Source organism: Papaver somniferum, chromosome 1, assembly GCF_003573695.1.
Source record: "Papaver somniferum cultivar HN1 chromosome 1, ASM357369v1, whole genome shotgun sequence".
Lineage (NCBI taxonomy): Eukaryota > Viridiplantae > Streptophyta > Magnoliopsida > Ranunculales > Papaveraceae > Papaver > Papaver somniferum.
Window position 1 is genome coordinate 148,787,297 of NC_039358.1, and position 72,089 is coordinate 148,859,385.

General features: G+C 37.8%; 3 protein-coding genes, 1 non-coding gene and 1 pseudogene across 4 annotated transcripts; 1 reads left to right on the forward strand and 4 right to left on the reverse strand.

Moving 5' to 3' along the window:
• Window positions 1-34,442: 34,442 nt before the first annotated feature.
• LOC113352048 lies at window positions 34,443-36,804 on the reverse strand. The gene is made up of 4 exons (XM_026595930.1): window positions 36,519-36,804; window positions 36,068-36,466; window positions 35,486-35,980; window positions 34,443-35,266 (listed from the first exon to the last, which is right to left on the reverse strand). The coding sequence occupies exons 1-4, from the start codon at window positions 36,802-36,804 to the stop codon at window positions 34,443-34,445; spliced, it is 2,004 nt and encodes a 667-aa protein (XP_026451715.1).
• Window positions 36,805-37,227: 423 nt separating this feature from the next.
• Window positions 37,228-40,035, forward strand: LOC113304081 (annotated as a pseudogene).
• A 210-nt stretch (window positions 40,036-40,245) lies between these two features.
• On the reverse strand, window positions 40,246-43,167 carry LOC113304095 (putative receptor-like protein kinase At4g00960). Its single transcript, XM_026553171.1, has 7 exons — window positions 42,277-43,167; window positions 42,028-42,162; window positions 41,798-41,919; window positions 41,505-41,715; window positions 41,165-41,402; window positions 40,916-41,066; window positions 40,246-40,830 (listed from the first exon to the last, which is right to left on the reverse strand). Exons 1-7 carry the CDS (start codon window positions 43,106-43,108, stop codon window positions 40,522-40,524), a joined length of 1,998 nt encoding a protein of 665 aa, XP_026408956.1. The 5' UTR covers window positions 43,109-43,167; the 3' UTR covers window positions 40,246-40,521.
• Window positions 43,168-44,687: 1,520 nt separating this feature from the next.
• LOC113304120 (putative receptor-like protein kinase At4g00960) lies at window positions 44,688-47,817 on the reverse strand. The gene is made up of 7 exons (XM_026553189.1): window positions 46,810-47,817; window positions 46,278-46,442; window positions 46,066-46,190; window positions 45,761-45,971; window positions 45,411-45,648; window positions 45,182-45,332; window positions 44,688-45,085 (listed from the first exon to the last, which is right to left on the reverse strand). Exons 1-7 carry the CDS (start codon window positions 47,594-47,596, stop codon window positions 44,741-44,743), a joined length of 2,022 nt encoding a protein of 673 aa, XP_026408974.1. The 5' UTR covers window positions 47,597-47,817; the 3' UTR covers window positions 44,688-44,740.
• Window positions 47,818-53,426: 5,609 nt separating this feature from the next.
• Window positions 53,427-53,530, reverse strand: LOC113341816. The gene has a single exon (XR_003356157.1). It is a non-coding gene; the product is annotated as a small nucleolar RNA R71 (small nucleolar RNA).
• Between the last annotated feature and the right edge of the window lie 18,559 nt (window positions 53,531-72,089).

Sequence of the window (72,089 nt, forward strand, 5' to 3'; positions counted from 1 at the left end):
GTTTTACGACTTGAAGACTTCATTGGGATTCTGAAGCCAGACCCAACTATTTTCTATGTAGTTGCGCGTTCTAATCTTGCTGTTTTCTATCGTATTGAGTACGATCTTCTCTAAGATTTGCTCGAGATTTATCTCCGATAGGCAAGATAAAAATTAGTCATCTTCGTCTCATCGTTTGTGATTCTACAATATCTTGTTTCGCTACCATACGATTAATATTATTGTGAGGTGATTGATATTACTAGGATGTTCTTCGGGAATATAAGTCTGGTGTATCAATTAGTTCATATTCATCTTGATTTATCAAAAGACGAAACGAAACTCTTAGGTATTTTTATGCGAGATATATTTATCTATTTAATAGACTTTTCTGTGTGAGACAGATTGGTTTATCAAGTCTTCGACTTTGGGTCGTAGCAACTCTTAGTTGTGGGTGAGATCAGCTAAGGAAATCAAGTGCATAAAGTCTTGCTGGGATTCAGAAGCGTAAGGAACGCGACTGTACCTTGATCAGTGTGAGATTGGTTAAGGCCCAACTACATTCCAGTCCGAAGTCAACTTGGAGTAGGCTAGTGTATGTAGCGGTTTAATACAGTGTGGTGTTCAAATCTGGACTAGGTCCCGGGGTTTTTCCGCATTTGCGGTTTCCTCGTTAACAAAATTTCTGGTGTCTGTGTTATTTTTTTTCAAATTTATATGTTTTATTTTTCCAGCAAGTAAAACATATGTCTGAAAGATATATTAGTAAAATATACTTGTATGCTGGATAATATTAGTTTGTTATTAGTTGGAATTAGAAAAAATCGAAAATTGGTGTTTATTGTATAGCTTTTGGTATTTTTGATTATGGTAATTCCATGGTATCCAATCTACCTTGGTCTATAAATATTGAAGTTTGTTCTTCTTACAAACTTATCCTGACACAGGTACTTCATTTTGTAGTCACTGTGGTAGCCGACTAATAGTGTTACTTGTAATACTATCTTGGATATGAGAGTAACCTAATTAGGCAAAATCTCTTACGTCCGTCTAGATAGTACAGTTGGTGGGAAACTAGAATTGTTTTTAGCTTTTAATTATTATGTGGGAATGTTATAAACACCCTAGTATTCATGGGTCTTTCACAAACACCCTTATGAGTCTTTACAAATACCCCTAATGGCATAAGTGAAATTATGAACAGAAAAATAATTCACATAATTTCATTTTTAACCTTTACATCTTATACTCCATCTTCTTCTTTATTTCTCACTCGAGAAAAACCAAAGGAACCCTCACTGTCGTCGCCACCACCATCTCCATCTCCAACTCTGTCGCCACCATCATCTCCATCTCCGTCGCCACCACAACCAACGACACAAACACCACCATCGTCTCCATCGTCATCATCACCATCTCAGTGAGTTATCATGTATCTCTCTTCTCTTTCACTCTGGCAATCACCACCACCACCACCAACAACCCCATCGTTCCACCTCCAATTCCACCACCACCTCAGAATCCACCAATTCTATCACCATATCCATCAAAAATTCTCTCTTTCTGTCACCTATTTGTGAATCAAATCCCGAAATACGAATATAAAAATCATCAGGAGCAGCGGTCCATCTTCTTCTTCGTTGAAGATTCAGGTGAGATCCCAATTTTATGTTTTGATTTCTGGTATTGACCTCATTTTGAACTACATTTCCGATAATGAACGATTTCAATATCAGATTCAGAGTGATCGATTTGCAACTCAATTAGAATTTCTAAAAGCAGATTTGAACTAAGTTTATATTAATTCTAGATGTCTGAAGTTGGATATTGAGTTTCCACGGATTTGTAATACGTCCAGTTGGTAGTTCGAAAACTAGTTCTGATTGATTTCGGTAAGCATAGTAAAAAGTGTTGATGCTATTAGTTTCGATGAGTTGTTGGATGCTGATTGCAGTGGTTATGTTGAATGATAATGTTCTTCATGTCTTGGATGTGTTGACTGATAATGTTCATTGGGTTATATTTTACAATGGTCAAGATTTTGGGTTTGGTGTAACTTATTTCTTATTTTCAATTTAGTTGGTGATGTAAGAGGTGGAATTGGGGGAGTCTGAAGTTGGTGGGATTGGTAAAGTTGGTGGAATAAGGTGTTGGGGTGGTTTCGGTTGTTGAATTGGATTTGGAGGCGATTTTTGTTACTGTAAATATCGTTCTTAGTGGTAGACTTGGCAGTGGCGGGCAAGTCGGAAGGTAATGCCGGTGGAAATGGATGATTAGGTGGTGAAGTAGAGGTATTTATGTTGTAGAGGTAGACTAGAGGTAGAGAGGGGTGTTTGGTGGTGATTCGGGTAGCAGGCAACATAAGTGCGGTGGTGGTGTATCTGTTATATGTTTAATTTTTTTTCAAATGTATGCAGCATTTGCACAGGTTAAGACGGGAGCCTAAAATTCACAATAGAGGTACTTTAGTTATGATTCTTTTTTAGTTTTAGTATATGTTGGGAGCAGTGTAGTACGCCTCGGCCGAGTCAGCCGAGTTACTCGCGAGTAACCCGGGTATCAGTCTTTGGCCGATACGATCCTCAAAAACTCGGCCAAGCAGGGTATTCTCTATATACTCGCCGAGTTAATCATGACTCGGACCGAGTTATTCGGCAGACTAGGATCAAATTTTTTGCCAAACCACTATATAAAACCCTAAAATCTTAAACTAACAGTTGAGGCACAAGTAATAGCCAGCTCTATAAATTTCTCCCAGTGTAGTACGCCTCGGCCGAGTCAGCCGAGCTACTCGCGAGTAACCCGGGTATAGGTCTTTGGACGATACGATCCTCAAAAACTCGTCCGAGCATGATATTCTCTATATACTCGCCGAGTTAGTCGTGACTCGGACCGAGTTAGTCATGACTCGGACCGAGTAATTCGGCAGACTAGGATCAAAATTGTTGCCAAACCACTATATAAAACCCTAAAATCTTAAACCAACAGTTGAGGCACAAGTAATAGCCAGCTCTATAAGTTTCTCCTTATTTTTGGACTATTTGTTCACCATTTTTCTTCTCGTTCTTCTTCTTCCACATCAAAATCAGTTCACATACCTAGAAACTATAACACAGGTATGACTTACCGAGTTACTCGGTCTGGATCAGCCGGGATCGTGGAAAACTCGGTGATCGGTCCCCAGACGAGCCAGGGCCGATCCCCGAGTCGTACTACTTTGGTTGGGAGTTTAGAGGTTCAACTGAATTAGTGTAATAAAAATGTCGATAGGAGAGAATGAGTTTGTTTTATTTTTTTATGAAATGGTGCAAAGTGAGTGACAGAAAGAGAGACAAAACAAACAGTCAGTAAAGTTGATCGTCATCAAAAACCATTAGTTAATGATGTTGTTGGCAATATCGGATTACAAGTGACATAATGTGTTTGAGTACTGGGTTTTGGATGGGATAATGATCTGACATGTACATGATACGGTTTGTATAAAAACCATTAATATATTACTTTGCCAGCTCTTGCTTATGAGAGTTCTGTCAGATTTTAATGTAGCCAACAAATTTCTAGGGTCCCTATATCATGGCATATTCTTTTATTTTCTTCAAGTTTCTTTATAGCATATTTAGTTCCTAGTGTTACTGTGAATATTTTTCTGATGCTCATATTGCAATCTTGTTTAGGTACGGTAGGTATGCAAACCATTACGGGAGCTAAGGATACTCCTGAGTGTTGACATTATGTTTCATATGCAGCTTGCAATCGTAAAGGAGGAGTATCTATCTTCTAGTTGGTGTTGTGCTAATTGATCTAGTTGGCTCCATTTTGTTAAGAAAATAGTTAGCAATTTATCGACGTGTTTGGTCAGTGTTACCATTTATCTGTCTATTGAATGTGATTTTGATATGATTTTTTGCAGCAGAGAGATATCCAAGAGATTGAGTGGTTGCAATTGAGTTCAGGTACCTTATTTTTTTACAGGTTCTAGCCAGTGATGTCGCAACACTTATTACTAATTATTTGGAGACAGCTTGGGCTAGTTGCCTTCACTTTTGAAGACAACTGAGTATGAAAATGAAGAATAGAAGAAACTGAGTATGAATATGAAGAAATCAGGGTACGAATTAAGATGGTTTTGTTGTAATTTATTCATGCGGGTGATAGGTATTGGTGGGTCTGATTGTTACTGTCTGTGAAGCTGCTGTAAATGATGAAGGGTCTTGAGAGCTAGATTTGTTGGTGATTCAATGGGTTGGTTATGAAGCTATAGAATTGCAGCAAAAGAGTAGACTGGAATGAGTTTAGATGTTGGTTCTGGTGGTTTCTATTGATGCTGCAGAGTGGAGTCAGCGATGATACATGGAAGGAGCTGAGTTATGTTGTGTCCTGTGGTGTTGTATGGGCTGGTGACTGATGTTGTTGTAGTAGGAGGTGGTGTTTCTTTACAAGAGCTGATGAGACTGAAACCAATCTTGAACTGAAATTGGTGATGCAATGGCCAGGTCAAGAAGTGGTTTGTAAGATGCATATGGTGTTTGAAGCAGGGAATGAGTGAATGAGCTAGAATTGCAGTGACTGGTACTGGTAAAGATGCAAGTGCATGAATTGCAGTTTTAGTGATGCTGCAAACGCAAAATTGCAGCTGTTGTTGGAGTTGAACTATAAGTTTGTGGAACAAGGTTGCAGTTGGTGAAGCAGTGAACAAATGGGAGTTGAAGTGAAGTGCAGAACATACAGTTTGATGTTGCAGATGAAGCTTGGCCAATAGAGGTGGGTTTGCATACGGTTGTTAAGTTGAGCTTACTGATGGATGCTCAGCTGGTATATGTGAGTTTGTTTATGCCAAACCATGTCTCTTTTTATATGCATGTTACCTTGTGTTATGCATGAATCTGTGGTGCAATGGTAGCACAACTGACTATATGTCAGAAGATGTGTGTTCGACTCACACTAGGTTCACTCATTTGTGTATATTTTTTATTTTTGGAGACAACTTGTGCTAGTTGCCTCCATATATGAAGACAACTTGGGCTAGTTGCCTTCACTTTTGAAGACAACTTGAGCTAGTTGCCTCTGTTATGGACACAACTTCAGCAAGTTGATTCCACATGGTGGTGGTGTAAGGGGTGGTTGATGGTGGTGATTGGCGGCGGCGGTGGTTGACGGTGGTGGCGGGTGGTGGTGGTTGGAGGCAGCGGTGGTGTTGGTTAGCGGCGGCGGTTGGAGGTGGTGGACAGTGGTGGTGGTGGTTGGCGGTGGTGGTGGTCTTCGTTGGTGGTTGGCGGTGGTGGTCGTTGGTGGCAGTGGTTGGTGGTGGTGGTCGTCGGTGGTGGTTGGTAGTGGTGGGCGGAGGCGGATGGTGGTGGACAGTGGTGGTGGTCAGTTGTGGTGGACAGTAAAGGTGGTGTGTTCTTTGGTTTTTTTCTTTTTGAATAGTGGTTGAATAATGGTTAGTGGTAGTGGTTTTGTATATACACTGTACAAAAGAGGGTATTTTAGTAATGTATTAAGTTTAGGGGTATAATTTAAGTTAGCAAACGTATTTTTCAATATGCCTCATACTAGGGGTATATAGATAATGTTCCCTTTAATTATTGATTGATTGACTAATGGTGGTTAAACCTTGCTTGCACATAGTTTGATTATTCTGGAGAGCCTTCCTTCTGACATAAGGTCACTCAAAATAGATCAAGAATTGACAGTAGTTCAGATCTATCTTTAGATCTGACAATAGACTTGTGATCATCCGTTGTTAACAAACTCTGTTCTATGCATGATCGATCATTAGTAGAATCAAGTTTGTTTGTGTAGGTACTTTGAAGATATTGAAGATTTGAAGGCAAAAAGAATTTCTACTGGTTTCTGATCTTTTATATTTACTTCGTGCACACACTTGATTGTATGAGATCCGTCTAAGTTTTTATTTATCTTTTGATAAACATCTTATTGGTAGTCGTTATAATCGACAATCTATCATTTGGTGGTCTTCTTCATGATCCGAATCTGATAGCTTGTAAACCTAGATTTGATTATCTTGGTAATCTGGATGTTGGTTGATCTAACCGAATAAAAGAGTTTATTAGATTAAACAGAGAAACCTATATTTGGCTCAACTAAATATCTGATTTACTTCTTGAGTTTGAGAGAGCAGTTATCGAAAACAAATTAGTCCTTTACTGTTTCATAATACGATCCAAAGGAGTTGAGTGCAAGAAGTTTTCACGATTGGAGAAGCAACTTAAGATAGTAGACTTTATATAAGGAATCACATGCGTTTGCCAAATTGGTTAAAAGTGCAGGGATACTGAAAAAACTAGGTAACTAGGGTTAGTTTACTTGGTCTCAACTATACGAAGTTGGTAGTAATCTTTGTATACCGGCTTAATTCTATGAGTGTTCAAAGTTATACTAGGTCCCGGGGTTTTCATTATTTACGGTTTCCTCGTTAACAACATCTTGTGTTCAGTCTTTTCAGAATGAGAGTGAAACTCAATTCTTCGGAGACCGAGTCAAGCTCCGCAACTCGGCGATCGAATCGACGACATTATTTTCTCGATTTTCGACATTGTTTTCATTAATTCAGGTGAGGATTAATTGTTGATTGAGAGTTGTATTCTTCAGGTATTTGTTGTTTCTCTCAATGATTGTTTTTAGTATTTGAATCTGACGTAATTATGTCGGATAATACAAATTTTCATTCGAATTTCGAGATTTTAAAAAATCTCAGATCTGAAAGTCCTTTTGGTGATAATAATTCTAGTACTTAAATTTTTATACCTGATGATGTGATAGATGAGAGTTTGAATGAATGGAAATTTAGCTTGATTGGTCGTTTGAATCTTGTGAATCTTAAACTAAATGTTGTTGAGTCAAGCTTGAGAAAACAATGGAAGCTCAAGGGTAAATTTCAATTCATACCAATTGGTAAGGCTTTTTTTATTATCAAACTTGACAATGCAGAAGATATGAAGTTCATCTATGAAGGATTCTGGGAAGTTGAATCTCAGACTTTAAAACTCAGGTATTGGGAAAGACATTTCAAACCTGAATTACAGAAAAATTATAGTTCTTTTGTGTGGGTTTTATTTCCTGGATTATCTATTGAATATTGGAAGGAGAATATTCTTATGGCAATGGGTAATACTTTTGGAAGACCTATTCGTGTTGATGAGACTACATTGAAGAAAGAAATGGGATTCTATGTTAGTATTCTGGTTGAAGTAGATTTGGCAAAAGTAATTCCAAATAAAGTTTGGGTTGAATCTAAATATGGTAAGTTTGAGCAAGAAATTCGATGTTCTAAGGTTGCTAAATTATGTAATCACTGTAAGGTGATAGGTCATTATGTTGCTGAATGTCGTGTTAAAAACAAAGAGAATACTGAGAAGAATAGTCCTCAATTTGTTCATAAGCAACAATAAAGGTATACTCCAAAAAAAACTAATACTCAAAGTTCTGTCGGTTTTGATATTTGTTTCCTGTTCAGAATAATGCTGAATCTAGTGTAAGAGAAGAGGACCATATCAGGGATATTCCACTGATTTGTCAGAGTGAAGCTTCTAATGGCAAGATTATGGATAATAATTTGAATTATCCTAAGGATTTTTCTGTTGGTTTTACTGGTGTTTTGGATTCTCCAAAGGAATTTCCGATTTTATCTGTTGAGAAAATGATTGACGTGGGTAATAGTATTCCCTCCTTAAATTCAGTTGTGGGTGTGGTTTCATTGCCAGAACCGTTGGAAGCATTGGCTGAGGAGGTTACTGCTCAAGTGCTAACCAATATCAACTCTGAGGTTGATACTTTGGAAGTTTGGAAAGATGTTGGTAAAGCTTCAAAAACTAGAAAGTTAAATACTCAGGTTAATGGAGATACTGAGGGTAAGACTATTGCATCTTCTAGTAAATTTAATGCTTTAATTGATGTTGTGGAAAAACAGGACCAAGTTTTTTCAAGATTTTTTGCTAAGCCTACTAAAGGTAAAATGAATAAAGTTTTTCCTACTGTTACTACTAGAAAATAAGCAAGTAATTTAGGTAAAATAAGTACTGGTGTGGGGAGTTCTAGTACTTCCCAAATTTCACAATCTCAATGAGAGTCATCTTCTGGAATGTCAGAGGTTTGAGAAGAAATCAAGCCAAAGACAAACTTAGAAGTTTAGTTAACCAATTTAGTCCTTCAGTACTTTGGGTAGCTGAGCCAAAAGTAAGAGTTTCTAGTAGTATTATTAAACAACTAAAATTACCTGGGATGAGTCAAATGGTAATACATAACTCAAGTACAACTTCAAAAGGTAATATTTGGGTTTTTTGGCATTCTTCTTTATCTGCTCCTTCTGTGATTTCTTCCACAAGACAAGCAATAACTATTAAAGTGGGGGAAGTTTTGATTACTAGTATTCATGCTGCTTGCCTAACTATTGACAGAAGATCTTTGTGGGAAGAACTATGTTTTATTAGTGAGATGCAGCTACCTTGGTTAGTAATAGGTGATTTTAATGTGGTGCTCAATTGTGATGAAAAAAATGGGGGCAGAAATCCACTCAGAATATCAATGCAGGAGTTTAGAGATTGTCTTGAATCCTGTAATTTGATACAAGATTACATGGTAGGAAGGAAAAGAATTGTGTATGATTTGGATAAGGCTTTTTACAATTTACAATGGTTAGAGAGGTATGGTGAATGGTGTTATAAAGTGGGTGTTAGAGGTACATATGATCATGGTGCTCTGCTAGGTGGTGTTATTAATATTCCAAGACCAGTTAATATATCATTTAAGTATCAACCTGTATGGACTTCTCATCCTGGATTTTACAAAGTTATTCAAGAGTCATGGGCTGAAGATTGTACTGGTAATCCAGCATTTTGTCTTCTCAGTAAATTAAAAAGATTGAAGAATATACTTAAACAGTGGAACTGGGAGGTATTTGGGGATCTCAGAATTAAGATCAAACAAACTGAAGAAGATGTTCTAGCTGCTTCTTTGGTGATGCTGATCCAGAGAATATTGAATTACTCAACAATTTAGTCACTGCAAGGGGGAAACATGAGTTAGCATCTCAGCAGTATAATGAATTAATGAGAGAAAAAGCAAGAGTTAAATGGGTTAAAGAAGGAGGAGCTAATACTTCTTTCTTTCCTACAACCATGAACATAAGGAAGACTTATAATAATATTTCTGAGTTGGAAGATGCTGAAGGTAATCTAGTAACTACTCAGGATCAAATTTCAGACTTATTATAAAAAGAAGTTTGAGAAGAAGAGTGTAGTTTTTGATGAAGATTTGTTTGAGGTGATACCAAAATTACTCACTGATGAAGATAATATATTTTCGGATGCTATTCTTACTCATGATGATATTAAAAGTGCAGTTTTTGGAATGGATGCAAACAGTGCTCCTGGACCAGATTGCTTTCCAGGTAGTTTTTACAAATTTTCTTGGGAGGTGGTTGGAATGGAACTGGTGGAAGCTATTCAATTTTGTTGGTCCAACAGGTTTATACCAAAAGGCCTTAATTCTAATTTTTTGTTCCTTCTTCCTAAGATTCAAGTGCCAAGAGAGCTGAGCATTTTAGACCAATTGGCCTGGAAAACTTTAATTTTAAAATCATCACAAGAATCATAACAGCTAGAATAGGCACTGCAATTGGGAGAATGGTATCTTGTCAATAGGGAGCATTCATTAAAGGGAGAATATACATGAGAAAATTGTGTTACATCTGAATTAGTGAATGAACTTGATGTTAAAAGAAGGGGTGGCAATGTTGGGCTTAAAATTGATATTACTCAAGCATATGATTCATTGAGCTGAAATTTTGTTTTTGAAGTATTGAGAAGATTTGGTTTTTCTGAGAATGGAATTCAATGGTTATCGAAGTTATTTGCATCTGCTAAAATATCTATCCTTGTAAATGGAGGTCCATGTGGATATTTTGATGTGGGGAGAGGATTGAGTCAAGGTGATCCCCTTTCACCAATATTATTGTACTAGCAGAGGAAGTTTTGAGCAGAAATATCACAAAATTAATGTTTGCTGACGAAAAATTCAGGAAGAATTTTTGCTGACGAAATTTTCATTTTTTGTAATGGTAACAAGAAGACTCTGGAAAATTTGATGGCATTGCTATTGAAATATCAAATGTCTTCTGGACAGGAAATTAATAAAGCAAAAAGAAAATGTTTTGTAGGTGGTGTTTCAGTCACAAGACAACATGGAATTGCATAATTCTTACAGATGGAGTTGTCTTCCTTCCCTGACAAGTATTTAGGTGTGATACTTAATCCAGGAAGAGTAAAAAATCATCCAGTATGGGGGATGGTTGAAATGATGGAGAAAATGTTAGCTGGGTGGATGGGTAAGTTATTAGCTTTCTCTGCAAGATTGACTCTAGTTAAGTTTGTGCTATGTAGCATGCCAATTTACTCTATGGATATCTATAAATGGCCTAAATCAGTAATTCAAATTTGTGAAAGAATCAACAGAAATTTCTTATGGTCAGGAGATCCAAATGTGAAGAAGTTAGTTACTGTTAAATGAGAAGAAGTTAATGCTCTTATGGAAGAAGGTGGTTTAGGCCTTAGAAGACTTGAAGTTATGAACAAAGCATTATGGATGAAATTACTTTGGAAGATAGATATTGAAGATGAGGAGTGGACTATGTTTATGAGGGCTAAATACAAGGACAAAAATGGTGAATGGATTAAGTACTATAAACCGTATTATATCTGGCCTGGTTTTAAATGGGTGATGTCTGAAATACATGAAGGCAGTAGATGGATTGTGGGTGATGGACATAAAATCTCAGTCTGGAAGGATAAGTGGGTTAAAGATTATGCCCTAATGGATAGATATGCCGAGGATGCTTACATATTACAGAATGCTGATCTAAAGGTTAAAGACCTAATCCATAATGATGAATGGCATTTTCCAGCAGCTGTGCTACAACTCTTTGATAGAAGTGTCCTACCAGTTTTGAGGGCTGGGAAGGATCAAAAAATATGGACAAATGATATGACTGGAAATTTCACAGTTGCTAGTGTTGCTCAATTAGTAAGAAAGAAACATTCAATTGTACCTTGGGCTAAGCAGGTATGGCAACCTTGCATTCATCCTTATACTTCAAGTAATTTGTGGAAAATTTTAAGAGGTGCTTGTGCAATTGAGGAAACTTTTAGGAAAAAGGGATTCTCTACTGTATTTAAATGTTATCTTTGTGACAACAATCAAGATACAATTGACCACATAATGTGGGATTGCAGTTTTAGTGAACAAATATGGCATTGGGTGAGTGGAGTATTTCAGTGTTCTAGCCCAAAATGTTTTACTGATGTTCTAAACAGAGGCCATGGGAAGAGCTATGCTATCAAGGAAGTATGGCATAATTGCACATTCAACATTATGGTGGAAATATGGTTTACAAGGAATTCTTTTATTCATGATGCTATGACACCTAATGTTGAGATCTTTAAACAAAAAGTTATAAGATTTACCAAGGAATGAAGTGCAAGAATGAGAGGTGAAATATGGGGAAATATGTATGATCTGCAGATACTTTTATCTTTTGGAATCTCATGGATTAAAGTAAGAAATACAAGAGTGAAGTAGTGTTTCTTTAAGCTACCTGATATCAATCAAGTTCTAATATGTTGTGATGCGGCATCTAAAGGAAATCCAGGGATGGCAGGGTTGGGCTTTGTTGCCAGGAATAATGTATGTGATTGTATTGGTGCTGCTTCTGGAGGACTGGGAATAACAACTAACTACTTAGCTGAAGTAATGGCCCTGATTGTGGCAGGTGAATGGGTTATAAACAAACAGTACATGCAGGTATGTTTAAGTCTAGATTCAAAGGAAGCTTTAGTTACTTTCTCAAATAATGAGGTACCATTGGATTATATTGAGTAGATGGGTAAAAATAAAGAAACTCATTCCCCTAATCACTTTGAGACACTCCTATAGAGAAATTAATTTCTCTGCAGACATGATGATTAAGAAAGGGGTACCTCTGAGCAAAAGAGTGGTTCTATATTATGAAGAGCAACCACTGTGTTTGTGGAAAATGGAAAATAAATAGGATAGTTACTTCAGGTTTTAGTTAAAAAATTAGTGTTTCTTTTTTCTTTTCTTTTCCTTGTTTTTTAGTTAATCACAATTAGCCTTGAAATATAACTTGGCTGATTTTTGTAATTTGTGATATTTTGAGTAATAAAATTCATGATTAAGGAAAAAAAAACATCTTGTGTTGTGTTATTTACTTTACTTTCCCGAATTATTTAGCTTGTATAATTAAAATAAATACACTTGTACATAAACCAACACACTTGGGTTGATCCCTATAGTTAGGTTTGGTTTTGATACATATTATATATATCAAGTTTATACCTTGTGTTTTATATCTTCTTGACTGACTCTGTTTTTATTAGATCATGCAAAGTATCTGTCATATAAGTTGATATCGTAAAGATTGTAGTGTACTTGGTACCCTCGTCATTTCAACTCGGGAACAAGATGATTTCTCTGCTCGGGAGTCCAACTCGGGAAATGATGATGTTCTGTGATAGAAAAAATAAGTTTATCTTATAATTAAGACTATAAAACAAACATGTGTACTATAATAAGGGTTAGGAAATATTCTAAAGAACAAGATAGAAAGACTCATCTGTTACTGAACTCTTCCTTCGGAGTCAAGCCAACTAAAACTGGTAATATAACTATTAAATATTTAATAGTTACAAGGTAAGTCGTGGCTGAAGCATCTGAATCTTTTAAAATATATTTCCTCTTCCATAGTAGATAGAGAAAATGAATAAGCTTATTTTCCATGAGTTGCAAGAGGGATATTATGTCTCGTTCAATTTTTCTTCGTGAGGATGATTGGTAGAGATATTTTTTATTTGTCCAATCCCATAGGGAAACTTCCATGTGATGTTGATCTATACTCCCTCTCTCCTTAAAAGGTGATACATTCGTTTAAAGTTTTTGTCCCAAAAAGTGTGAGACTTTCATTTTTTTATGATATGTTTCCAAATAAATCATTATCAATAACTAGCGTTGTCAAAGTTTTCAATAAAAAATATAAATTAATAGTTATATTTACAACGTTTATGTAAGTTTTTAGAAAAGATTTCTAACCTTATGACATTTATAGATAATCGTCTTTTAGTTTTTTTTGTAGCTTTTTTTTTTTTGTAAATAAGAAGGTTGTATTAAAAGAGAAAAGATATGTACAATATATACATCACAGATCACGACCTACACCACCTTGAAAGAGAGAAAAATGAATCGCACACCAACAATTGCCTCTTATTGGAACAAAACTTGGGTTATAGAGTAAGAACTGTAGGTCCTCAGATTATAATTCCACAACAAATAGTCTGCTTGATTATATTTTTCATCTCATCCATAATCCTAGCTCATCTTCCATATATTCTTGCATTCCTTTCCTTCCAGGTTTCCCTAGCGACAAAAAACAAGATAAAGAAAGGATCTATGGACAAAGTATAAATTTACAATATATAACAAGCTATTATGTCCATTATTTTTTAGTATAATAATAGGGAAAAGTAAAGAGGCTGAGAATGAGAAGATTTCTATTGATTAGGGTTCAACATATTACATAGGTATAGTATCCTTTATACATGTAAAGAGAAATCCTTAGGCTTCTAGTTGGGTCGCACACCCATGGGCCGTAGGCCCTACAACACTCCCCCTTGTGTGGTCCAATAGAACACGTTTGTGGTGCTTCACGTATAGTGCTTCGAATATAAATCTTCAAATGTCGTGCTCTTCACGATGAATTGTGCCGAAATCGTTTTCCTCATTAAAACTCTGTCAAGGAAAAACTCAGTGGGACAAAACCTTGGTACAACTATTCATATGTAGTACTTCACATGTTATCTCGTACTTTACATGCAATATGATCTTCAAGGACCGACTAGTCTAAGTTAATTTTCCTCATTAAAACTTCGTCAGAAAAACCCACAGGGACAAAACCTGAACTAAAGAAAAAGAGTACAATATTAAGAAAATTTAGAACATAGTTGGACTCGAATATGTTGTCTCATTAAAACCTTGACAAGGAAAACCGAGTGGGACAAAACCTTGATGAAGGGAAAAGAGAACAACGTGACAGATGCAAGTAAAGGTGATCCGTTGCAGATGATCACTTTGCTCCGTTGAAGTTGATTAGTTGCTTCACAACTCCTAGAGCAGAAAATCCTTGTGGAAAAGACAATAGCCTTAGTTGGGAAATTACTTCCCGGTGTTTGTTGTTGTCTCATTAAAAACGTTGCCGAGTAACAAAACCCTGTGGGAAAAAGCAACCTCGATGAAGGAAAATAGTTCAACACACAATTAGATGCTCCCCCTGATGTCAGACAATTTTCATTAGTCTAATGCAGTCAAAAGGAGTTTATTACACTTTAATTAGGTGACTTAACAAACTATCGCGTTTCATTTGTTTGCTTTAGATATTTTCAATAATATCAACGCGATCGTTATGTCTTCAACGTTCAACATACTTTATGTTTTTAGTGTTATCTCGTTGTTTATGGGTGAAAACTATTTCTGCTGGTTTTGGTAATTTGGGGTGTGTGGATGAGAAATAAATCTAAACCCTAAACAAATGCACTGCACGGGAGTGCTTTTGATTCGAGAGATCAATCTGTATAATTCTGGCCTAAACCAAGAAATGGTCGTTCTAAACTTGCTTCGGTCACAAAGTGAAGGAGATGGGGTTGATCATAGGGAGGGAAGCGAAAAAGGTGTTGAGATCGTGAAGGTGTTGGTTGTTTTTGACTTGTACCAGAATACCGAACTTGCTTGCAATAATGTAAGCAAAGCCTGGGTGTTTGAATACGTTGTATCCACACTTGGTTTCGGTCTTGTCTCTTGGAAATAAGAAGGAGAACCTATTTATACAAGTCATTGAGCCTAACCCTCATCTCTCGTGGGAAGTGGAGGAAGTGGAGTGATGGAGTAGTGGAGTCGTGTTAGTGTCACACGATTAGTCTTTGCCCACTTCTCCCATCATCACTAACCGTCAATATCTTCCTGACACGTTCTTGTGATGGCGCGTTGCACGCTGATCGTTGTAAACCGCCAGACCAATACCCTAGTATGTATCCCCCAGTTTGTGACATGCTTGATGTCTCGATTGTGTGGATCGTGGGACCCACAAAAGGTAGCATGCGGTGCTCAGTTAAATAACTGAGTTATTTGGGAAATCGATATTTATGAAATATCGTGTGTATTCTACACATGTAATGCATCGAATATATTCAGCATGTATGAAGCATCGCTATTTTAAGGCTTAACGGAGTAAGTCACGATCAAGTGTCTTAAAATAGCATCACGTCCAACCATCTTCAAGTGATCGTTTGGAGGCTGCATGGGCGAGCCTTGCTTTGGCCAATCACTCTATGTGGAAGAGTAGCGGACGGTAATCATGGGGATGCTTCTTTGGTCGACTAACTCCTAGCCAAGGCTTCCCAACCAAGATGGTAGAGTTGGAGGGACGAGATGATCTTATGACGCTCATCTGCGACGTTGGTGGAATTTTAGGGTTTTAAAGAGGTGCGCAAGCATCACTCTTCAGCTTGGTCGAAACCAAGCATGGGAGGTTTTTTAGGCAGGACCGACTGGGCATGCGTGTAGACGGCTTGCCGGTGCACACTTCTGTACCTCACTGTCCCATGAATGTGTGGTTTAAGCCACTCAATTTGACAGGCAAAGAGGAACGGATGAGATTGATTTGCAACAGAAATTCCATGTCCAAAGGAGTTGGAAACCGCACGACATGCCTAATTCGGGCGCGCGTTTCTGGTTGGCCTTGGTCGATCGGTCATGCGTGTGGATGGGCCCACGGTGATCATGTTGACATGCTCGGGACCTTTTAAGTCTACATTTACATCCTCCGTCCAAGCTTGCGAAGATGGACGCTCGTAATCGATTAGCGACACATGTAACATGCCGCAAACCCTAATTAGGGTTTTGGATCGGTCGTGTGTACACGACTTCAACCTAACGGTTTGGCAAGCTATGCTCCTCCTTTGGGGAGGCCGACCATGTGGGGCCCACATTGATCCGATGGTGAGCATGTGTGTACCTGTCCCACGGTCATAGGCTTGATCTAAGCCATCCAATCATGCATGTGAAGTTGGATGGTCGTGATCAATTTAAGACACTAGTGGACTTTCCTGTGACCCTTAAAGCATCACGCCGGCCGAACTTCGAGCAAGCATTTGATCCTCCCTGGCTAGGTCGTGAGAAGGTCGGTCAAGTAAGTAGAAAGAGGGGGCCGCCGGTGTGCAGGACAACGCTTGTCCAACCAGTCATGGGACGATCTATGCCGTCCAACCATGCGGGCGAAGTTGGACGGACGCGATCTGTATTGAGACCGACATTGGCAGTCTTGTGCGTACAAGCTTTTCCAAGCTGCTCCACACCAGCCCAACCATCCTACTTAGGTTGGCGTTCGGTGGTTGTTTGGGAGGCGTGGTATGTATCCGACCGACCAGGGAAAAAATGGGCCCGCTGGTGGTCATCAAGGTGGTAGCCTGCTCCTGCTGAAGATCGTGTAGGCTGGTTAAATCATGCGGCCAACTTGCTTGGTCGTGATTGTTTCTGATACTGACACGGGCAGTCCAGATATGCTCAATCGGGCTAGTATAAACACAGAGAGATATATGCTCAATCGGGCTAGTATAACACAGCGACAGATGTAGCCTGTACGGGTATCTCGTGCATGCCTCACTATTGGTACTTGGAGATTCGCGTTACTCTTTTGAGAGCAACACTCAGTCGTCATGCCACACCAATAATGAGAGTTCTGTGGGAACAACACAGGAAATACAAGGCTAATCATGCATTATAAATAATGCTAAAAATTCACAGGGTTATTTGGGATTGTTGTTACATGCTCCATCCTGGATTAATTTTGTGTATTTTAATTCACAAAATACTGGGATTGTTTCCACATGCTCCATTCTAGGTGAATTAGTAAAGTGAAGAGGTACTCATCACTTATCAAACAGCTTTATCCTCTGCAGGATGTCAGCGTATCATATTTGGTTTTTAAAATTTTAGCCCTGAACTAAAATCCACCATCAACACTCGCTAAAAACCTTGTCGAGTAACAAAACCCTTTGGGAAAAACTATTCTCGGTCGAAGGGAAAAAGAGTATAACACAGCTTCAATTTTGAAGTAAAATATGTCGACATCATATCCTTGGATCCTCCCCCTGATTTCGGCATCTCCCCCTGATTACTTTCAGAGTTGTTCCAGACATTTCCTTTAGTCATGTACTTTTTTAAAATGAATATCGGTAATGAGTTAGAAAATAGTCTACCACATTTCCTCTGATTACTTTCATTGGATAAGAGATTATTGTTCCTTCATAATCAAAAACTTTTGGATTTCCCTTTCATTAGCATTCCTTTTTAGGGTTTTAAAGAGGTGCGCAAGCATCACTCTTCAGCTTGGTCGAAACCAAGCATGGAAGGTTTTTTAGGAAGGACCGACTGGGTATGCGTGTAGACGGCTTGCCGGTGTACACGTCTGTACCTCACTGTCCCATGAAAGTGTGATCTAAGCTACTCAATTTGACAGGCAAAGAGGAGTGGCTGAGATTGACTTGCAACAGAAATCCCATGCCGCAAAGAAGTTGGAAACCGCGCGACATGCCAACTTCGGGCACGCGTTTTGAGACGTCCGTCCATGGTTAGCCTTGGTCGATCGATCATGCGTGTAGATGAGCCCACACTGATCATGTTGACATGCTTGGGACCTTTTAAGTCTACATCTACACCCTCTGTTCAAGCTTGCGAAGATGGACGCTCGTGATCGATTAACGACACATGTAACATGCCGTAAACCCTAATTTGGGTTTTGGATCGGTCGTGTGTACACGACTTCAACCTAACGGTTTGGCAAACTATGCTCCTCCTTTGGGGAGGCCGACCATGTGGGCACGCCGTCCGAACTTCGAGAAAGCGTTTTCTCCTCCCTGGCTAGGTCGTGATAAGGTCGGTCAAGTAAGTAGAAAGGGGGCCCGCCGGTGTGCAGGACAACGCTTGTCCAACCGGTCATGGGACGATCTATACCTTCCAACCATGCGGGAGAAGTTGGACGTCCGCGATCTGTTTTGAGACCGACATTGACAGTCTTCTGCGTACACGATTTTCCAAGCTGCTCCACACCAGCCCAACCATCCTACTTTAGTCTGGCGTTCGGTGGTTGTTTGGGAGGCGTGGTATGTATTTGACCGACCAGGGCAAAAACGGGCCCGCTGGTGGTCATTAAGGTGGTAGCCTTCTCCTGCTGAGGATCGTCTAGGTTGGTTAAATCATGCGGCCAACTTGCGTGGTCGTGATTGTTTCTGAGACTGACACGGGAAGTCCAGATATGCTCAATCGGGCTAGTATAACACACCGAGAGATCTCAATCGGGCTAGTATAACACACCGAGAGATATATGCTCAATCGGGCTAGTATAGCACACCGAGAGATGTAGCCTATACGGGTATCTCGTGCATGCCTCACTATTGGCACTTGGAGATTCACGTTACTCTGATGAGAGCAACACTCAGTCGTCATGCCACACCAATAATGAGAGTTCTGTGGGAACATCACAGGAAATACAAGGCTAATCATGCATTATAAATAATGCTAAAAATTCATAGGGTTTTTTGGGATTGTTGTTACATGCTCCATCCTGGATGAATTTTGTGTATTTTAATTCACAGAATACTGGGATTGTTTCCACATGCTTCATTCTAGGTGAATTAGTAAAGTGAAGAGGTACTCATCACTTATCAAACAGTTGTATCCTCTGCAGGATGTCAGCGTATCAAATTCGGTTTTTACAATTTTAGCCCTGAACTAAAATCCACCATCAACATTAAGTCCCCTGCCTAGCGCATAATGGTTACGTTATTATGGGGTAGGCATGAGATGGTGACGTATACAACGTAAAAAGAAAAGAAAAATGAAGTTTACCTGGAGGGACTCTGGCCGGCCGTGTTGGCAATCGTCCGTGTGAGTATGCCAGGTGTGACCACGACCTTAGTGGGACCGATTTCCTCCTTCAGGTATTTGAGCCAAGAAGGGAATATAACTTGTATGCTCCTCTTCCCATAGAAAACCATGCATGTAACCCTGGACGAATGTGGACCCCACCATGTATATGCTTCGACCAAACGTCACCCTGTTGCACCTGTTTGATAGGAATGTGGACCCGCCTCCTTCGCTCAACCGTGGGACTCATCATACGCCTGCTTGATCGAACGTGGGCTTGTTGTGCCTGCTTCGGTCGAACTTGGGACCCGATGCGAGCATGCTTGCTTCGAACATGGGCAGTTGTGCATGCTTCGATCAAACATGGGTCCACCGTGTACATGTTTCAAACGTCGGCCCTGTCCTGCTCCTGCTTTTCCCGTACGGTTGATGTGCTTGCTCGAGTGTCATCCTTGCTACTTCGACCAAACACCGGCCCTGCTATCTTGACCAAACACCGGCCTTTCTGCTTGCTTCGCTCGAACAGGGGACCCACCGCGTGCTTGCTTTGCTCAAAAAATGTACCTTGTGTGCTCAAATGTGAATGTGGGTCCTGCAAAGAGCGTTGAGGCATCTTCTGGAGCGAGCAGGTCCTGGAGAGAGCGCTGAAGCAGGCTTCTGAAGCGAACGTGGAGGCGGCTCCTGGAGAGAAGCAGGCTTCTGAAGCGAACTTGGAGGCGTCTCCTGGAGAGAGAGTTGAAGCAGCTTCTGAAGCGAACGTGGAGAGAGCGTTGAAGCAGCTTCTGGTGGAGGAATCATTGAATCGGCTTCTGGTGGAGAGAGTGTTGAATCGTCCTCTTCTTCAGCTTGGTTTCTCCTTGCAAATTACATGCTTCTTGATTGACCATCTCTCTTGTGTTGAAGAAGTTCTTGACTGACGGCGAAGGAATTTCATGCTGAGCCTCAGTCCCCAAGCGTGGTCTACGTGGCTCCATCTTGTATACCCGATGGGTCTTTTCTACGTAGTGGTCGTTGATATGGTAAAGATCTGGATGGTATCAATCGACGAGGGTTCTTGGCAGCAGCTGTGATACGAAGAGACTAGCAGGGAGAGGCGTGGTGGAAACTTGCACGAACTTGGCACCCTCTTAAGTCCCAAGTGCAATCTCCTTTGGTAACGCAACTACTTCTTCCACGGGAGACAAATTCTGAAAGCGTCTCTCATTGATGTAGTTACCGTCGATCCAGATATGGAATATCTTGGACGTTGTTTCATCATTGTGGCAGCCGTGCATGTGGTACTAGAGTTGAAGTTGGAAATTTTGGACGCGGGGGATGTTGTATCTCGGTGGCTTTCCTCTTACTGCTTCAGCGAGTTTACGGAAGGTTGAAGGTTGTATTGCATGTTGGCGAGATGTATGTTGAGTAACGAACATCATGAGGCTCTTAATTACTGGCAAACCTAGTTTTTTCTAGCAGGGCATATGCTGTTGTAGATGAGCGTTCAACAGCTTCACGAAGTCCAGAGGATGACCAAAAGCGCAGATCTCCAACATAGCACGATAGACATGCACCATCGTCTGATAGAGTGATTCGCACGGATCTTTCTCGACATGACGCACGGACATTGTTATCTTCTTGAGGCTGCTCCCTTGAGGTATCGGCTCCAGTGGAATATTTCCGTCATAGAGCGTTGATACGTTCCACCGGCATTCTTTAAACCAAATGGCATTACAGTATAATAAAATTTCCGAGAGGAGTTCGAAAAGATGTTTTACTTGCGTCATGCTCGTACATCCTTATCTGATTGTACCCGCTATATCCATCCATGAAGAAGAACATGTCGTGTCCGCTGATGGAGTCTACTAACATGCAGTGTTAGGTATAGGAATATCGTCTTTGGGGCAGCATTTGTTCAAGTCTCTGAAATCCACGCATCACCTGATCTGTTTGTTTTTCTTTTCACCGGGACCACATTAGCCAACCAGGTCGGATGATGGATGATCTTAATGAAGCCAGCAGCAAGCAACTTCTGAATCTCAGTCTTGATTTGCTCTTCTGACTCGTGCTTGAATTGCATCGGAGATTGCTTGATCATCTTGGCTCCAGGTATGACATGTAGATGGTGGGTGACCAATTTTTCATCTGGACCGGGCATTTCTTCATACGTCCAAGCGAATATGTCCTGGTATTTTTGAGATGTTGTACAAGCTTCGTGCGTTCATCCGTACACAAGGTTGAGCTGGTGGAGATAGGCCTAGGAGATTCCTCATTCCCGATGTTAACGATTTCGAGCTCATCAGTGGTGGAGTTGGTGCCGTCTTGCAGCTGCGATGGAGCATCCAGCACCTCTTCATGTGGATCATCATTGTTGTAGCACTCCGTTGGGCGGGGAGACTGGGTAACAGTCTCTCCTGCTTATTGCTAACAGCGGCGTCAGTATACGGTTTTCCTTTTCTGGTCAAGGCTTTCCACAAAAGTTCGTTCCCTCTTAGCGTGAGCGTTGGTTGTGGCTTCACCGGATGAAGAAGAACGCCTTGTCAGCAAAGATGCATCGTGGGGCTTAGCCCTCAATGATGCGAGTCGGTCCTCCTCCTGAATTGACGCCCACGTGGGGAGTGAGATGCAATGAACTTTGTCTGATCCTTCCTGCGGAGCTTCTCTTGGTTCAAACAATTCCATTCCACATATCGGTGCATAGGGAGACAACGATGCAGGGATACAGACGACTTCTTTATTCAGCATAGTCTTCAGGCACTGGTGATATGTCGAAGGGACAATCCTACTGTCATGAAGCCACGGTCTCCCCAATATCATGTGGTAGTCTGGCTCTCATTCTATGACTTCGAATTTCACCTTTGACTAGACGGACCCTACAGATAAATTCAGGTCGACATACCCGTACGTGTTGGTTTGGTTTCCCTCAAAGTCTGTCATTGTATTAGGCTTCCGTACGATCTTGCCCGGGCGAACCTTGGATGCCCTGAGAGTCTTGAGAGTAATCACATTCGAAGACGCTCATGTGTCGATAAGGGACCTCTTGAACTCTGAATCCTTGATGTGTGTGGTAACATGTAGGGCACGGTTGTGACCTTCCTCTGGTTGATTGCAGCAAACATCTCCGCCCGCTGATTCTTCGAGAGGTGTAAAATTTCGCATAAACTTTCCACTGAAGCCGCTTCCTGATCCACCGGCCTCTGGTTCATAGTGAAACTATTGACTTGAGGAGGATCGTTGTGAGGATCAGTCCCTAGTATAGAAGTCTCCATGACAGGACCACTCATATATGATGTCATCTTAATGAGGAGACCGAGTATGCCGTTTATCGCTTCTTTGATCAGGTCCATGTAGGCCCGCACCGCTGAAGTACCTTCTCCGGGTGCGTTTAATGTATTCCTTGTTGGATCCAGCGGGCTGTCGCGGCTCTTGTGGCAATCGATCAGTTAATGTCTTAAGAAAAGTGAGTACCTCTTTATGAGTTGTAGCCATGTCCTTTTTGGCCCTAGCAAGAACTTCTCGTCTCTCCATCAAATCCACCATGGTAATAGGGGGTTGTCCTCCTCTGGCTCCTCCAGCTCCTCATCCCGATGGAGGAGTGGCAGTTGCTCTGGTGACGGCTGGAGGCGTTACGCTTGACGAGGAGTGGCAGTTTCTCTGGTGACGTCTTGAGGCGTTACGCTTGAAGAGATGTCAGGGTTTGCGGCTGCTCTGGCTCTGGTGATAGGAGGTGTCACGCCCAATAGAATATCTCCTCCTGCTCCGCTGGTGCTGGTAGTAGAGGAAGTAATTCCACGAGATACATTAATGGTATTGACTGGCTGCATGGTGACGCCACTGATTGGGATATCAACACCGAGAGTGTTGTCAGCGCTAGTCCCGTCAGGATTGGTTGCTGATCCAGACCTAAGATCCACCATTTTCGAAATCAGTAAAATTGAATTGGTATTGAAGAAATTGACTTCACAGCCGAGAGACTAATCTCCCACTGTGGTCGCCAATTGTTTATGGATGAAAACTATTTCTGCTGGTTTTGGTAATTTGGGGTGTGTGGATGATAAATGAATCTAAACCCTAAACAAATGCACTGCACGGGAGTGCTTTTGATTCCAGAAATCAATCTGTATAATTCTGGCATAAACCAAGAAATGGTCGTTCCAGACTTGCTTCGGTCACAAATTGAAGGAGATGGGGTTGATCTTAGGGAGGAAAGCGAAGAAGGTGTTGAGATCGTGAAGGTGTTGGCTGTTTTTGACTTGTATCAGAATACCGAACTGGCTTGCAATAATGTAAGCAAAGCTCTGGATGTTTGAATACGTTGTATCCACACTTGGTTTCTGTCTTGTCTCTTGGAAATAGGGAGGAGAACCTATTTATACAAGTCATTGAGCCTAAACCTCATCTCTCGTGGGAAGTGGGGGAAGTGGAGTGATTGAGTAGTGGAGTCGTGTTAGTGTCACACGATCAGTCTTTGCCCACTTCTCCCATCGTCACTAACCGTCCATGTCTTCCTGACACGTTCTTGTGATGGCGCGTTGCACGCTGCACGCTGTAAACCGCCATACCAATACCCAAGTATGTATCCCCCAGTTTGTGACATGCTTGATGTCTCGATTGTGTGGATCGTGGTACCCACAGAAGGTCCCATGCGGTGCCAGGTTAAATAACTAAGTTATTTGGGAAACCGATATTTATGAAATATCGTGTGTATTCTACGCATGTAATGCATCGAATATATTCAGCATGTATGAAGCATCACTATTTTAAGGCTTAACGGAGTAAGTCACGATCAAGTGTCTTAAAATAGCATCACGTCCAACCATCTTCAAGTGATCGTTTGGAGGCTGCATGGGCGAGCCTTGCTTTGGCCAATCACTCTATGTGGAAGAGTAGCGGACGGTAATCATGGGGATGCTTCTTTGGTCGACTAACTCCTAGCCAAGGCTTCCCAACCAAGATGGTAGAGTTGGAGGGACGAGATGATCTTATGACGCTCATCTGCGACGTTGGTGGAATTTTAGGGTTTTAAAGAGGTGCGCAAGCATCACTCTTCAGCTTGGTCGAAACCAAGCATGGGAGGTTTTTTAGGCAGGACCGACTGGGCATGCGTGTAGACGGCTTGCCGGTGCACACTTCTGTACCTCACTGTCCCATGAATGTGTGGTTTAAGCCACTCAATTTGACAGGCAAAGAGGAACGGATGAGATTGATTTGCAACAGAAATTCCATGTCCAAAGGAGTTGGAAACCGCACGACATGCCTAATTCGGGCGCGCGTTTCTGGTTGGCCTTGGTCGATCGGTCATGCGTGTGGATGGGCCCACGGTGATCATGTTGACATGCTCGGGACCTTTTAAGTCTACATTTACATCCTCCGTCCAAGCTTGCGAAGATGGACGCTCGTAATCGATTAGCGACACATGTAACATGCCGCAAACCCTAATTAGGGTTTTGGATCGGTCGTGTGTACACGACTTCAACCTAACGGTTTGGCAAGCTATGCTCCTCCTTTGGGGAGGCCGACCATGTGGGGCCCACATTGATCCGATGGTGAGCATGTGTGTACCTGTCCCACGGTCATAGGCTTGATCTAAGCCATCCAATCATGCATGTGAAGTTGGATGGTCGTGATCAATTTAAGACACTAGTGGACTTTCCTGTGACCCTTAAAGCATCACGCCGGCCGAACTTCGAGCAAGCATTTGATCCTCCCTGGCTAGGTCGTGAGAAGGTCGGTCAAGTAAGTAGAAAGAGGGGGCCGCCGGTGTGCAGGACAACGCTTGTCCAACCAGTCATGGGACGATCTATGCCGTCCAACCATGCGGGCGAAGTTGGACGGACGCGATCTGTATTGAGACCGACATTGGCAGTCTTGTGCGTACAAGCTTTTCCAAGCTGCTCCACACCAGCCCAACCATCCTACTTAGGTTGGCGTTCGGTGGTTGTTTGGGAGGCGTGGTATGTATCCGACCGACCAGGGAAAAAATGGGCCCGCTGGTGGTCATCAAGGTGGTAGCCTGCTCCTGCTGAAGATCGTGTAGGCTGGTTAAATCATGCGGCCAACTTGCTTGGTCGTGATTGTTTCTGATACTGACACGGGCAGTCCAGATATGCTCAATCGGGCTAGTATAACACACAGAGAGATATATGCTCAATCGGGCTAGTATAACACAGCGACAGATGTAGCCTGTACGGGTATCTCGTGCATGCCTCACTATTGGTACTTGGAGATTCGCGTTACTCTTTTGAGAGCAACACTCAGTCGTCATGCCACACCAATAATGAGAGTTCTGTGGGAACAACACAGGAAATACAAGGCTAATCATGCATTATAAATAATGCTAAAAATTCACAGGGTTATTTGGGATTGTTGTTACATGCTCCATCCTGGATTAATTTTGTGTATTTTAATTCACAAAATACTGGGATTGTTTCCACATGCTCCATTCTAGGTGAATTAGTAAAGTGAAGAGGTACTCATCACTTATCAAACAGCTTTATCCTCTGCAGGATGTCAGCGTATCATATTTGGTTTTTAAAATTTTAGCCCTGAACTAAAATCCACCATCAACACTCGCTAAAAACCTTGTCGAGTAACAAAACCCTTTGGGAAAAACTATTCTCGGTCGAAGGGAAAAAGAGTATAACACAGCTTCAATTTTGAAGTAAAATATGTCGACATCATATCCTTGGATCCTCCCCCTGATTTCGGCATCTCCCCCTGATTACTTTCAGAGTTGTTCCAGACATTTCCTTTAGTCATGTACTTTTTTAAAATGAATATCGGTAATGAGTTAGAAAATAGTCTACCACATTTCCTCTGATTACTTTCATTGGATAAGAGATTATTGTTCCTTCATAATCAAAAACTTTTGGATTTCCCTTTCATTAGCATTCCTTTTTATGTCTTTGCAGGGATAAAACAAATTTATGTCAATGGTTACTTTTAAGTACATGATTACATTCACTATACCATTCCAAAGACGTTGCGTTGGCGCTGAGCTATGTCTAGCTAACAAGTTCCCTGAGGATGTAAAATTTGATCGATTACATTATTATACTAAGTACAACAATGCATATATTGTACCTAGATATGTGAATTTCATCTCCCAACACATATTCATCATCTTCCTTTAGACGAAATGGTCACTTACTTACATTTGAACCTCGACTAATCATGGGAGTGCTATCAGGATGCATGTCTTTGTTAAATTGTCTGAAAACTTTAAACATATGCAAAATGGTGGAATAATATATATACCACAAGCTCAGTATTCGGTCGAGCTTTCCCCAAATTTTTCATCTCAAATTTGGATTTCAAATAGCTTTTAAGGCTTCTTATTACATCAAGAGTACCCATTATGTGATAGCTACAATTCCAAATCAGGAGCTTTCTTGTGTATACGCAAGGGAAAACAACTTACTTGTTTATCCCCTCCAAATCAAATAAGCCACTTAGATGGGTATACCACATCTGCCTGATTGCTTCAATCTATAAGTGAGTGTTCTATCTAACTGTAAGCACTCTATGGTTTAGAGTCACTTGATTTGGGAAACAAAAGTTTATCACAACCTTTTGCAAATATCTTTTATCTCTTGATTCTTTCAGAGATACGTAATACCCACATACATATGCTGCATTTCAAGTCCTTTTGAAATTACCAAGCTAACTAAGTAGCGGAACGCTATAATGTTCATTACAATATGACAATTCCAGAGCTTTGTGAGAAACCTCGTGCCACAAGGCGAGTCTTGATACTTTGAGACTTCATTCTTCCCACTGTGCTCTATGAAAAATAATCGTGTATGTCCCATAGACTTTACACTTGGTTGGACAATACTACCACACCAAATACCTGTATATTTGTCAAAGAACCAAGTTCTACCTGGATTATGTAGGCCAAATATGCTCTATTGACATTAGACAATAAGAAACATGGTTCGATCTCATCGTGCTCTATTTCCTTGAGCAACTATATATAAAAATAATCATTAATACGCTCCCACAATCTTTTCATTGACTCGCGTGTGTTCTCATAATCCTTTAAGATTTCATTGTTCCCTGGAATCATTAAACTTCGGAGCGTCCTCCAGTATTGATTCATGGACATAGTCAGAGACAGTCAAATGAGATGATTTCATTAATGATACAAATTAGGTTGTGCCTTACTCGTATGCTTGATTTATAGGTGAGTATATATTGATCGAGCCTGGTGGTCTCTCCATCTTCCTTTGTGGAGACACGACCTTAACTACACTTCCACCAAGTGTAATTGAAACACCTTAGTCTATGGTGTACCCCATACTGAGGATTTCTAACCTTGCAAGAACATTTGCAGCTGGTAAGTAGGATCTTGTCATATTGTCAATATCACTGCACTTTCTAAAATCGACTATTCTTTGTCACTTCACATTTACATTTTTTGAGTACAAGAATCAATATGAGACACAGTGGGAACACACCATGACAATTCATGTCGTTCCCTTATAAAATACTTTTTCTTATTTTCTCCGAACGACGGAAAGACTGGCTCATTAAAATGACAACCCGCAAATCTAGCGGTAAGAGATCTCCTATCAAAGGTTTTAAAATGCGGATAAACGTTGGGAGTAAATATCCAATATAACTACTTAATCATTGTCGTGACCCATCATAGTTCGATGTGGACTCGTAATGGCACATATATATTGCAACCAAATATGCGTAAGAACAAGAATGTCAGGCTTATATCTAGTTATCAACTGGTACGCAGAAAGGTTGACTAATATTGGGTTCTAAAATGAATTAAGTAGACATGCGTTAATATTGCATATCTCCAAAGCAATAAAAAGGTAGGTTGGTACGCGTAACATATGCCTTAGACATCGCCTGTAACCTTTTATGATAGCCTTTGCGAGACCATTGGGTATAATATGCTTTATCCTATTAAACATGCAATATTCATCAAATCCTTTTGATGTAAATTCTCTAGTATTAACAAGGGTGGTGAGCCTTTGCACTTTGCATTGTGTAATATGTGTTAGGAGTTTAACAAAAATTAAATACATCGTTTGTTGTGAGAAATAACTGATTCAATGCGTCGAATCATCCACCAGAGCCATAAATAACTTGAATGGTCCGCATTTTGCATGGATATATGTTCGTTTACAACGCTTTATATTTCTTTGAAGAATGAGTTATTTACCATTTGCATCTAAGTAAAACAGGATGGCCTCAATCATGTTTTACTAAAGAAAGACTTTGTAAGATGAGTGACGTGCTTTCTTACTCTAAAGCATAATGGAGAGAGGCAGTGCAAATCTAGTAACTTTAGAAATCACTGGTTGTAATAAATGTCGTAACTTCGCATTATATTAGTTCATTGTTTTGTACACTCAAATAAAAGTGATGCCTGTGTTAGTACTTTCAAAACGAAACATTGTGTCACAACCACTATGCCTTATGGTTATGTCAAAGTCTTTATGAATAAATCCTAATCGGTTCATTGTTGGGGTTAATATGGATTCAGTAATTCAAGTTCCAGTGATATACAATTCACTGGATTGACACATTAAGTTTCTAAGAATATGCTTCCTTCCACATTTATTAGAAAATAATTTATAGATGCAATCAACTGCATTCAATTTTCCAAAAATATAGGTAATAGTTCATGCATGAACACCATTTGCACTTAACAAGGTGTGCTTAGCCCTTAGTACATCAGAGCTTATATATGCGACTTTTAGTCTTTGTTCCATCTTGGCAACAAGTTTTTGAGCAGTGCTTCGCTCGATGATCCAATTATCGTAGTCATATTATAAGGAATTAGTTCAACAACTAGTGTATATTCCTTAAATTAGTGGAAGAAAAACTACTATTAGTTAGACATTTGGGTCTTAAGAGTTTTAATAAGTGGTGTGGACTTATTACGTAACAAAAGTGAGGTTCAATTCAAGTACTTTAGAGTGAATATATATCACGTTTCTGGGGAATGATATATGTTTCACCCAATATATCTCAAGTGCTTTAGATAATTTACGTCTCGTGTTTTCATTCCATAAGTGCAAACAGTGGATCTAGTACAAATGAATAAGATAGTCAATTGGCCAGACAAACTTCTTGTTGTCATTAAAGTTGATGTGAAAATTGGTTGCTACTATGAGACATGCATTACATTGCTTATACCAACATCAATAACTAGGTGCAATTCCAACTCTTTCATTTCCTATGGGAGCTAATCCCATGCTCGATTCATACTTATTTTTATCACTATCAGAGACAAAAGTACATCTTTGTATCATGATATATATGTCCCTTTTCACATGCTTCAACAAGTCAGTATGCCTAGCCCTCATTACTGCCGGATTCTTTCTATTTGTCAATTTTCTACAATTAGCTTAATTTGAGAAATTTCTTCATATCATCGGGTCAAGAGAATCTCACTTTGCATGTCAACCACTTACTTTAGGTTGAATAGCTTACTAAAGATAGTGGATCTCTTGTTTGCATATTTTAAAGTATACTGGTTCGTTAGTATATGAATGAAGTAGAAAAATGGTAGAAAAACAAATATGTCTCATGTTACTTATTGTGAGTCTGTCCACAAAAGTTGAGATTCATGTGCTTTTAACTACAACATAACTTTGCTGAAGCTACAAAGTCTAATTCAATAATCTAACCAGCGGATTACATACCACTGGACATTCATGCTCGGGGAGAAAAAAACATGAATATTTAAATTTCCTTCAAAGCATTTCGTTGCTCTTCAGGTGTAAATTGAGGACAATATGTTTCCTTAGAAACATAGGAGCGTATATCTTCACCTTTTAGACGGTACATCGTCATTGGTAGAAGGTTTTATATAAGATATACTCATTTTCCACAAGGAAATGGTTTCCACGCTAGATAGACAATAACAACGCTCAAGTACTTCTGAGACAAAAATGTTATTTCTGAGTCGAGTTGGGTCCACCTATAAATGACCTTAAAAAAACATTAATATATGACTAATTCCAGTCTAATAATCCCAAAACCAAATTTCTCTATGGTCAAAATAAATTTCTTAGAAACCAAATTTCTTTACGGTTTTTAAGGTATCCCGATTAAGTCTAAATCCAACGGATGACAATACCCCATTAACGGTTGAATACGAAAGGTGAAATTGTAAAGTCGAAAAAAAAATAATACAATAAATAATAGACGTAACAAATACACATACGTGTATAAAAAAATAAATAATAACAATGACAACTAACAAGATTCTTAGTCAATCGCTAAAAATGACGTCATATTCATAACCAACTATACAAGCATATGCGTTACAAAAAAAATTACAGGAGAGAACTACGCAAAAAAAAAATTAAGAAAATTATAACAGCAAAAAGTGGTGAAGCATGTCATGGAAAATCATCATTAAAGTAATAATAAGTCACCTACAAGAACATGTGAGGCAGAAATAAAAGGAAAAAAGAAAACGGACGATATGACGACAAGCGGTGGATCAACATCCTATACATGACCATAGAAAAATGGATTGAGAATCCCATTCACAAAACAGAACAATATGTCAGACTAAATGACAAACTTTCATAATCTATTCTTATTTTCTTTATTTTTTATTTAAAATCAAAGCATTAGGAAATCATTTTCTCAGATATACATAGCCAACAGAACAAAATATTAGACATATATGATAATAAATAGATTAAAATAATAATAATAATAAACTATTTACAATCAAACACACAAAGGCCCAAAAAAAATGCACAGATGAAACAGACAAGCACCAGAAATAAACAATTATTTTCTTTCGTTTTATATATATATATATAAAATAATTGTTTAATCAGAAACAGTAAAACTATATCATGTTGGACATTTGATAGTTTAATCAGAATCATGTGGTAACCTCATAAGACAACACATATATAAAAATTATGTATCAAATAGGAAATAGCATAATAACATGTTCTATCTAACATATCAAATAATAATTTTTTAAAAAAAATATGTGAGCAAGTACATCATGACAACATCAAGTATATATGATTACGACGCACATAAGCAAAATAAATATAGCAGCCAAGGATACTGTGTACAATATATCTATGGAGATCAAGTAAGGATTACCTTTCAACGCCTTTGTCAGAGGAAAGGAAAAAATAGAAGTACTGACACAGATTCCGTGATTTGTTGATTACCAAGCCTTTAACAGATGAAAAAAAAATCGATGATAACTAAAAAATAAATTCTTTTTTGCGCTAGGGTTAGAGCTCGTGCATGATAACGTTTTGTAGTATAATAATAGGGAAAAGTAAAGAGGCAGAGAAGGAGAAGATTTCTATTGATTAGGGTTCAACATATTACATAGGTATACTATCCTTTATATACATGTAAAGAGAAATCCTTAGGCTTCTAGTTGGGCCGCACACCCATGGGTCGTAAGCCCTACAACACCACAGATGGTCCAGATTTTATAGAATCTAACTAACCTAATCTCGATATATGATGGGATGACCCACAAATTTGTTTGCCTATCTTATTTCTTTTTCCCTTATCTGGTAAATAAAATCATGTTCGGTTAGGAACTCAGGAGAACATGATTTTCTTTTTAAGGAAAAATAAGTGATATAAAAACCTTCAACTAAGTTAATGACGTCTTATACTAGCTTTTTTTAATAACTTTTGAGTTCATATGTTTCAAAGTGATGATGTACGGATGTCACAATGAACATCTTTTCATTTGTTTTCCTAATTAACAGTAATGATAAATTTTAATAACCTTTGATGTTCCTTAATCCTCATATTTACAAGTATTGTTAATATTATAACTTTTTATATAATGAAAAATTTGTTATTACGTTTAAAAAAATATCTGGGTTTTTTAAAATATTGAACTAATTGCATTTATTTAATAGCTAACGAATTAAAGAAAACAAATTCAAATCTTAAAATTTGGGTAACCAGACACCGATTTAACCTGATATCCAATCTCTGATCGTAGAGAAATAATTATCAGATGTTACAAGTTACACCTTCCAATAGGAAATCCTAAGAACGAAAAAGGAAACCATTAACCCCATAATACTTTCAAATTTGTTCTTGAAGAGAAAATTCCAAATCTTCGGTATATAGTAAGTTTATAGAGTAAATATGGGGGAGGGAGGGAAGGAAGGAGAAGATTCAAAAAACTCTTGACGGACTGCCCCAAAAAACTATTTAAAAACCGTCCTCTCACACTTTTTAACATGATGGGCCCCAAAAATGCTCCTGCAAATCCCCAAAATGGATGGGCCCCTCCCTCATGTGAGAGGGCGATTATTAAATAGTTTTTTTTCCAGTGGTCCGTGTATAACCACTGTGAAAAAAATTAGGATAAAAATATTATGGGATACCTGAATTATGGTGAACAGATCATAGACATCTAGAGCTTTAGATCTAATGGACATCATAGCTTGTTAGATATTGTAAAATTTAGACCCTGTCAATAGATCCTTATAGTCCACTGATGTTTCCTAACTATCTTTTAGTATGTGAGATATATGAATTCTAATTTTCAACACATATACAAATATCATAAGTCTCACTTTTTTGGGGACGGAGGAAAGGTTTTTTCTTGACTTTGAATTAAACAATTGCGATTTGCAAATAATAAGATAAGGTTAACCTAAGATAATATACCAAGGAACGTTAACACTTCATCGTGATTAAGATTTAAGATTCAAATAACTTTTCGAATAAAATACAAACATGTTTAGGGTCTTCACGATACTTTTTATTTATGTTTTTTACTACTACACTAACCTCCCTAGTTTGATTCCCAGGGATTGTATTTGAGACCTATCAATTTCTTCTCCCAATTAGTGTAAATGATTATGGAGTGTCTAAATAGGAAAAATGACCTATCCAGTCTCAAATTAACCCAAATCTTAACTCATATGAATATAATTCATACCATTTTCAGCTAAAAACCTAAAACAAAAAAAAATCTATTTTAATCTAATCTTTCAAATTGCATAAACCCTAATCATTTTTTTTGATCTTTTTGTCCAACGATTTCTGATCCACCAAAGATAAGGTAAATCTTCATCGACCCATTATATTATTAACATTTATTCATTGATTTACATGTTTAAAACCCCAATTTTGAAAATTAAAATCTTTGATTTACCCAAAATCGGTTTACGTAGATTTATCGTATCAACCGATTCTGCGTTTTGTTCTTCGTGCCATGAAAAACATGCAGAGGAATCGGTTTATAAGATGATTAACATCGACATATTCTGGGTTGAATTCAGTTATGTAAAGATAAAACCAGAATCTGTTTATAGGTGCATTAGCATAAACCGATTCTGGATTCTATTTATTGTTTTTCCCTTTGTTCTCCTACAATCGATTTTTATGTACGTGGTTCATGTACCGATTAGGTCTCTTGTATGTTGAGATTCCCATATCTGAATCAGTTTATATATATATATGTATATATATGTCGTATAAACCTATTTCTGGTGTTTCATTTTCCTGTGTGTTTTTCTTGACAGAATCGAATTACATGTATGACCGATTGTTTAACAAGATTTTATATATATATATATATATGGACTTCGGTCACTTAGCCTTTTTTTCTCGACCCATCCAACAAGAGGATGTTAACAGGTAACCAGCTGTTGTTATACCTAGAAGCATGTACAAGTTCGATTTTGTAGGATATTCCCTCACAAGACTATAACTCGTCCACTAGGATCACCTATGGGTTCAAAAGCTAGATGCACGTGCTAATTGCATTCGTGATTCCTACGAAAAATGAGTAGATTCGAAATGAATGAAAGTATGAATGAACTTTTTTCTTACAAAAATGAAACAATCAGTTTATATATGATAAAAAGAAAACCCGTTTATGATGGTTGAAAGTACGAATTAATATTTTTTCTTACGAAAATGAAACAATCGGTTTATATATGATAAAAAGAAAACTCGATTATAGGAATCAGAATTAATCTATGCATACATTAACCGATTCTTAATGTCCTTCGTGAGTTCCAAAACACCAAACCATGGTCGGTTTATGAGTATATGAATGTAAATGGATTCTGGGTGGTGTTTTCGGAAAAAAATAATCAAAAATTTCCAGTTGATGGATTGAAGTTCGATTTACATTAGTTGATCTCACATCTAACACGGTTAATTAACACCTAAAATGATTAATTAACATTAATTTATAAAATGGGCAGTAAGAGAATAATTAGGTAAGGAATTTTGTGATATTACATTCCAATGATATTTTTTGTCTTTTAGTACCAGACCTCAAAGAAAACAGAAACAGAGGATAACAGAAACTATATTTACTCTTGAAAGGCAATTTCCTTTTCAAGTAAGAACAGAAAGTTGGGGGTGAACCGTTGATCGAATGCATATGAAAATAAGAAACATATAGCCATTTCCCAAGTGAGATTCTATGGCATACATGATTCTTTTTTTTTTTTGCTAAGAAACACGACCATTCATTAAGTAAGAAGAGAGTTACAAAGTATATTAAGGTTTGTCTTCCTACACATATTATTAAGAAAATTTGGAAGAGAAAACCATAAACCCTTGAGATTGTTTTTCCTAGCCCGACGCGCAAGCCGGTCCGCTAACGGGTTATTCTGCCGCTTTATATACATTAGTTTAAAAGAAACTGAACTAGAAATTGAACTCCGACAAAGCTCCAAAAGGTCCAGGCTTCTCCAATCCACTGAAGAGTTGCAGCCGTTAACAAAATTGACCAGATGAAGACAATCACTAACAAACACCACTTTGGGAAGATTCATCTCTTTTGCCCAAGAGATAGCCAACAAAAGCGCAGTAGCTTCAGCTCCCACAGCATCTTGGATCAACCCAAAGTCCGAGCGCGTCTTTCTTACATTCCCTGCAACATCACACCAAATAACATCGATACCAAATTTAAAATCCTTGAAAGAACCATCTATAAACATAAAATGCTCCACTTTAGACTGTGGAATTTTGACATCAAAACAAACAACAACACTAATCTGCGGAGCAATGTAAGAATTAAGCATTCTCTTGATATCCACAATGATCCTGTTCATATCCAGAGTAACATTCTTGAAGATTACGTCACACCTCAATTTCCAGACACACCACATAACAATAGCACCTACACTAGGCCAACCAACTTTAAAAGGAGACATACCCAGACTTGAGTCATGCCAATATAGGAAAATATCATCTAACCATTCCAAATCAGTAGTAACCAAATGTTGAAGGGAGAGACCAAACCAAATACGAGAAACAACAGGACAGTTTACAAAAAGATGCATAACAGATTCTTCATGAGCATTACAAAGAGAGCAGAGAGCATTCACATGCGGATTATAGAGCTACATAAGGGAGTTAACAGGGAGCATATGAGCAAAAAATTTCCACATAAAGAACTTTATTTTCGGCAGACACTCGATATCCCAAACTTTCCTCCAGAAATGGGAGTCTTCCTGCGAAGGAATATCATTCATATATATTTTATAGGCTGATTTGATTGTGAACTTACCATCTCTGGTATGAGCCCACTTAAGAGAGTCCGGCTGCAACAAGTTTAATCTAATAGATAAAATCCTAATAACATCATCATGGGAGAATAAGAGGTTCAGAAGAGGAACATTCCAACAGTTGTGATGATAGTCAATAAGTTCAGACACATAAGTATAGTTATTGCAAATAGGATTCAAAGGAGTAGGAGGTAAAGAAATCCCTGGAATCCAGGGAGCATTCCAAATAGGAGTGAAAGCCCCATTATTTATTTTAATCACTGTATTATCCTTAATAAATTTCAGACCCTTAACAATGCCTTTCCACAACCACGAAGAAGAGTCAGCCGCCTTATCAATTTCCAAAAGATTCTGATTAGGGAAATATTTATTCTGAATAAATCTAGAAAGCAAACTATTCTGATTCTTCATAATTCTCCAACCCAGCTTGCAAATGAAAACTCTATTAGTAACATAGGAATTCCTAATACCCAAACCACCATTTAGTTTAGATTTCCCTATGTCACCCCAAGATCAAAAACAGGCAGCATGCTTAGGGTTATTTTTAGCCCACCAGAAGGTTCTTTCAATTGAATCTATTTTACTAGTGACCTTTGTAGGAAGAGGAAAACAAGCCATATGATAAACAGACAAGCTAGATAACACATGTTTAGTAACCATTGTTCTACCAGCAATGTTCAAGTTGGATTTTTTCGAAGAATTAAGTCTAGCATAGAAATTATCAATAAGAAAGCTAAAAGATTTAGTCTTGTCCTTGCCAATAAATAAAGGAGTACCTAAATACTTTTCAGAACTACTAAGAAACTTCATATTAAGGGTCTTAGATAATATCTTGATGAGTTTATGATGCATTTTCCCACTAGTTATAAACCCAGATTTATCGAAGTTAATTGCCTGACCTGATGCCTTAGCAAAAACATTGATAACTTTAATGATATTCTTTGCATAAGTGACAGAAGCTTTACAAAACATCATGCAATCATCTGCAAAAAAAAGGGTGAGAAATAGAGGGACTATTTTGTCTGCATTTAAAACCTTGAATAAGCTTATCTTCCTCAGCTTTAGAGAGCAGCTGAGACAAAACCTTCATGCAAAGAATGAAGATATAGGGAGAAAGACAATCCCCTTGCCTAATACCCCGAGAAGGCAGAAAAGATTCACTAGGGGAGCCATTGATCAGCACTGAGTAAGACACTGTGCTGATACACTGATATATCAAATGACACCAAACTTCAGAGAATCCCAACTTTTTAAAAACAACAATGATGAAGGACCACTCAAGTATATCGAAAGCTTTTGAAAGATCAAGTTTAATAGCCATGTAATTATTTTTCGACTTCTTCTTTTTTGTTTTAAAAAGGTGCAGGATTTCATGTGTGATCACAATATTGTCATGAATCTGATTTAGCAACGAAAGCAGATTGATATGGAGAGATCAGAGAATCTAGATGAGGTTTCAACCTATGGCATGCATGATTCACCGAACTTATTTCGGGGGAAACCACCAAAAGCAACATCATACAATATTAAGTCTTTTAGTCAACAAAGGTGCTTTGTTTTTTTGGGTAGTCAACAAAGGTACATTTAATAGATTAGAAGAAAATTGTTGCACTGCCAATTAGCCTTTCATATACGCTTCCGGAGTTATTTGGTCCACCCCACTGGTCCAATAAGTCATCAATCAATGGAGTATATTTGTTATAATAAGCTCTCAATGTCATTTCATTGAAGTAAGTTGTTCAATATTCAAGCAAATGCTAGACGTTTTAAAAATGAAAAATCATAACTTCTCCGCAACAAAATCTATTCGAATTCCAGTTCTGTTTGTCATCTTATTACATAGATTACATATTCAAGCTCAAGACATTTTACTTAATTGTTATCCTAATACTCCAAATTATACTTCTGGCAGTGAATATGAAACCAATCTCAAAAACTTTCTTCTTCCTTCTCTGGTTTCAAATGGTTCTGTTAATGGATTTTTCAATACTTCAGTGGGTACAAATCCAAATAATACTGCTTATGGACTTGTTCAGTGCCGAGGTGATATTTCCATGGATGCTTGCAGAAGTTGTTTAAATGAATCAAGTGTTGTTGTCATTCAGAAATGCTCTAATCATATAGATGCCGATATTCGTCTTGAAACATGTCTTTTACGTTACTCGAATACTAGATTCTTCGGAGAAGTTGATAAAAGTATGGTTGTTTTCACTTTGGTTCGGGAAAATGCAAGTAATCCGACTGTATTTAATCGTCAACTGGGTATTTTAATGAATAATCTCGAATCTAATGCTTCATTAAAATCGTCTAAGTTTGAAGTTGGATCAATTATGTATGCTGACTTCAGTAGTATATATGGTATGGTTCAATGTACTCAAGATTTATCAAGCTTTTCTTGTACATCTTGTTTACAAGATATGATTGGTAGAATTCCTGGTTATCTTAATGGATTAAAACAAGGACATATATTTACTCAAAGTTGTTTCCTTCGATACGATGATAATTTATTCTACGAGTTATTACCACCACCACAGTCACCAACCACAGTTCCAGGTGCTTTGCCACTGCCGTCTGATTCTGGTAAGGTGTTATTTTATACGCTGGCATCTTGTTTTGTGATTCAAAGATTTTTTTTCTCCTCATAAAAACTTGAGTTTTTTTTTTCAAATTTTGATGGTAACAGAACCGCCGCCAGGGCCAGAACCATCACTAAATATTGTTGCCGTTGCTGTTCCTGTTGTTGTTGGAGTTTTCCTGATATTAGCAGTGTGTTTTTACTTCCTCAGGAAGAAGAGAAGTGGGGATAATAAATCTGGTATTCCAGGTACGGTTTTCAGTTTTTGGTTTAATGTTGGTTTTCTAGTCATAATGGAGTATATCAAAGTGGCGATTAGAATTTTGCAAGTTTTTATGTTTCTGTAGTTACCAGGGATCCGACCGAAAGTCAAGACTCTTTGCAATTTGACTTGGTTACGATTAGAAATGCTACAAATGAGTTCTCTGATGCTAACAAGCTTGGCGAGGGTGTTTTGGTGCAGTCTACAAGGTAAGAATTAGACTTCATTACAATTGAAACCAACAGTCGGGTTGAAACTTTAATATTACTGTAGTATTATACGCATAAGTTCCTTAGCAGGGAAATATTTCTTAGATCTGTCTGTGAATGACCAGGGTAAGCTTCCAAATGGCAAGAAATAGCGGTGAAACGTCTCTCTGTGAATTCAGGACAAGGTTTGCAAGAATTCAAGAATGAAGTGGTTTTGCTAAACAAGCTTCAACACAGAAATCTTGTCAGACTTTTGGGTTTCTGTTTTGAAGGCCACGAGCAGATACTCATCTACGAACATGTAGCCAATAGAAGTCTCGACAAGTATCTATTTGGTATGCCCCCTATGTCTCCCATTTGTGCATACTGTTTCAAGATGTTGTAGCTTCGGTAATTGCCCCTACCGTACCGTCTCAGTATTCGTGCTTAACTATTACTGATGAGAATGTGCAGATACCAAAAGAAGAGTTCTTTTGGATTGGGAAAAGCGCTACAAAATCATAGGGGGGATTGCCAAGGGACTTTTATATCTTCACGAAGATTCTCGGCTTAGAATTATTCACAGGGATCTCAAAGCAGGTAATATTTTGTTAGCCGAGGAAATGAAAGCGAAAATTGCAGATTTTGGTATGGGTAAGCTTTTCGAAGTCGATCAAACACAGGGCAACACAAGTAGAATTGCTGGAACATTGTGAGTATACTATTCATATTTTGCTCTTAAGCAATTTTCAGTAAAAAACCTACGGTTGATGCAAGACTTGTGGCTGTTTATTAAATAACTGACGGCACGATCTACAGCGGTTACATGGCCCCAGAGTATGCATTGCATGGACTATTTTCTGTGAAGTCAGATGTTTATAGTTTCGGGGTTTTGCTATTGGAAATCGTAAGTGGTCGAAAAATTACCAGTTTCTATCAGTCAGCTTCATCACCAGATCTTTTAAGCTATGTAAGTATGAACCTGCTGACGAATTACTCCATCTCAAAGAAGAAAAAAAGAAAGAAAAGAATGCCCCTGTCAATCTACAATTAACCTCCTCGCATTTCCTAAATGCAGGCATGGAATCTTTGGAGAGAAGGTAGACCCTTGGAGCTGATGGATAGTACTTTATCCGGAAGGTTTACAAGAAACGAAGTGATTAGAAGTATGCATATTGGTCTATTGTGTGTGCAAGATGATATTGAAGATAGGCCCACCATGTCTTCTGTAGTTTTGATGCTCAGTAGCTACTCAATCACTCTAGCATCTCCTTCAAAACCTGCCTTTTTCGCAGGAAGCATAACAGGATTGAATATGCACAAGCCTGTAGGACAATCAAAGAGCAGCTCAAAATCATATTCTGCAAATGACATTTCTGATAGCCGGACATACCCAAGATAACATTTGTCAAAAATTACCTTTGCTGACGATTTGATAAATGTAATTACATTTAGAAAATAGTTAAGTATGGTTTGTTTATCTTATTCATCATCATTTTATCACAGAGTACTCCAGTTCAAGCTCAAGATTTCTATCTCGGGTGTTCTTTCTTCTTCCAATCGTACTTCTGGTAGCGCATCTGAAACCAATCTAGAAACTAGCAGTTGATTATCATATCCTGCTATGCAGACACCTCCTAGGTAGTGCAACCCTGAATTAGCCATTTATACAAATAATTGGACATTTTTGGGCTGACAACATTGTTGCTCAATTAGTACTGGTTTAACACATAAGTCAAAGGTATAACTATCAGGTCATATCAATTCGTTTTTATTACAAAACAAGCAATTTGCACTTGTATGGACGGTTTGGTTTATCGGATGCAAATGCATAATGCTGTTGCTGACAACACTCTTATAAATTTGACTCACGGTTGGATCATTACTCTTGCTGATAGGCTAGGATGAAGACATGATACACTTTTGGCAAATAATCTAAATATAGAAGATAATTACATCTAGCATCTGTACTTGAACTCAAGTTGAGCTCCCAAATGCAGTCCATACTGTCGATCAGCGAGGGTAAAATTCCGTCATGGACATCTGATTCACGCTTATGTTGTCGCCATCTTCAGAATGGATTTCGGGTTCAGTTTTACCACGCAGTAAAAATGCAGATGGTGATAAAGGTGATGGAAGAGTGACAGAGTGGTTATTGAGCATGTGAATAATCCATGCCATTGTGGGTCTATTAGCTACATCTTCTTGAACACATAATAACCCAATTTGGATGCATCTCATCACTTCGTTTGCCGAATAACATTCTCTTAGTGTTGGATCTAACAATTCCATAGATCTCTCCTCCTTCCAAAGGCCCCATGCCTGGAAAATATAGTTTCTATTGTTAGTGTGCGGGGTACAGTGAGAAATTACATGTCCAAAAACTAGAAACAAAGTTTATACTCACATAGCTTAAGACATTCTCAGCACCTTCGAATCCACCAAATGAGTTACTCCTCTTTCCACTTAGGATTTCTAGAATCAAAACACCGAAACTATAGACGTCCGATTTCACGGAGAATTTACCATGCATTGCATACTCTGGAGCCATGTATCCACTGCAAATCGAGTACCAAAAGGAAATTTCTTTCTTCAGTTAACAATGTGGTCATGTTTGTATTGAGAGATATGATTTATGAACAGCTACAATACTTACAAAGTTCCACAAATTCGTTTTGTACTGGCTTGATTTTGGTTCACCAAGAAAATCCTAGCCATCCCAAAATCTGAAATTTTGGGGACCATATCTTCTCCTAATAACACATTGCTGGCTTTTAGATCCCGATGGATAATCTTAAGTCGAGAGTCCTCGTGAAGATAGAGAAGTCCTTTAGCAATGCCTCCTATAATCTTGTATCGCCTTTCCCAATTCAAATATGTGCGTTTAACAGGATCTGCACATTTAGTACTCAATAAGTGTAACTATTGAAGCAGTACAACTTGAAAAGTTTTTGCTTTGGTGAGTGATAGAAAAGTAGAATGGAAAGAAGCCGAACCGAATAAAAACTGATCGAGGCTTCCATGCTTCATAAGCTCGTAAACAAGAAGCTTTTCCTCTCCATCTAAACAGAAGCCTAAAAGTCTAACAAGATTTTTGTGTTGCAGTTTGACCAATAATACAACTTCATTCTTAAATTCTTCTTCACCTTGGCCAGAATTTTCAGACAACCTCTTCACAGCTATTTCTTGTCCATCTGAGAGTGTACCCTGAAAAAAACAATCAAATGTGACAAACTGAAAAGTGATGTAATTATAGAGCTACCACAACATACAATGCCACTGTCAGTACCTTGTATACAGTACCAAATCCGCCTCGTCCAAGTTTACTAGCATCTGAGAAGTTGTGTGTAGCGGCACTTATGGTACTGAAGTTGAATTGCAAAGACTCATCACTTTGAATCTCATCGATATCTTTAAATATAACAAAAACAAAAAGTTGGAATCAAATGACTATTAAGGTCTAATTTCGGAAATGTTCAAATTTTGCAGGTCATTCCTGCATTTAGAAAGCTTAATTACCTTCAATCTTCTTTTCCAGTACTTTCTTTTTTCTCTTCATTATGCAGAAATACAAAATGATTATGATGGATAATACTATAACCACTAACGGAACAAAGATCATAAGGAACAGTTTCAGCGGAAACTTTCTCTTTGCTGCAAGAACATGAAAAAAAAAAATCAATTAATCAAGCATTATGTGTGCATATGTAAACTAAACCCTCTAAAACGTTAGATTTTCTATACATGCATGTATTTATAAATGCTTACAGTGTTTTGGGTTCACAGGAGATGAAAATGGTGGTGAAGTTGCGTTGAGTTCATAAAAAGAAAACGTCTCATATCTAAAATAGCAGCTCCAACAAATAACTCTGCCACCTTCTCGCCCGCTAAACCGTTTTCGAATATCATCTATTTCTCCACGAAGACATTGAGTGCAATTGTTAACTGATATATCAGAAGAACACTGAGCCAGCCCATGTATTTTCTGTGAGGGCGTAATCTCTATGTCTCCAATAGCATACAACTTTTTGTTAGTCGAAGAAGACGAAGAGGAGACACCATTAGAAGCGACCTCTGCTAAAAGATTTTTCGTCAATTTGTCGAATCCTGGATTAAACTCCTCCGGGTTTGTGACCGAATTTGCATTCGGGAGAGTAAATGATGGTTTATCCCGCATGATTGTGAAGAATGATTTAGCGGAATATTTTAAAACAGCTAGTTCTTTGAATGTAATAACTGCTTCTTCGGAGCTTGGGCAGCGGCGTATTATTTCTTTAGCGGCTAAATCAACATGAGATCGACATGCTTCTACTGTAAGATCACCTCTGCACTGATAAGATCCATAGGCGATATTAGGCTTTCGCCCAATGGTGTCGTTGTAATATCCATTATGGACAGTGGTTTTGTTGAATGAATTTGCCAAAGAAGACAGAACAAGATTAAGGTTGGACAGATATGTACTAGAGGTGATATTACCTGAACACAAGGCGAAAATATTACTCTGATCAATTTGCGCATTAGATTTCAACACATAGCACTGTATGTTGAATATCAGAATGGTGGAAAGAATTTTGATAAACATCTGGAAAAAACTACCCATACTTCTTCTTAGTTTTTGAGATAATGTGCATTCATTTATTGGTTTGCTAGCTTGTTGAATCTTTCAGGCATGCCTGTTCTTGAGTTGGTTTTACAAGGTCAATATCAACGAAGTCAATGAGTAGAAATAATAGTGTATTGAAAAATCATTTTCTTTTTAATTTTTTTTTTCTTTTTTTTTTATGATTGGTAGATAAGCCAAACATCATTATTTGATTCTTTCGTATGAGATAGTTGAAAATCAACGCGGAATTTTGTAGTTCACACTCACTGAGGCTCCACTGCCGCAATAATGGGGTCAAATCCCATATTGTATTATTCTGTAACTTACTAGGAATTGTTGATATGGGTACCCTGCATATTCCAAGTGCCGTACTGGTGATGTTGAATTATTACAAAACAGAACAAAAAACGTTGAATTTTAACTCATTCGATCGACCTAGTTTCTCTTAAAAATAGAAAATTTAGTACAGACTACTATATGTAAATCAGGAAACATATCTCCGAATTCAAACACTGAAAAAAAAAAAGCGTTTACTAATGACAACCTAGTTTTGTTTATTATAAACAAGTGGCAAACAATAAGGTCCGTCATTAAAAATTTACCAGCAGTGTTCTAATTTTTCTGCTTATCTACTCGTTGATTGATTCGAAACACTTGGTGGGTTTCCATTCCTTCCTACATGAATTTCCGAATCCTTCTTATGTTGAAGAAAAAATGCAGGCAGTGATAATATTGGAAGAGTAGTAGCATAGTTGTTGAGCATTACAAGCCATTGTGGCTCTATCAGCTGCATTGAACGCATAATAATCCAACATGGATGCATCTCATTATTTCGCATTCGGAGCAGGCAGTTCTCTTTAAAAATCGGATCTAACATTACTAAAGCTGTTCCATAATTCCATTTGCCCAACGCGTCTTCATGCCTGTCAGAAATTTTCATGTATGCTCAAATTTGTAATCATCGTATTGACTATAAGGTTTCCACTGTTTCTTTTAGAGAGCCCTTTTGCTGTATTCTAGAATTAAAAGTAGCCTTTTTTTAAGGTTGACGTGATTGTGGCTCCATAATTCGTAGGTAGCCTTTTGGAGTTTGAACACAGAATAATTAATCCAGGGTGGATGCATCTCACAACTTCAATTTTCAAATAAATGTTAGGTCCAATACAGGGATGCCCTCAATCCGACGTTACCTAGTCTGCAATAATGCACCATTTCCATACGGTTATACACAAAGTTTTACCATGAAAAAGGATAAGAAAATATACACAAATGTTTGAACTCTTTTGTCAGTAAGAAAAAGAAGTTCAGGCTCACTTAGATTAGAAGCTCTTGGGATCCGTAGAAGGAGTTATGGACCTGTTCTCTAAGGATCTGTAGTACTAAGATACCGGACGACAGACAAACAGATGTCGTAGAGAATCGCCCATGCCTTTGCATAATCTGGATCCATATATCCACTGAAATCTAAGTATCAAATGAAGCATTTCTTTTGAGTATGTAACTGTTTTCTTTTTCCTATCTGTGAACAAAACCACAGTCTAGTTTCTAACTTCATCTAACTTGTATACAAATTTTGGTAGAACAATGCAGTATACTTTCAAATATATTAGTAACCCAAAATGGCAGTTATCATCGAGGGTATAATTCAGTCATCGAAATTTCATTAACACTTTGTGAAGATTTACTCGTTGATTGATCTGAAACACTTAGCGGATCTTTATTATCATCCCAACGAAATTTAGATTCCCTGAAACTACGTACAAAAAAAGCAGGTACTGAAGGCACTGGTAAATTAGTCGAGAAGTTGTTAAGCATCAAAACAATTGACGCCATTGTGGGTCGGTCAACTGCATTTTCCTGAACACACAATAATGCAATGTGGATGCATCTCATTACTTCACTTTCACAATGATTGTCCTTCAAAATCGGGTCTAACAAGTCTAAAGCTGTCCCAATATTCCATTGTCTCCATGCCTGCAAAAATTTCTCATTAAATTCTTAACTTCGAAAGTAGCTTGATATGTCCACCTCGAGTATTTACAAAGAAGAAATATAAACTCCAAAACTCACATAGCTAAGAAGGTCTCCAGAGACATCTGGATCATTGAAAGAGTTGTTCTTTTTTCCGCAAAGGATCTCCAGAACTAACACACCGAAACTAAACACATCTGACTTCTCGGAGATTTTTCCATGCATTGCATACTCTGGCGCCATATATCCACTGCAAAATTTAGAGAGCATTACTAATTTGTTTCAACTTAGCCAAAGTAAAAGATTTATTTGGTACGTATATACTTACTATGTTCCAACGATTCTAACTGTGCTGGCTTGAGTTTGGTCCACCTTAAAAAGTCTAGCCATGCCAAAATCTGCAATTTTGGGGTTCACTTCTGCATCTAATAATATATTGCTGGCTTTAAGATCACGATGAATAATCTTAAATCGGGAATCCTCATGCAGATAAAGAAGCCCTCTTGCAACCCCGCCAATTATCTTATACCTTTTTTCCCAATCCAAACAAGTACGTTTAACAGAATCTACACATTCGCACAAGCCAATGATGAAGTAAGCCCACTGTTTTCATAGAATGAAAGAAATCATACGAACCGAAATAAACATAAAGAAAGATAGAGAGCATGGGATGCATACCAAATATCAATTTGTCGAGGCTTGAGTTTGGCATGAAATTATAGATGAGTAGTCTTTCCTTTCCATCCAAGCAGAAGCCTAGAAGTCTCACAAGATTCCTGTGTTGCAATTTTACTAGTAAGACAACTTCATTTTTAAATTCTTCTTCGCCTTGACCTGAATTTTTCGAAAGCCTCTTAACAGCTATATCTTGTCCATCTGGGAGTGTACCCTGATCAAAGAGGATATTAGTCCAAACTCTTCAAAAGTCTAGTGCAACAGCAAATTCAGTATCAATTCTCTTCATGTTTAAATATTTCTAATACCTTGTATACAGAACCGAAACCGCCTTCACCAAGCTTATTAGCAGTAGAGAAATTGTCAGTTGCAGCTCCTATCATACTGAAGCTGAATTGGACGGATTCAACACTCTGAATTGAATAAATATCATCTGAAACAGCAAGAACAACACAATGAGAACCTAATAAATCTTATTAATGTCAGTTTCATGACATGTTATTGACTTCTAAACACTCACTATCTTGCGTTGTTTCCCTTGTTACTCTTCGTAGAGGTAATTGACTCGGTTCCCTTGACGCTTTTCGTGAGCATAAGTACCAAATTGCTATTGTGCACAGTACTGCAATTAGTGAAGGAACAACTACGATAATAACAATTTTTCCGGCTGAGTGGTTTCTTTTCCCTGCATGAACACATATAAATTTCAGTAAACTAACGGGACAGTTTTCATTAATTTTATAACTGTTTTACAATTCTATCTTGAATTGATAGAACTAGTTTTTAAAAGTAAATTTCAATATGTTAACAGAGACATACAGACTGGAATCGGATATCCCCAATTAAGATTGTAGTTGACCAAATTATTTATTTGTTTTTTAGACTTAACCTCCAAATAAAGGAATATCCAACAACTGGTTGAATTATTCTATTTCAGGCCACAAAAAGAAAGAGTTGAAAAACCTTTCTTAATTTTCTTGACTAAAAGTTGTTCCAGTATCAAATCAAAATTCATGAAAGTGGATTCGATCAGCTTAAAATCATAAACTTACCTTGAGGCAGAGGAGATGTTGCATTAACAACCTTGGATTGATAGAAAGGATATGTTTCATATCTGAAATTGCAACTTGGGTTGAGAACTTTTGCACCAACTTTTCCATTACAACATACGGATAAATTCCCGGCAACCTGACTGAGGCACTTATTGCAATCAGTTGATGATATATCTGCACACTGTACTAATCCATATATCTGCCGAGATACCGAGAAGTTTGCTGCTCCAACAGCAAATGATTTTGTAGATTGGCCGGAAACTGTACTTTCTCTGACTAGTCTATCCATTAGTCCGACTAAACTCTTGTTAAACTCATCTTGATTTGTGGTAATGCTAGTTTGGTTTACCATATAAAAAACTGGTTTTTGTAGCAGAACTGAGAAGAATGTTTCATTAGAATACCTTAGATTACATAAATCATACCATACAATTGCTTGCTTAGAATTTGGACATCTAATGTTTTGTTTAATGTCTGCAGTTGCTACATCAAAACAGTTTTGGCATTCTTCTGTTGTAAGATCACCTCTGCACTGGTAAGCCCCGTGAACAACGTCGGGATCGGACCCAATACTGGAACTTCGGTATCCATTATTGACGCCTTCGTTGTTAAATAAAGTGAGCGATGAAGAGAGAAGGAAGTTGATGTTCCCATGATAAGTACTCTTAGTAGTATAATTACCTCCTGAACAGAATTCTCGATAGAAGATTGGCTGACGAGAGGTTGGTTGTGCAAATGTACAGACCAAGTGGTAGATTATAAATATGATCAGTATGCAATATCTCATTCTTGATTTCTTGTTATTGTGATGATTCTAGTACAAAACGGAAAAATCTCATCAAGATCCAAAACCTAAGATCAAATTTTGTTTCTTGGGTCTTCGTTGAGACACTTTCTTTGACTGGTTCACACCCTGAGTTTTTCTCTTCTGCTCCTTATCATTTTCTATCTTACAAGTGGGTTTTGGCTCTCTCTGTTCTTTTGGGGTCTCTTCGTAACAATTATCGTTTGTCATTTCTCGTTCACACATAAGTAAAATCAAAATAAAATGATTTTGTTTTGTAAGTAGGATTCCACTAATCGCAATTAACAACAGCTTTACTTAATTAATCACTTGTATGTGTCAATGAGCTGTAATTTGACAATTCAACTGTAAGAAAGTCAATGGTTTTGGAGAGAGTATTTTTCTTACTGTTTGAAAGTTCCGTACTTACAATACGTGGAGGGTTGGAATTCACTGACGACCCATTTACTCACACTATTTCTCAAGATTTGTGCACCATTGGATCCTGAACAAATGACGGTCTAGATCTCTTAAACTTTAATCAAAAATCCATTTGGATGTATAGGATCGACATGTGACAAAGATTGCCAACCGTCGCTTCAAAAGTAGCCATGCCTCGACGCACGTGTTTTAGTGCCGGAGCACTCAAGTATACGAAGCTGAATTATTATGAGGATTGATTTGGTCTCAACTACACTCCAAAATGATATCTCTAATAAAACCATTAAATCTACGTCAGTCAGCAGAGATACGACCAGTTTGTTGACATCTATTGCACTTTTCTCCACGAAATTTAGAATAAGTATTCGTTGGTTTAGAAGGAGGTGGAAATTGTTGTTGAGGTCGATTTGTAAAGCGAATGGGTGTTGATTTGGGTGGAGGCTACTGAACAGATGAACTCTCAATAAGAGATAGAAGAATAGGTGAAGTATTTGCAGGTAAAGGTGTCTGAGAATATGTAAAATTTATTGGAGGTTGCTGTGTACGTGTAGGTTGAAATAAATTTTCATCATGAAACCCAAAATTTGGAGAAGAAGTACGGTAATTATCTTGCTAGTTATGTGTTGAATATTGTTGTGACTTATAGGTATTTGCAAAACGAGGTTGACGAGATTGAGGAAGCTTAGAGGTACGGAAAATACGGTTTTCAATTTTGATAGCTTATTGAATAGCTTCTACCATAATAAACACATATTAAGTCATACTTTTTGAATCAACCTATTTAAACCTTCAATGAAACGTGCCACCAACTGCTCTTCTGTTTCATGTATTTGATTACGAGCAACCAAGTTGTAAAACTCATCAACATATTCTTCCACGGGTCGAGCTCCTTGTTGACAATTTTGTTGCTTAACAAATAGTTGTTGCCTATAGTCTTGAGGTAAGAACTTATCTCTAATCAATTCATGCATATGTTCCCATGTACGTACTGGAGGTCTAGAATATTTGATTCTATCCTCACAAATCTTTACCCACCAAGCATCGGCACCACCTTTAAGCTTATAAGCAACCAGCTTTATCTTTGAATCATTAGGTACATCCATGAATTCAAAGAAAGCTTCAACTTCATAAAACCAATCCATTAGCTCTTCATTTTGAAACTGCCATTAAAATTAGGAATATCAGCCTTTAATTTGTATTCTGATAAAGATCCATAAGAAGATTGTCCTGTTCGAAGGGGTCTATCTTCAATTCATCTTTTCTGTTTTTCATCCTCAAGGGTATCATCATCATCACTATCAAGTTGTAACAAAGAAACCTTTTTTTAGGCTTGTAAAGAAAGGCTTCATGTTGTTTCTTGTTTTTCAAAGCTTCTAAACTTGTTCAGGAATGTCAGCAGAGTAAACAAAACCATGTGGTTTAGAAGTGGATTCTCCTTGTTGCTTGGAAGATGAATCTAAATTTTTTGAGGACTCAGTAGACTCCTTTGGTTGGATACCAAGGAATTCCATAATTTCAGTTAATTGTCCAGGCATATCCTCTAGGTCAGCAACTCATCTTATTAGGTCAGTAACAACACCTTTCAAAGTATCAAAATCAAAAGATAGTTTAGTGAACCTTGTCTCTAAAGAATCAACCATAGAAAAACAATCTGATGAAGTAGGGTTTCTTCCTTTTTTTTTTAATGCGAAAGCGAAAACAGGATCTAAGAAAAGATAAAAATCAATTTTACTGTCGAAGGATACCAACTAGTGTAGAACTGATTAAGAATAAGGCAATAAAGATATTGCAAGGACGAGAAAAGAATTAAAAGACTCGAGTGATTGCAGGTAGAACAAGAAACTGAGAACGAGATATTTAGTTTAGTTTCAATAATCAGTAATAATGTGTCTCAACTTGAAACAGGACTCAAACTTAAATAGGCATGAGATAGCCGACTTAAAAACTAATGAAAGAAAGAAAAAGTTTAACTAACTTAGGTAATAAGTGTTTAACTAAAAATAAACTCTAAGAAAACTAAATTAAGAAATAGAAGCGGTTAACCTTGCTCTGCAAGGGATTGTGTATGTTGTACGGTGATGAGTTCTAAAAAGTGCATATTTCTATATCTTTTTGTTGGCATTTAACTCATCTTTTGTGCATTAATTCTACATTTTATCCCATATTCTGTATTTTCTTTGTTTTCAAGAATAAATATTTTTATTAACTAATTTTGCATTTTTAGGTAATAAATAAAGTTTGGATGAATAGCGGAGCAAAAAGAGCAGAAAAGTGGTGGAAGCCAAGAGGAATCACACAAGGAAGCCGCGAAGAATGTTGTGCGCAAGACCAAAAGGCTAGAACTGGGCTTGAATAGGAAGAATTGTTCTTAAAGAAGATATGGGCTTGGCATACCCAAGGCCCAAAACCCTCACCCAAACCCATTTCCAATATCCATACCCGCCTTCATATTCAGCCGTCGGATTGGATCATCTCAGCATCCTACGGTCGCTTCATCGTCGAGCATCGAAGTCTGAAGCTCATGTCAAACACTACAGCACCTAACGCCATCTTGAGCCGTCAGTTTGGTTGTATCGGGCATCCAACGGTCGCTTCCCGCTTCCTTCCATCTCGCCGTTAGATCGATCCATCATCTTCGCATCCAACGTCTCATCCTCGCTATTCATCAACAATAGCTAAACCCACTCAATACCCTAGCATCTAGGTTTATAACCCAAAACCAAACAAACCCAATCCATTTTCCATCGAGCCATCTCCTTCTTTCCCTTTCTCTTCCTCTACAGACGCCATACCACCACCATTTCCACCACCTGCTCCGCCACCAACTCTCTGTCACCACCTCAACCATCATCATAACCACCACGTCCATCAAAGGAACCTAATCCCATCATTTTCCCTTCTCCTTAGCCACCTATTTTCTCAATTTCTGCACGTTTTCTATCAGAAACCCTAGCGTGTAAAATTGGGAAATTAGGTCGAAACTGAGAAGCAATTGAAGCGTGGGGAGCATCAGGAGAAGAATTGGAAGCATGGGTGAGAGTTATCATTCGTTTTCAGAGAGTTGGTAAGGAGTAATTTTAAAACCCTAATTTCACTGTTTTAGGGAAGAGGGTGTTAACCCTAATTTTGGATTTGTGTATAAATAGGGATGATGGGTATGTGTTAGAGGGATGCCTGGGCTAGCCAGAGCTTCACCCAAGAGGACTGGACTAGCCAGTTCCTCAACTGTCCTGTTTTTAGTTCAACTGTTTTGTGTTATTTTCAATTGTTTTGCACTATCAATTATGTTCTAACCTGTTCTGCTAGGGTTGAGATGAAGCCCTAGCTTATTGCTTGTTATTCATGCTCTTTTCAGTAGCCATGATGTGTGTAAATGCTCATAGTGAAACTCCATCTTAGGGCTTCAACACTAGTCTTTCACATTGGATGTCAGGCATCCATTGTAGTTAGAATCATCTAGTGTTGCTGAACTGCAACTCATGCTTAATTTTATATATTGTTCTTTTGATTAATTGTGCTTTAAACAGACAGTTAATACTTAGGGAAGATACCTTAGTTGTGATAGGAGATTTCATATCAAAATGACCCTTGATATATAGAGGATTGACATCCCTCTTGCTGGTGGTTATAGAAAAACAAAGTTACTGTCAGTGATGAATAGTCAGTGTGAGTTAGAGGTGGATTCAAAAGCCCTAGCATGTTCCTGTTTACTTGCTTTACATTCTACTGTTTTTCAGTTCAGTCACTGCCATCATCTCAAGTGTGTTTTAACACAACCAAGACTCTTTGTTACAACTCAGTTTTAGTGAAACTCTAAGCTTCAACTACACACACCTTGTCCATGTGGATCGACCCGTATTTGCATTGTTCTACACCTCGACACCGTGCACTTGCGGTTATAATTTCTGTGACTCTTTTAGAGAGACACCAAGTTTTTGGCGCCGTTGCCGGGGACTTGGCTGCTGTTTTGTTGAAGTTTTTCTTGTATCTTAGTTTGCTGTTTTTGCATAACTTGTTGTGCATCTTACTGTTTTGCATTGCATCTTAGGTTAACTGCATCTTAGTGTAACTTGCATTAGCATCTTGCATATTGCATATTAGTTTGCATCTTAGTTTGCATATCACTGCTGTATTGATCCCTCATTGCTTTTTTTTCAAGAGAAACTTACTTCTCTTTTTGAGCCAACAGGTGTTGCTGCTGCTGCTGCTTCCTGTTTCTGCTGCCAGCCTCTGCTGCTGTGCTGCTGCTTTCTTCTTCTCCCTGCTGCTGCTGCTACTTCTGCCTGCTAGGCTGCCCTGGTGCAGTTGGAGTGAACCTGGTACAGCTATCCATTCTTGTTGGTGCTGCCTTCTCCAAGCTGCCTGGTGCTGTTGGGTTGACCCAACTGGGTTTCTGTTGTAAAGCCAAAGGAAAGCCAAAGCCCAACTGGGCCTCTCCAACAAAAGTTTAGGAAGATCCAAAGCCCAACTGGGCTTGTGCAACTTAAAAAAATAGGGACCAAAGCCTAACTGGGCTTCCCTCCAAAAAGGTAAGCCTAAACCCAAACCCAAATTTATTGGGCTTGTAATTTTTTTTGTGGGTTTATATTGTAATTCTCTTTTGGGCTTGTAATTTTAATTATCTTTTTGGGCATGTAATAATTATTTTAATTTTAATTTTATTTCTTTCTTTATTTGGGATTGTAATAATTTTAGTTTTATTTTTTGTGGGTTTGTAATAATTAGTTTTATTTTTATTTCTTTCTTTATTTGGGCTTGTAATTTAGTTGTTTGTTAGGCTTGTAGTTTCTTAATAGTGGGCTTGCTCTAAACTTAACTTTTTGGATTTTGGGCTTGCCTCTTTTGTGAACCAAACTTAACTAAATTTTGGGCTAAAAAAAAAAATTGCTTCTAATTTCAAAAACCAAATTTTTGCTCCCCATCTTTAAAAACCAAAATGGGCTTTGCCCCTTGCCTTTAAAAACCAAATTTTCATCAACCAAATAGTGGGCTTTGTGTCACACTAGTTTCCTTTTTTTCAAATATGGGCCAACCTCATGCTCTCCATGAATACATGTTTCCCACAATAAAAACTCCATTATCATGTATTGTTTTACCTCAAACCGATAACTTTTTTAAAATAAATGCAAGCATGATACAAATACTTCCAAAATTTCGAGGGTTCGATTCTGAGAACCCCTACACTCATGTAAGAGAGTTTGAACACATTTGTCGGATTATGCAACCTGAACATATGTCCGAAGACTTTCTGAAATTGCGTTTGTTTACCTTTTCTTTAAAGGAAAAGGCCAAAACATGGTTTTACGGTTTGAGACCACAATCAATCACCACTTGGGAACAACTCACTAATCAAATTTTCCAAAGATTTTTTCCACATCATAGGACCATCGCTATTCGTCAAAATATCAATTGTTTTGTCCAGTTGGATGAGGAAACTGTTTTTGACTATTTTGAACGTTTTAATGATTTGTTGAGCGAATGTCCACACCATGGATTTGAGAAGTGGAGACTTGTCGCTATCCTCTATGAGGGACTAGACTTTAAATCTCGAGTCATGGTTGAGTGTATGTGTAATGGTGAATTTCTTGATAAAACTGTGGACGATGCATGGAAATTTTTAGCTGAGATTGCAGAGAAAACCCGTCAATGGGAATCCATTAGGGAAACTGAGACACTGTCACATGATATAGGTGATAATGAATTGAACTTTGAAAATAGCATGTTTAGTCCTTCTCATGTGTATGATATTGAATATGAACCTAATCTAGAGGAACATGAGTTGACTAATGACACCACAACTGCTAATAGGGACAAGTATGCATATTACTATGATGATGATGATGATAATGTTATGTTAGAAGAACATGTCTATGCTGAAAATGTTGTGGAACCTTTGGTTTCAAATACATTAGGCTTTTCTGCCCCGACCTTCATGAATGATATTTCTTCTAGTATTCCATATGCATGTGATGTTGATACTGATTTAGATATTGTGCAATTATCCTGTGAAGAGCATGACTTAGGTAAATCTTCTGTTGACACTAATGATCCTATGCATGAAAACATAGTTGATGTGTCTGATTCCATACTTAAGCCACAATATATTGCTTCTGTTGATGATAATTTGAATACATCGGATAACCATGATTCTGAATTAGGACTTGTGCAAATTTTTTGTGATGATGAGCATGCTACACATCTTGAGTGTGACTTAGATAATGCTGATGTGACTGATAATATTGATACTCTTGATCTCATGCATGTGAGACGCTTAGATGTCACTTTCTTGCCTAAGTCACAATCTGATAGCCTTGCATCCTACCTAGATTTAGTTTGTCACAATATTGTCAAACCAATTTTCATGAGAATACCTAACCTAGGCCTGGAACTGTGTGCCTCTCAAGTCCTCTTGGACTATTTTGCATCTAAATACAATACTTTCGAGGAGCCACAGTTAGGATATGCATGTTTGCCCGTCCCTAGCAAAGTTCACTTTGAGTTAAACCTTGTGCATGATGAACCCCCAAAACTGCGAGATTTTGTATCCAAAATTTTATCTGTTGAAAAATCCAGGTTTGGGGGTAGCTCATTTTGTTTCACAGCTTCACTTGCATGCCTATCATATTATTATTGTGTGAAGATGTTGAAACCTCTACACTTTGTCTTTTGGGTTGATCCTCAACTCTTTAGATTGTTAGTGTATGGTGAATTTTTTGTATATAATCCAGTAGATAAAAATTTTAAAAATCCTTTTGTTCGTTTTGTATATATTTTGCTAATCCAATATGATCTCGGCTGACATATGTTGGATTCTTGCCTTGAATAACGGAGTTCTAATATTGCTTTCGCCGAAATCGGGTATTCTCTTTCCTTTTTCTCTACTCAACATGATCCTCTTCATATGTTGTATTATAATTTTGTTCATATTTTGAAACATTGAGGACAATGTTTAGTTTAGGCTTTGGGGTGAAAAGTATATACTTTGATAATATGCCATAATTGAAAACAAGAACTCCTTCTTTTTGAAAAATTTAAAAATTCCAAAAAAAAAAAAAAAAATTAATTAAAAAATTAAAAAAATCATAAAAATGGAGCTCATTTACCTTGAAATGTTGACTCTTGTGCAAATATGTATTTTTATTAGGAGTCTTAGTCTAGATATTTAGGCACCCTGATTCTAGCACAATTCACATAGTGATAAGAAACTTGCACGCGCACGATCTACCAATACATGTATAGCCTCATCCTTGAGGTGTTCTATCGGAAGTTTTAGTTGCCAATCACTTTAGAATACTGAACGAAACTTGACTAGCTTGTTCTTTGGTTGGTTGGGATAGAAGGTGGAGGTTACATTAAGAAAAACAACCATCGAATTTAACTGGGTGCATCAAAAAGGGATACCTCTTGCAAAGTGTCATGTATTTTTTTGTTTCTTTTTGTTATGTATCAAAAGTATTGCTTGTTAAAAAAAAATAAAAAAAAATGATGTATATACTCAGAAAAAAAAAATGAAAAAAATCAATCAAGTATTTATCAATTCCATCCTCTCTTGTTCCAAAAATAAAAGAGAGTAGTCATGTAAAGAGTCATCTTTTTGTTGTAAATAGTCTTGTAATAAGCAAGGAGGGTGTATGCCATTGATGTACAACGCGAGTAATTGTGAAATACCTCCAACTCATTCACAATTTTCGAGTGATTGCAGGTAGAACAAGAAACTGAGAACGATATATTTAGTTTAGTTTCAATAATCAGTAATAATGTGTCTCAACTTGAAACAGGACTCAAACTTAAATAGGCATGAGATAGCCGACTTAACAACTAATGAAAGAAAGAAAAAGTTTAACTAACTTAGGTAATAAGTGTTTAACTAAAAATAAACTCTAAGAAAACTAAATTAAGAAATAGAAGCGGTTAACCTTGCTCTGCAAGGGATTGTGTATGTTGTACGGTGATGAGTGCTAAAAAGTGCATATTTCTATATCTTTTTCTTGGCATTTAACTCATCTTTTGTGCATTAATTCTACATTTTATCCCATATTCTGTATTTTCTTTGTTTTCAAGAATAAATATTTTTATTAATTAATTTTGCATTTTTAGGTAATAAATAAAGTTAGATGAATTGCGGAGCGGAAAAGAGCAGAAAAGTAGTGAAAAGCCGGGAGAAATTACGCAAGGAAGCCGCGAAGAATGTTGTGCGCAAGACCAAAAGGCTAGAACTGGGCTTGAAGAGGAAGAATTGTTCTTAAAGAAGATATGGGCTTGGCATACCCAAGGCCCAAAACCCTCACCCAAACCCATTTCCAATATCCATACCCGCCTTCATATTCAGCCGTCGGATTGGATCATCTCAGCATCCTACGGTCGCTTCATCGTCGAGCATCGAAGTCTGAAGCTCATGTCAAACACTACAGCACCTAACGCCATCTTGAGCCGTCAGTTTGGTTGTATCGGGCATCCAACGGTCGCTTCCCGCTTCCTTCCATCTCGCCGTTAGATCGATCCATCATCTTCGCATCCAACGTCTCATCCTCGCTATTCATCAACAATAGCTAAACCCACTCAATACCCTAGCATCTAGGTTTATAACCCAAAACCAAACAAACCCAATCCATTTTCCATCGAGCCATCTCCTTCTTTCCCTTTCTCTTCCTCTACAGACGCCATACCACCACCATTTCCACCACCTGCTCCGCCACCAACTCTCTGTCACCACCTCAACCATCATCATAACCACCACGTCCATCAAAGGAACCTAATCCCATCATTTTCCCTTCTCCTTAGCCACCTATTTTCTCAATTTCTGCACGTTTTCTATCAGAAACCCTAGCGTGTAAAATTGGGAAATTAGGTCGAAATTGAGAAGCAATTGAAGCGTGGGGAGCATCAGGAGAAGAATTGGAAGCATGGGTGAGAGTTATCATTCGTTTTCAGAGAGTTGGTAAGGAGTAATTTTAAAACCCTAATTTCACTGTTTTGGGGAAGAGGGTGTTAACCCTAATTTTGGATTTGTGTATAAATAGGGATGATGGGTATGTGTTAGAGGTATGCCTGGGCTAGCCAGAGCTTCACCCAAGAGGACTGGACTAGCCAGTTCCTCAACTGTCCTGTTTTTAGTTCAACTGTTTTGTGTTATTTTCAATTGTTTTGCACTATCAATTATGTTCTAACCTGTTCTGCTAGGGTTGAGATGAAGCCCTAGCTTATTGCTTGTTATTCATGCTCTTGTCAGTAGCCATGATGTGTGTAAATGCTCATAGTGAAACTCCATCTTAGGGCTTCAACACTAGTCTTTCACATTGGATGTCAGGCATCCATTGTAGTTAGAATCATCTAGTGTTGCTGAACTGCAACTCATGCTTAATTTTATATATTGTTCTTTTGATTAATTGTGCTTTAAACAGACAGTTAATACTTAGGGAAGATACCTTAGTTGTGATAGGAGATTTCATATCAAAATGACCCTTGATATATAGAGGATTGACATCCCTCTTGCTGGTGGTTATAGAAAAACAAAGTTACTGTCAGTGATGAATAGTCAGTGTGAGTTAGAGGTGGATTCAAAAGCCCTAGCATGTTCCTGTTTACTTGCTTTACATTCTACTGTTTTTCAGTTCAGTCACTGCCATCATCTCAAGTGTGTTTTAACACAACCAAGACTCTTTGTTACAACTCAGTTTTAGTGAAACTCTAAGCTTCAACTACACACACCTTGTCCCTGTGGATCGACCCGTATTTGCATTATTCTACACCTCGACACCGTGCACTTGCGGTTATAATTTCTGTGACTCTTTTAGAGAGACACCATACGGCATCACCTCGATATACAATCACGGAACAAGGACCTTATTATTAGATATCTAGACATATTGATTGCACGAACATAGTCCATACATGTTTACGAGCGAAAAAGTTTTTGTTGTACTAGGTACCCGTTCTATTTCGATGATTTCCTAATGAAACAAATAAAAATAGGAAACAAAAGTAATATACGGTAATTTACAAGGAAATTAGAAAATACGAGCATGGAATTAATATCAAAACTATAGAAATATGCACATATCACAACTTGGTTATGTATTTTTAACTTCCATCTTGCTAGTCGTTTTTTTCTTCATGTAGTCAATGAGACAATTGAGCAAAAAATATTCTTGAGTATTTTCATTTTCATCCATTTTCTTATTTTTCTGTAATAATGTTGATTAGTTGTTCTATTAATATCTTTGAGTAAGCATTTTGACTTCACTTTGTAATCTGAACGTTTCAGCTCTCACAAATTTAAGCATCTGACCATTTCAGCTCTCATCTAAGTGTTTCGACTCTCATGAATTAAAGTATATGAGCATTTCAGCTCTCACGAATTTAAGTACCTGAGCGTTTCAGCTCTCATAAATTTAAGCATCCAAGCTTTCATAAAATCAATACATTTCAAATTTTATAAAGGAAATAACTCACAATCTTAGCGTTTCATCTTTCATAATTGAAATAATTGTTTTTCACTGATTGTACTTCTTCAAGTGGCTGATGTTATATGGATAACTCAACTCTTCCCCAAGTTTCTTTTTCAGTCTGTAGGACCCTCTGCCTATTTTTCAGATACAATTGATTCAAATAATGATTTTAACAATTATTGCTCTTTTATTGACTTTATTTCTTTGCCAAAACTAGAATTCTAAAATATTATTTGTAAATTATAAGCATGATGCATCAAAAGCACTAACTCTAAGCATACATCGTCAAACAAAATCACAATTAATTAATGAAAATCATAAATCAATTATAATAATGCAAAAAGTCAAAAGAATCAAATATAGTTATCAAGCTATTGTGAAATATGGCTTCCTCCATTGTCTTAGTGTTGTTGTTTAGCTCCTCATATTGAAAACAATCACAAAAGATCTATTCATAGCTCAAAAAATGTTTACAAAGATGAAAAAAAAGAAAATAATAAAAACAACGAGTTTGCAACGGTTTACGGGAGCTATAGACTCGTTGTTGCAAAGGAAGTGTTGCAAACTGAAGATAAGCATTCAAAGGTACTGTTACAAAAATAATACTACCGTAGCAGAGAGTGTCCTTCCTGCTGCAGATTTTACGATTGTTCTTCCAGTCAAATGTTCTTCAGCTTCTTCTTCTTCTTGCAGCAGCAAAAACTTCTTTGTTAGCTCAAAACCCTCGATATCCCTTCTGTTGACTCCCAAAACTCGAATATATACATAACAACCCTGAAAGTTTCGAAAATATCTTCTTAAATCTCTTGTTTTTTTTCCCCATCAAGTTACTAGATATTCTAGTTCTCCCTGTACGCGTCTTAGAATTATAAAAACTCTTCCCAAAGATAGATTCAAATCCCCAGAGAGTATATTCTCTTAATCTTGACGTACCTTCCTTTTATAAACCACATAATCCCTTAAACTTCTCTTCCCTGTTTTATCAAGTTTGAAATGGAAATCTTCTTTTCATACGAAACAAAACCTGTTTTAGTAATCACAGGCCCAAACCAACCCAAATACATGAAGAAATATGAGAGAAACTCGCCAAAAACCAATTCAGTAAAGCTCGTTGTAGCTAAATTTTCAAACCAAACTTCCCCCCCCAACATTTTGGAGAAGAAAGTGGAGTGCACTTATCCGCGATGGGGTTCCCTTTAGTACCTTGTGCCTTTACCAATTTCTTGGATGCCTTTAGTAATTTCTCGAGATACTTTTGACAATTTTTTAAGCCAATTTTCTCGCAAAAATTTATTTTCTAAAAATACCTACAAACACATAAAATAACATAATAAGTACCAAAATGAGCACTAAAAATTATAGAAAATATAGACAGTCAGACACAAAAATGTATCTATCAAGTAAGCACAAACTTATATTATTTGCTAGTCCTCGAGTAAAGCTAATCCAGAAAATAAAATCCTAACTCAATGTCGTAGGCATTGCGATTTCACTTTATTGAACCCCTAGATGGCCCTAGTAGCCGAGTTTATGTAGGTTCAGTAGCTCTATCGTAGATGATTGTTATGTGTTTTTAGACTCTTTTTCGTTTATTAAAACCAGTCATTAATTTCAACAGAGATTTTATCGCGACTAAGCATTGTAGAAGATTTGACACTTGTAATGAGTGGTGGAAGTCTTACCTGATTTCCTCCCACAACATTTGTAAGCTTTTCTGTTAATACAATGTTTTTTCCTAGCAAAAAAAAAAATATGTTCCACAAGTGAATGTTATGAATGATAACAGAATCACTGATCGAGAGTAGTTTAATAGGTTATTAGATAGCTTGATGAATGAAATAATACCGGTAGTTGTTTCGAATAATGTGTCCTCATATTTTCTTTCCAAATACATTTTTGCTATTGGAGAGTTGACATTTAACTGTGAGAATAGATATATGTTTGTGCAATTTACTTCTGATTTTGTTTAGCAACGATTGCAACAGGTGCCTCCGAAAGATTTTATCGAAATTGGCAAGATGTTCCAACGGAAAAATAAGTTAAAGAATTATATGTCCGAGTTGTAGGATTAGGAACGTATCCTTGTTATGCATAAAAAGTGACTGCACCACCTTTATCATCAGAACTACTAATACCTCTTCCACATCTACCCTCTACCAACAACAGTAAGTCAAACCCTCAAACATGCATGATTCGTGAAAATTTGAAGTATATGCCTTGGTCCATGCTTAAGGGAAATTTTATGTATATGGAGTATGATTCCAAGTTAGCTTATGCCTATACAATATATGGTGTATGTAAAATCTTTGGTTTTTGATAAGAAAAAGACTTTATTTTAATTCAAGATGTCCATCTTAACTTGTATGGGATGTTGGTGATATTTCTTATGTAATTGTAGGAATAAAAATTCTTATTATGGTTGTGTTAGAGAGAATTCATCTATATTTTGGTGTTTGATTTTTATCTGTCCAGTGTATGGGTCTGACATATGTCATGTAGTCTGTAATCTATTTTTACATGTTAGTACTCTTAGTTGTCATGACTGTTGAGACTGTTATAGTATATTGATTACTCTAGTTTTTTGTTATCTTTAACAATCATTTTTATCTATCTCATGTGTTATGCTTCACTATAAAATCATGTAACTCTCCTTCTTAATTATTTGATCAATCTATTTTTAAATCTTACATGTTATCAAATACCAACCGATCCTCACAACCTCATAGCCCTAAAACCTAACAACCTTACAACCTAAAAACCAAATCTTAATGGTGAGAAAAACTCAGAATTCAATGAATTCATTAACTGACAACAACAATAACAACAACAAGTGAAGAATACCATGTACCTCTCTATGTAAAACGGCTATACTTTTGCGGAAGAAAACAAGTGAATAATTAAAGAAGACATAGATTCGAATATTTTTTCATAGAAAATTTTGACGTTTTCATTTTTATTTATAGAAGTTTGGATGAATAACAATAAGGTTTAGTATGGTTTTGATTTCTAGTCAGTATACTTCGGTTTGGTTTTGAATGTGATTGGTTTCTTAGGGTTAAATTTTGATTTGATATGAACTTAAATTAGATAGAATAGTTAGAAACAAAATAACTAGGTATTTGGTTATCTTTTAAAACAATGTTAGGATAGATTATCATTTGTCATTTTTATAGGGGTATTTTAGCAAGAAAAACATATCATCAACCTACTATTTAGTTAATTTATGACCCAATGCATCAACTGCATCTTTCATGATGCAAACCCTAACTTACAACTTTTGTTTCTTCAAAATATCTCTAATATTTATACGTGAGACTAAGTTTATGATAAAACTAAAATATTTTTTGTCCTTAATGAGTCAAAGTGAAACCTCTTTTCATCTTACCATAAGAATGAGACAGGGAGATCACATCCGTCCATATCTCTTCATCATTACTGTTTGAAGCATTCTCTAAAACCATGGTTGCAGTTAAGTCAAGAATGCAAACCAAGTTCATAATTACTAGGAAAGATCCACCATCAGTCATCTGTTATTTGCTAGATGACCGTTTAATTTTCTCAAAAAAGTTAATTTATTGAATATCAGAAGCTTGCAAAGGATTCTTGATATGTTCAGTGGATGCTCGGGTCAATTAGTCAACTGTCAAAAAAGGTGGTATTAGCTTCAACAAGAATTTAAGTCGGGATCCTTGCAGGGATGTAATCAACATTAAGTGAGGTCCAAATGCTCACTCAAAGATATTAACAGAACAACTCAGATTGATAGTTGAAAACATTAAGTTTCATAAGGATAATTTCCAGATTACCTCGACTAAATTAGGTCGATTTTCTCTTCACATGCTAAGAATACATCTCTCGAAGAGTTGGTCAGTAAAGGCACAACGAGGTAAAACCTCTAATTGGTCGAATAAGTCATAATTAAGATCATTCCATAAATAGCTTAAAAGGAACAAGGACTTATTCTGGTAAGAGAGCTATGTCGTCATTAAGACCAATATAATGAAGCTCTGGACCCGTATCTAGATGGAAGGGAATGGTACCCTCGCCAGATAACCACTGAACTAAGACCCTTCACCAGCACTACTGAAGGCGATGAAGCTAACATCCCTAGTGCGGTCATGATAAGTAAAGAAATAAGAGATAAAACATCTAAAAGAGAACAATACTAAAGGCATCCAAAAAGGAGAACTGAAGTCTGAAAGGAAAAAAAGGATGTGAAAAAGTGGGGGTCTAACAACCTCATCCAATATTTCTCTTAGCAATCTGTATGGACTAACTCCAATATACTTTTAAGAGAATCAACTAGACAGTCAGACTCAATCTTAATAAAAAGTATATCAAGGAGTTATATATCAATTTCTCGATTCAATACTTACTCAAGCAAATAGAAATCTGCGAGTCTAATTGAATACAAGAGAAATTAACTTGAACGGTACCAAAGACCAATGTTCAAGTATCATTCAATTTCAATCAACAACCAAAGGTTGGATTTACCAATTGATCGATTCAACGCACAATCTGTGATATTTCAATTATATAACAAAATATAACGCAGAAAAGAAATAACACAGACACCGAAAGTTTTGTTAACGAGGAAACCGCAAATGCAGAAAAACCCCAAGACCTAGTCCAGGTTGAACACACACTTGATTAAGCCGTTACAGACACTATCTTACTACAAAGTAACTTCGGACTGGACTGTAGTTGAACCCTAATCAATCTCACACTGATTCAAGGTACATTTGCGCTCCTTACGTATTTGAACCCATAAGGATACTACGCACTTGATTCCTTTAGTTGGTCTCACCCACAACTAAGAGTTGTTACGACCCGAAGTCGAAGACTTTAATAAACAAATCTGTATCATACAAAAAAGTCTGCAGGAATAGATAAATCTGTATCCCAAAGAAATACCTACGAGTTTTTGTTTCGTCTTGTGATAAATCAAGGTGAACAAGAACCAATCGATAAATCGGACTTATATTCCCGAAGAACAACCTAAAATTATCAATCACCTTACAATAATCTTAATCGACTAGCGAAAAAGATATTGCTGAATCACAAACGATGAGACGAAGATGTTTGTGACTACTTTTCTATCTTGCCTATCGTAGAAATTAATCTCGAGCCAATTTTACAATTATACTCAATAAGATAGAAATAGCAAGATCAGATCACGCAACTACAGAGAAAATAATTGGGTCTGGCTTCACAATCCCAATGGGTCTCGATAGAAACCTAAGGTTAAAGGAGAATGGACTCTAGCTTATACAACTAGTATCACACAGGAGATGTGGGGATTAGGTTTCCCAGTTGCTAGAGTTCTCTTTTATATAGTCTTCAAATCAGGGTTTGCAATCAATGCTACCTTGTAACAAAGCATTCAATATTCACCGTTAGATGAAAACCTGATTAGATTCAAGCTAATATCTTTCAACCGTTAGATCGAATCTTAGCTTGTTATACACAAATGAAATGCACGTTCATTTAGGTTTGTGTAATCGTACCCAAACGTGTACACCTAGTTGGTTCAACAGTAGTTAACCAAATGGTTAGCCATATGAGCACTTTCATATCAACCATATTCATCTTCACCATAACTAGTTCAAATGACTCAAAAGAACTAGTTAGAGAGTTGTTCCATTGCTTAGATCTTATAGAAGTATACAAGACACAATCGAAGCAAAATCGGTTTTGATTCACTCGAATCGATTCATGAACATTATATCCGCGGTTTGTGATGAGTGCCAAATATTGTATATATTTATCCCTTTTTGTTGGCATTTAACTCATCTTTTGCGCATTAATTCTACATTTTATCCCATATTCTGTATTTTCATTGTTTTCAAGAATAAATATTTTTATTAATTAATTTTGCATTTTTAGGTAATAAATAAAGTTCGGATGAGACGTGGAGCGAAAAGAGCAGAAAAGTAGTGAAAAGCCGGGAGAAATTACGCAAGGAAACCGCAAAGAATGGTGCGCACAACCTCATTTTCTACACACAAAAGCGCCTCCGTTCTCAGCCATCAGATCAGTTCTCAGGAGCATCCGACGGTCGCTCCTTCATAGAGCATCAAAATCTGATGTTTCTGCCGAGCACCACAGCGCTGAAATTCCAAGCCTTCAGATTAGATGGTAGTTGAATCCAACGGTCGCTCCTATGCCTGTGCATCAACTCCCGATGATTCCGCCTAACACTACAACACCTAACTCAATCTAGCACCGTTGACTTCGTTGTATTTTACATCCTACGGTCGCTACAAGCTGCCTCTTCCTTAGCCGTCCGATCTACCTACCATCTCCACACCCCACGGCTAAGCATCGCAAGACATCGAAATACGATGGGCCCGCCTCACACTCAAGCAGTCGAGAACCTACACCCAACCAAACAGATCCTTCTCCTCACACCCATCGACCACCTCTGCCATCACCTTCTCCTTCACAGGCTCTGCAACACCATGTCCTGCCACCACCATCGCCTGCAACCCACTGCCACCACCAGACCTCGAGCTTCCTTCACCACCACCAGTTCCATCACTGCCACCACCATCTCCAACACCCGACAACACCCTAGCCTAGCTATTTTCTTCATCTCACAACCTCTGAAACCCTAGGTTTTGGGGTGAGTAAAATAGCTAGAAATTAGGGGACAATAGGAGCAGGAAGAGCATCATAAGGACGATTCAGAGCATGGGTCGAGCAATTTTTGGAGTTTGGAGGCCAAATTTTGGGTAATAATTTATCCCTAAATTGTACTGTGTATTGATACTTTTGGGAAAAATGTGTGTGAAACCCTAATTTGTTAATTTGGGTATAAATAGGCAATGTGTAGGAGATGAAAAACTTGTTCTTGGACTAGCCAAGTTTCCACCCAATTTGGGTTAGGTTAATTCCAATTTTAAATTGCACTGTTAATGTTTAATGTGTATGCTCTCTGTTAATGTGTATGTTCTCTGTTAATGTGTATGTTCTGTTATGTCTTGTAATGTTCTCATGTTGTTCATGTCATTCTTAGATGTGTGAAATGTTCTAGGATAGAATTGAATCAAGGTAAACCACATTTTACTCTCACAGTGCATATCATGTATGCTTTGTAGTTAGGATAAAACTATGTGATATTACCACAACTCATACCTTATTGACATTGTCAAATTCTCTGACTAATTGTGCTTTAGTCAGACATTTAGTGCTTAGGATTGACACTTTAGTTGTGATTCAACTGTCCATTGGTGAAACACCTTAGGTAAAAGGCAGGCTTGAACCTTTACCTTTACCTGCTTTAAGGAAGAATTGGCATGATCATTTGAGTTCATCCTCTTGTCTTCACTGTTTTGTTTTTATTTTGTTTTTTTTCATGTTTAGACTCATTCCATTGTTTACTGTTTTCTTTCTTTCATTTGCTATTTTCTTCACATCACTGCCCTTGGCTTAGGCCTTGGTATGCAACTGCTTCTTTATCACTCTTGTTCCTGTTCTTTGTGTCTTTAGTTTCTTTTCTGTTTTGCATTTTCTTCACTGCTTGAGCAGCTGCACTTGTGCTGCTGTGCTTTCCGTTGCTGCTGTAGCTTCCTCTGCTGCTGCTGCCTTTCTGCAGCTGCTGCTGCCACTCCTTGCCCTGTAGCTGCTGTTGCCTCCTGCATCTGAGCCTCTGCAGCTGCTGCTGCCAATCCACTTCTGTGGCTGTTGCATTGCTGCTGCTTGCTTTGCTCTCCAAGGCTCACTTCACTCCTGAGCCCAAGTCCAATTCAGTGAAACCAAAGGCTAAAGGCCCAACCAACTGAGCCCAAAGCTCAGTTCACTCCCAAAAGCCTCTGAAGCCCAGTTAAGGCCAAAGCCTAGTTCACTACTAAGCCCAACTCACAAGTGAATTGTTAAGCCCAACGCTCAAACCAGTTTCCAGAACCAAAGCCCATTTGCACTTCAAAGATAACTGAGCCCAAGCTCAGTTCATTTTATTTTTAACAAACCCACTAAGCCCAATTCATTCAAAGGGCATTCAAACCCATTAGTACTCAAGCCCAATTTAAGCCAAAAGGCTTCTAAGCCCAAAGCAAATCTAGGAACCCAATTAGCTACACACTCCAAAACACACCCGATCTCTGTGGATCGACCCGTACTTGCACGAGCTACAACCGACGACCGTGCACTTGCGGTATTACTGTAGGCCCGTTTTTATCGCATCATTTTTATACACTCTTCCGGACCTGCCAAGTTTTTGGCGCCGTTGCCGGGGATTGGTGCTGTGTTTTATCTGTGTTTTTTAGTTATTTTGTATTTCATTTCATAGCATTTGCATCTGCATCTGCTTCATTTCATTTGCTGTTGGACCTGCTGTTCTGAACCTGTTTTTCCTCTGCTGGGACGCCACCAAGGAAAAGAACCAAAACCCAACTGGGTTTTTGCAACAATATCAGAGCAGCTGGGCTGTGCTACAAAGGTAAGCCTAAACCCATTTCATTGAGAGAACCCAACCTGTGGGCTTCCAATTTTTTTATTTGTGGGCTTGTAATAATTAACCCAATTTTTTGGGCTTTTTATTTTTCTATTTTGGGTTTGTAATAATTTATTTGTGGGCTTGTATTTATTTTGTGTGGGCTTGTTTAAATTCTTCCATTGGACTTGTATTTTGGACTCTGGGTTTAAACCCAGCTGAGCTTATAACTGGTTGTGGACTTGTAAGTGGACCTCGAAACCAAAGTTTTAAAACAAACGTCGGGCCTTAACCAACTGGGCCAAATTAAACTTTCAAAAATTAAAACTTGGATTTTCGTAGGCCGCAGCCTTCATTTCATTAGAGGCTTGCACAGTGGGCTTGCTCCCATTTCAAAAACCAAATTTTTATTTTCTTCTTTAATTTTAAAAAAAAAAAAAAAAAAAAAAAAAAAAAAAAAAAAAATTTACTTGCTCCCAGATTTTAAAAACCAAATTTTATTCTGCTCCCACATTAAAAACCAAAATTTTTCTTTTTCCCATTAAAACCAAATGGCTCCCGCCAAAACCAAATTTTTCCCAACAAAACCAAATTTTTCCAAAAAGTCCAATCCCTTAAAAACCAAATTTTGAGCTTTGAGCCCAATCATGTATAGATCTTTTTCTACAGTTGGGGAATACAACAAATCCCTTAGAGAACTTGCGTGTGGACAAACTTCACGTTATGCACCTCCCATAGACCATGATGTCAATAGTCATAGGAATTATTATGGACATTTTCAAAGTCCCGAGCCGCAATACATGAACCCTAATGACTATTCATACATGCATCATTCGCCACAACGTGAAAATGAACATTTTGCTAGTGCCTCACTCACACAATCATCACTGATCGATCAATTAGAAGCTCGAATCGCAGCTTTAGAAATGCAATCACATGAGGAATCTGTCACATCTAATTTTCTTAGGCAACCTAAAATCTATGCATGTCCTGCATGTGGTAGTTTAGACCACCCTGTTGAGAATTGTCATATTTTGCATAATTTTAGGCAATCTAGAGAAAATCCAAGGTATGAAATGCCCATGAATTGTGAGAATGGTAGTCATTGGGACCATAATCAATCCTTTGAGGGTTGCGATCAATATTTTGTAGACCCTAATGACCATGCATACATGTACCATTCACCACAATTTGAACATGAAGAATTTTGTACTCCCATGAATTTAGACTCCACCACAGAAGCTTTCAGACTTAGTGAGCAAAACTTCGATAGATCTACATCACGAATTCAGGCATATTTAGATCAGATTTTGCTTCACCTACAAAAGGAGGAAATTCATGAGGAAATGTATGTTGTCCCTAATGAAGTGTCTAGTCCCATTCATGTAAATGATGTTGAATATGAACCTAATTTAGAGGAACATGAATCGACTAACGACACCACCACTTTTAATGAGGACCAATATGCATGCTACCATGATGATGATTATGATGATTATGATGATGTGTTAGAAGAACATGAAAATATTGTGGAACCTGTTGGTTCAATAACATATGGCTTCTCGCCCTCGACCTTCATGAATGTTGTTTTTTCTAATACTCATTGTAATTCATATGATTTTGATATTGACATGGGATTCGTACAATTATTCTGTGAAGATGAACATGACATAGGAATAGTTGAATCTTCTGTAGACACTAATATGCATGAAAATATATTTGATGTGTCTGATTCTCTACCTAGGTCACATTGTGATATTTCTCCTGATTTGCCGATGCATGAGAATGAATCTGTTGATGATGTTGATGATTCTAAGTGTGAACTTGCCAATGTGAGTGATGATTGTGAGCATGATGTGACATGTGTAGATGAGTTAGAAGATTTTGATTTGATTGATAATGATATGCCTATTCTTCTACCTGAGTCACAATTTGGTGGCCTTCCACCCAACCTAGATTTGGTTTGTGCCAATATTGTAAAACCAATTTTTCTGAAAATTCCTAACCTAGGTTTGGAACTGTGTGCTTCCCAAGTCCTCTTGGACTATTTTGCTTCCAAATATAATACATTTGAGGAACCACAGTTGGAAATTGCATGTTTGCCCGTCCCTAGCACAGTTCATTTTGAGCTAGACCTTGTGCATGATGAACCCCCAAAACTGCGCGATTTTGTTTTCAAAATTATATCTTCTGTAAAATCCAGGTTTGGGGGTAGCTCATTTTGTTTCACAGTTTCACTTGCGTTTCTTTCCTGTTATTATTGTGTGAAGCTGTTGAAATGTCTACACTTCGTCTTTTGGGTTGATCCTCAACTCTTTAGATTGTTAGTGTATGGTGAATTTTTTGTATATAATCCAGTAGATAAAATTTTAAAAAACACTTTTGTTCCTTTTGTATATATTTTACTAATCCAATATGATCTCGGCTGAAATATGTTGGATTTTTGCCTTGAATAACGGAGTTTTAATTCTGCTTTCGCCGAAATCGGGTATTCTCTCTCCTTTTACTCTACTCAGCATGTCCCTTTCCATATGTTGCATTTTAATCCTTTCCATATTTTGAAACATTGAGGACAATGTTTAGTTTAGGTTTGGGGGTATAGAGTAGATGCCATGATAATTTGCTATAATTGAAAACAAAACTCCATCTTTTTGTCTAAATGTGTGATATTCCTGTAATGCTTGTGTTCTTGTTATAATTGTATTTGCATCCTGTTAGTGTGTTAGATGTTTGTGTTCACATGTTAATTTCAGTTCAATGTTTGTTTGTGTGTGTTCATGTTAGACTTTCTATTCATTGTTACTCACTGTTATGATGTTTGTCATGTTCTAAACCACCATGCTAGGGACTTGATGAATCTCTAATGTCTTATTGTGTAGTACATTGAATATATTGCTCTAGAAGGCTAAACAAGTTTAGGAAAAACTTGAACTTAGCTCATCATCACCTCACTTTCACAATGTATGCCAAGTATGCTTTGTAGTTAGGTTCATGAGCTGCTGATAAGCTGCAACTCAAGCTGAATTCATAATCCCTTGACTAGTTGTGCTGTAGAAAGACAATTAGTGCTTTGGAAATAATACCATAGTTGTGTTTAACTTTCTATAGGAGAATACACAGTAAAAATTAGAGTGAATTCAACCCCTAGTTCCCATCCATAATCTACTTCATTCTCAACCACAATTCATTCTTCAACTGTTTAGTTTAGCTTTGTTCTTGCTTTGTTTTGCTTTTACCTTGATTGTTCCCCCCTGCCCTGCAACTCTGTTGCACCCCTGCTTTGCTTTTTGTTCACTGCTTGAGCAGCTGCAGCTGCTGCTGCAGCTCTGTTGTTACTGCACTGCTGTGCATTTTCTGTGCTGCTGCCACTTCTTCTGGTGTGCTGCTGTGCCTGTTACTCTACCAGGTTGCTGCTGCTGGGTGCTGCTGCTTCTTGCCTCTCTGCAGCTGCCGCTGCCAATCCACTTCTCTGGGCTGTTGCATTGCTGCTGATTGCTTTGCTCTCCACAGCTCACTTCCAAAAGCCCAGAGCACAATCTGAGCCCAACTGTAAGACCAAAATCAAAGCCCAGTTCAGTAAGGCCCCAAGTCAAATTCATAGTCAAGCCCAAAGCCTAGTTCTCTGTTAAGCCCAACTCATAGTTGAACTGCTGAGCCCAAAGCTCAAATCAGCTCACTGAAACAAAGCCCAACTCTCAAATACCAAGCCCAATTACTGTAAAAGGCCATTTCACTGTTCAGGTGAGATTGAGCCCAAAGCTTAAACAAAGAACCAAAGCCCATTTGCACTTTAAATATAACTGAGCCCAGGCTCAGTTCATTTTATGTTTAACAAACCCACTAAGCCCAATCCATTCAAAGGGCATTCAAACCCAATAGTACATTAAGCCCAACACTTCCAAAGGGCTTCTAAGCCCAAAGCAAATCTAGGAACCCAATTAGCTAAAACACTTCCGAAACACACCCGATCTCTGTGGATCGACCCGTACTTGCACGAGCTACAACCGACGACCGTGCACTTGCGGTATTACTGTAGGCCCGTTTCCATTGCATCATTTTTATACACATTTCCTGGCCTGCCAAGTTTTTGGCCATGAAAATATTGTGGAACCTGTTGGTTCAATAACATATGGCTTCTCGCCCTCGACCTTCATGAATGTTGTTTTTTCTAATACTCATTGTAATTCATATGATTTTGATATTGACATGGGATTCGTACAATTATTCTGTGAAGATGAACATGACATAGGAATAGTTGAATCTTCTGTAGACACTAATATGCATGAAAATATATTTGATGTGTCTGATTCTCTACCTAGGTCACATTGTGATATTTCTCCTGATTTGCCGATGCATGAGAATGAATCTGTTGATGATGTTGATGATTCTAAGTGTGAACTTGCCAATGTGAGTGATGATTGTGAGCATGATGTGACATGTGTAGATGAGTTAGAAGATTTTGATTTGATTGATAATGATATGCCTATTCTTCTACCTGAGTCACAATTTGGTGGCCTTCCACCCAACCTAGAATTGGTTTTACAATATTGGCACAAACCAAATCTAGGTTGGGTGGAAGGCCACCAAATTGTGACTCAGGTAGAAGAATAGGCATATCATTATCAATCAAATCAAATCAAAATCAAATCAAATTGAGGACAATGTTTAGTTTAGGTTTGGGGGTATAGAGTAGATGCCATGATAATTTGCTATAATTGAAAACAAAACTCCATCTTTTTGAAAAAATTCAAAAATTCAAAAAAAATTAAAAATGAAATGAAAAATCATAAAAAATGGAGCTCATTTACCTTGAAATGTTGACTCTTGTGCAAATATGTATTATTATTAGGAGTCTTAGTCTAGATATTTAGGCACCCTGATTCTAGCACAATTCACATAGTGATAAGAAATTTGCACGCGCACGATCTACCAATACATGTATGGCCTCGATCTTCAAGGTGTTGGATAGGAAGTTACGATTGCCAATCACTTTAGAATACTGAACGAAACTTGACTAGCTTGTTCTTTGGTTGGTTGGGATAGAAGGTGGAGGTTACATTAAGAAAGACAACCATCGAATTTAACTGGGTGCATCAAAAAGGGCTACCTCTTGCAAAGTGTCATGTAATTTTTTGTTTCTTCTTGTTATGTATCAAAAGTGTTTCCTTGTTAA

Bases quoted from the DNA above. Each gene is read 5' to 3' on its own strand.
- LOC113352048 (XM_026595930.1), bottom strand. From the start codon at position 36,804: ATGGCTATTAAACTTGATCTTTCAAAAGCTTTCGATATACTTGAGTGG. The intron at 36,467-36,518 runs GTTTTAAATGCA...TTTTTTTTGCAG, and splicing joins GGAAGATAAGCTTATTCAAG to ATGATTGCATGATGTTTTGT. The intron at 35,267-35,485 runs GTAAGTTCACAA...ATGCTCATGAAG, and splicing joins GTGGGCTCATACCAGAGATG to AATCTGTTATGCATCTTTTT.
- LOC113304095 (XM_026553171.1), bottom strand. From the start codon at position 43,108: ATGGGTAGTTTTTTCCAGATGTTTATCAAAATTCTTTCCACCATTCTG. The intron at 41,403-41,504 runs GTTCGGCTTCTT...CTAAATGTGCAG, and splicing joins CCTCGATCAGTTTTTATTCG to ATCCTGTTAAACGCACATAT. The intron at 40,831-40,915 runs GTGAGTATAAAC...TATATTTTCCAG, and splicing joins CTGAGAATGTCTTAAGCTAT to GCATGGGGCCTTTGGAAGGA.
- LOC113304120 (XM_026553189.1), bottom strand. From the start codon at position 47,596: ATGAGATATTGCATACTGATCATATTTATAATCTACCACTTGGTCTGT. The intron at 46,443-46,809 runs GTAAGTTTATGA...GTGTTCATGCAG, and splicing joins AACATCTCCTCTGCCTCAAG to GGAAAAGAAACCACTCAGCC. The intron at 45,086-45,181 runs GTGAGTTTTGGA...AAATTTTTGCAG, and splicing joins CTGGAGACCTTCTTAGCTAT to GCATGGAGACAATGGAATAT.